This window comes from Ananas comosus, linkage group 19 (assembly GCF_001540865.1).
Source record: "Ananas comosus cultivar F153 linkage group 19, ASM154086v1, whole genome shotgun sequence".
Taxonomy (NCBI): Eukaryota; Viridiplantae; Streptophyta; class Magnoliopsida; order Poales; family Bromeliaceae; genus Ananas; species Ananas comosus.
Genome location: NC_033639.1, coordinates 792096 through 863856, shown reverse-complemented (window position 1 = coordinate 863856; position 71761 = coordinate 792096). Strand labels below are relative to the sequence as shown.

The window sequence follows — 71761 nt, the reverse complement described above, 5'->3', positions numbered from 1 at the left end:
GAGATGATAAAATTAGGGTTCTTTTAAGAACCCAGGCGATGAGGTAACATTTATAACACCTATTCTCATTTATAACAATATACCCACGGCCGGTGACCCCATGGACTGGGGTGCAGTCATTGTGGTAAGACTTTATTACAGTAAATGCAGTTTATTCTTTCCTCTTATTATTTATGTATTATAATTTTACTAATTTTTTTTTATAGGAGAATCCCGCTTATGCCAAGTGTAGAGATAAACCTTTTCCAACTTATAACTCTATTGCGTTCCTTTGTGCATCAACTGTTGCTACCGGCTGCTTTGGAATGTCGTTAGAAACGGTTGTACCTTCCACTATTAATAGTTCATCAGCATCTTCGCTTGGTGAGATGACACTATCGTATGAGTTAATCAGCTAGCAATCAATCAGTTACCCGGTCTGTTTGCACCAGGTTCCTCCAGCACCCCCCTGAATGAAACCGCAGCGGATAATTTATCTTCGCGTTCTCCTAGCGCTCCCCTCGTGCAACCCACTGTTGGAGCTACTGTTAGTGGATCAGGCCATAGCTCTACAAGTAAATGACCTCGATCCCCACAGCTTCGGTTTCACCACGGAAACAAGCATCTTCATCCGGCCGCCGAAAGAATAAGGGTGACCTGCAAGCGGAGGCTATTGCTAAGATGGTGGAAATAGGAAGGCAAAAGCTCGATCTCGTACGGCAAATGTATCAACACGTGGTCTCAACTCGCCCAAATATTCCATCAATTGAGGTTTGTATGACGAGAGGTTATAATCTAGTGGGCACGGCGGATAAACGGGCTTTGGCTGCAGGGGATTCCTTGCTGGATGACAAAAATAGACAACTTTTTATGACATTGACCGGCTTGCGGTTATGTGGATAGACCGCCAACTTCAAATGCAAAACGTCCTGTATAAGCAACACTTTCTCAGGTTTTAGAGGTGTATTTGGCTGCTCTCATGTGTATTATGGACGTCGCTGCTTACTTATGCTTTTTTTGCATTTTAGACTTGTTTTTATGTGCTGCGTATCTACAGTTGTGTTATGTGCTTGCTTTATTTATATGTTTATATTGGAGATTTGCTTGTGGTTTTTACTAGACAATTGCATTACTAGTGACAAAATCTGCATGTTTAAACCTATGTGGATATCATGCATGTTATTACTCTTTTTTGCACTGTCATCGAGAATGTTTACTTATGCTTTGATATTACTTTGAAATCTATCTAAAATTGATAATCTTGTATTCATTTCAGTTGACATGGGTACGTGATGCATTGTTTCGTTCAATTTTTTCGTCGTCAACATTAGCAAATGTTATGTCAGTACTTGACGAGGATGACGATTATTGGGACCAAGTATTCGTGATGCTTTTTGATCAGGACTACCTTACATTTTCTAATACATCACACAAACGGCAGTGTCGAAAGCGGCCTTTTTCTGACCGTGAAATGATTAGTGATATTCTCAATGGTCATCCTAACAGAGGGTATCAACACTTTCGCATGTCAACGACAACTTTCATCGCACTTCGTGATGTGCTACTCGGCCAGGGGTTGATAAGAGGAACTCGAAATCTGATAGTTAATAAGCAGCTAGCTATTTTCCTATTTTGAGTAGGTCATGGCGTGGCAAATAAAGTGCTCGCAGAAACATTCCAACATTCAGGGGAGACAATTAGTAGACATTTCAACAATGTTTTACGAGCGATTGTAATGTTGAAAGATGATATCTAACAATGCCGCCAAATAATGCAGTAGTATATTCAAGGATTCGGGACAATCCAAATTTTCATCCATTCAAGATTACTTTTCATAAGAACATAATGTATTATTTTTGTACGCAATTTTTCTGTGCAATTTTTTCCTAATGCTTCATGTCTTGTAGAATGCAATTGGTGCTTTAGACGAAACACATATCCCTGTAATTGTCGAAAGGAGTGAACAAGCGCGATTTCGATGTCGAAAAGGCTTTACATCACAGAATATGATGGCTGCAGTATCTTTCAACCATATATTTTTCTTTGTGTGCACAGGTTGGGAAGGATCAACATCAGATATGCTTGTACTTCGATGGGCTTGTGATAGTGGGGGTTTTACAATTCCTGAAGGTAAATGCTTAGTAATTGCTTAATACTCAGAATATTACTGATGAAGATATATTCTTGACTCAACTATGTACTCATTTTTCTAGGTAAATACTATTTGGTTGATTCAGGGTATGCAAACACTGATAGGTTTTTTGCACCTTACCGAGACGAGCGGTATCATCTCAGTCAATTTGACAGTTCTACACAGGCACGCACGCATCGAAATCCGTGAGATCTCTATAATCATCAACATACGCAGTTGCGAAATATCGTAGAGAAAACTTTCGGTATATTAAAGAAGCGGTTTAAGATTTTAAATCATGCAACGCCGTTTTCTTATAACGTATAGTGCTTCATTGCTATGGCATGTTGTGTGGTACATAATTTTATTCGCCGACAACAAGGAAATGACATATATTTTTTAGAAGAGATGGACCGAGATACTTCTGACGGGAACGTTGACGATCCGCCGACTGTTGCAACCGAAGGCGATGATTTGAGACGTGGCGAGTCTTTGCGTAGTTCTATTACTGAGCAATTATAGAATAGTAGAAATTGAAATTTGATGCTTTCATTTATTTGAACTTAAATGCACCGCAATGTTCGGCTGTTGAACTAACGCACTGCAATGTTGCATGATGTTTTAGTTTTCTTGGTCTAGGAATTTAGCATGTTGCTTGCTACTATGGGTTAGTTGTGGTTGTGCTTGCTTTTATGGTTATGTATGTATATATTGGAGTAGTTGAAAACTTTGATTCATTGCGTTTGAGTTATTATGATTTATATTATATTTATTGTCATTTATGGCATGTTTGTTTTTCCAAACTGAACTTTGTATTGAAGAGGATTTTGGGTTGGAGTGGAGTTCGCTAAAAACTATTGTTGTTGTGGCAAATGATATTACTTGAAATTATGTAGTGGAGGAAAAAAGAATTGTTGTTGTAATTTTTAAAAATTTTAAACCCATGTCATTGGTATTTACTTTTATCTGTTATATTACGTAAATATTGTGTGCAATTAAAAAAATAATATACTCGATATACATTTGCATATGTATTTTTTTAATTATTTAATCGATAAAATTTACAATTTAATTTACGAAAAAATTAAAATGTCAAAATTGGTCCTCTCTATAAATTCGACAGAGGGGCAATTTTGGTATTTACAACTTTCAACAACCCACTATTCTCTTATCTCCCAAAACCATCCGAATACTATTTTTTTTATTCCTGCTTATACTCTACTTTTCATTCAAATACAAAATTACTTTTATACCTACACTTGTACATATTCCTGGAATAAATAGTTCTTACTTATATCTGTACTAAACAAAGCCTTTATTAGTTTTTAACTTTGTCACTGATTTAACGAAAAAAATTAGTGAAGGGATAAGAAAAAGAGAAAAAATAAAATCACAGGTACGAAAGTGATACACTTTAAATCACAGAATATTAAGGTGAGAAAGCGTGAAACCGCAGGGGTAGTATTTTGAAGTTTTTATTAAAGCTAGAGAACTAAAGTGTCACCCGTATTATAGTTTGAGGACCAAAAGTGTAATTTACCCCCATAAAAATTTAGCTAATAGAGCGGGAAACGAGAAGCGAAAAAATTTGACCCAATTCCCCGCCCCTATAAATATCTCCTCTTTCTCTTTATATTATTATTTATTATAATTACAATATATTTATTATTGGCGAAAATGGGGCGAAAAAAGAAAACTACGGTTTCCGACGCCGAGGCCGAGGCCGAAGGTGCCGTAGCAATCCCCTCCGCCATCGCAGGTGCCGTTGAGGGGAAGAGCTTGTACGAGGTGAGTTTGCTTCGAATCCCAATTTTTTGCCCGCTTTTTGCCTTTTTGGGATCGTTGGGATCTCGAATCAGGGTTCGGCGATTTTCTTTTAACCTCTGGTTTAGTGGTAGTTAGAAAAAATCGAGTGCTATATCAAATTTTTTTTCTTATTTGGTTGAATAGAGATCTCGAATTAAGGTTCGTCAATTTACTTTGAAGCTCTGGTTTAGTGGGAGTTGGAAATTATTGAGTGTTATATGATGCTAGGGTTTTGCTTTTTTTTTTTTTTCGTTTTATTTGGTTGAATAAGGTTTGGGCTTCAAATTTGTGGAGAATATGTGTTCGTTATATTAAGTATTTTAGTAAAAATCCAAATTTGATTTCTTTTTAAGCCCTAATTAGGTCGTAGCAGTTGTTGTTTAGTAGAAAGATCGGTAGGAGGAAAATATTTGATTTTTTGATAAAATACTACGGTTTTTTTTGGGGGGTTTTGTGTTTTGAGGTTAGGGTTTCAATTTGTTGGAGGATGGGTGTCCGTTCCATCAATTAATGGTTTGAAACGTTTGTTTTGTTGTTTCATTTAAGCAAAAAAAAAAAATCCAAATTTGATGTGGGATTTTAGGGAAACGCTGATTTTGTTTGGTGGAAGTGCAATGCAATGGGGGTTAAATCATGTTTTCTAAAAAATAAAATAAAATAAATGTTAGTGAAAATGTCATGAGATCTCCTCACCTATAGGACATTTTGAAATAGTCACACCACCTCAACTTCAATTTAATTTTTATTTTTTAAATATTTTTATTTGAGTTGCTCCATCTAACTAAGTAGGGGACTTTGTCAAATTTGATAGTCTAATTAGCTATTAGTTGTTGATTGTATCAATAAACTGTAGCTACATTTGTTAAAAAGTGATTGCAATCATACGGTTTAACTGAGTTGCTTTGAAAAAAAAAAAAGGCGCACACACACACACACACACACACACACTAGAGGTGATATAGTGAGAGGATATGTATTATTAAAACTAAAATTGGAGATTTTGATCTTCTAATTCTTATACTCAACCCAAATGGTATTTTTTTTTCCAATTATTCTTGAATTGTAGTTTTAGAAAGTGAGGTAGCATGTATTTTACATCTTTTCTCGGTAAATACTGCAGTAATTATGGCTTTAAACTTAAGTGTAAGTATCATTGAAGATATTACATTTTATTTTTACGGGGGTATAGATCCTTGGCGTAGAGAGATCAGTATCTCAACAAGAAAGAAAGAAAGCATACCACAAGTTGGCTTTGCGTCCGCACCCCGATAAGCACCCAGGCGATGAGGTAACATTTATAACACCTACTCTCATTTATAACAATATACCCACGGCCGGTGACCCCACGGACTAGGATGCAGTCATTGCGGTAAGACTTTATTACAGTAAATGCAGTTTATTCTTTCCCCTTATTATTTATGTATTATAATTTTACTAATTTTTCTTTATAGGAGAATCCCGCTTATGCCAAGTGTAGAGATACATCTCTTTCAGCTTATAACTCTATTGCGTTCCTTTGTGCATCAACTGTTGCTACCGGCCGTTTTGGAATGTTGTTAGAAACGGTTGCACCTTCCACTGTTAATAGTTCATCAGCATCTTTGCCTGGTGAGGATGACACTATCGTAGGAGTTAGCCAGCTAGCAATCAATCACTTACTCGGTCCGTTTGCACCAGGTTCCTCGAGCACCCCCCTGAATGAAACCGTGACAGAAAATTTATCTTCGCGTTCTCCTAGCCTTCCCCTCATGCAACCCACTGTTGGAGCTACTGTTAGTGGATCAGGCCATAACTCTGCGGGTAAACGACCTCGATCCCCACAACCTTCGGTTCCGCCACGGAAACAAGCATCTTCATCCGGTCGCCGAAAGAAGAAGGGTGACATGCAAGCGGAGGCTGTTGCTGAGATGGTAGAAATAGGAAGGCAAAAGCTCGACCTCGTACAGCAAATGTATCAGCATGAGGTCTCAACTCGCCCAAATATTCCATCAATTGAGGTTTGTATGACGAGAGTTTATAATTTAGTGGGCATGGCGAATGAACGGGCTTTGGCTGCGGGGGATTCATTGCGGGATGACAAAAGTAGATAATTTTTTATGACTATGATTGATGAGCTTGCGGTTATGTGGATAGACCGTCAACTTCAAACGCAAAATGTCCTGTATAAGCAACACTTTTTCAGGTTTTAGAGGTGTATTTGGCTACTCTCATGTGTATTATAGACGTTGCTGCTTACTTATGCTTCTTTTGCATTTTAGACTTGTCTTTTATGTGCTGTGTATCAGCAGTTGTATTATGTGCTTGCTTTATTTATATGTTTATATCGGAGATTTGCCCGTGGTTTTTACTAGACAATTGCACTACTAGTGACAAAATATGCATGTTTAAACCTATGTGATGTGGATATCATGCATGTTATTACTCTTTTTTGCACTGTCGTCGAGAATGTTTACTTATGCTTTGATATTACTTTGAAATCTATCTAAAATTGATAATCTTGTATTCATTTTAGTTGACATGGGTGATTCATTGGTTCGTTCAATTTTTTTGTCGTCAACATTAGCAAATGTTATGTCAATACTTGACGAGGATGACGATTATTGGGACCAAGTATTCGTGTATCTTTTTATCGGTACACTTAATTTTCTAATGACATTGCACAATGCGAAGTGTCGAATCGGCTTTGATTACTGCCGAAATGGTTATATATTTCAATGGTCATTTGACAGACAGGGATTAACACTTTCGAATGTTCAACAATGCTTTCATCGCATTTTATGTCCTAACTCGGCGGAGGCATTGTATAATGAACTCGAAATCTGACAGCTTAATAATATAGCCTATTTTCTATTTTCGTATGTTCAGGCGCGGAAATAATTGTGTAGAAATATTCACATTTCAAGGGGTAACATAAGTATGACATTTCAACATGTTTACAGCGTGGAAGCTGAAAATGAATTATTAACAAACGTGCCGCCAATAACCAATATTACAACCAGGATTCGAGTGACAATCAATTTTATCCATTCAAGCGTTATTCTTAAGAACATGATGCATGTTTTGTACGAATTTTTTTGTGCAATTTTTCTAATGTTAATTATTGTAGAATTCAATTGGTGCGTAGACGTAACACATATCCCTGTTATATAAAAGGACGGAAAAGCCTGGAATTCAATTGTCGAAAGGCGTACATTACGAATATGAATGACGTGCAATATTATTGTGACCATATTCTTCTCTGTGTACACAGGTTGACAATGAACAAACATCAGACTGGTGGACTTCGATGCGTTGGCTGTCGAATGGGGTTTTAATTCCTTGAAGGTAAATGCTTAGTAATGCTTTATACTTCAAAATATTACTGATAAGATATATATTCTTGTCAACTGTTTACTCATTTTCCAGTAAGTACTATTTGTTATTCGGCGGTCGCAACACTGATAAGTTTATTGCACGTCTAGCGATGCGAGTGTATATATTTAGTCAATTTGACAGTTCTACACGCGGCCCACGCATCGAATGCCGAATCTCTATATCATCACATGGTGAATGTGAGATTGAAAACTTTCGTGTATCATTAAAGAATACGTTTAAGATTTAAATATGCAACAGCCTTTTCGATTATAACGATTACTATGCCTGATTGCTATGGCATGTCATGTTTATATTTATTCGCCGAAATAAGAAATGATATATATTTTAGAAGTAGACCGGATATTCTATTGTGGACATGTTGCGATCCCGTATCTATTGCAATTGTAAAGCATGATTCAAGAGTGATGCGATCTTTCGCATTCTAAATTACGAGAATTATGAAAATATTAGAAGTTGAAATTAATGTTTATTTTATTTAACTTAACGCGTCCAATTTTTGTCTGTAGTATTTACGTTGTGTTTGCGATATTTATTGTTTTCTTAGGCTAGGAATGTAGCATTAGTTGTTTATACTATGCGGCTAGTTGTGTGTATGCTTGCTTTTATGTTATTTGTTTCATGTTGTAACTATATTGGAGTATTGTAAACTTTAATTCATCGTGGTGATTATTTATGATTTATTTATATTCAATTCATTATAGGAGTTGTTTGTCACCGAAACTGATTTTTGCGTTGAAGTTAGATTTATTTGGAAGTGGCGAGTTTGCTGTAAACATATTGTGTTATATGGCAAATAATATTAACTTCAATTATTATGCGCGAGGAAAAAAATTGTGTTGTAATTTTTTTAAATTTTAAACCCATGTCTTGTATTCTCTCAATTTGTTATATTAACGTAAATATCGTGTGACCAATTAAAAAAAGATTATACTCAATTAATTTCAAAGTATTTTTTTTTATTTTTAATCGATATAAATTTACAATTAATTTCAAAAATTATAAGTCTAAAACTGTCTTCTCCTATAAAATATTATTCGCAGGGGCATTTCATATATTACTAACTTAAAGCCCTTTGCCTACTTGCCTGTAGAACTTGGCACCTTGGTATCAACCATCAAATCACCTTGCCACTTTACTGTAGGAATTTGGGATTAGAGTACACCTCCGGCCATTACTGCGAGATCGATTCGTAAATAAAAAAATAAACTAAAAAGCATAACAAAGAAGTAAGAGTCAAAAATAAAAAAAAACAAAAGAAACGAGAAGAAAGAGCAATGCTTGCATAAAATATAATCAAAATATAGGAGGCTTTAAAAAAATATAAGAAAAAATATAGGAAATAAATTATATATTAGTGCACAAAAGTGAGGTTAAAACTTAGCGTTATAGTACAATAAAATTACAACTAATTAATTTGAGATTAAAAACAAATCCATTACTTAGTTAAGCAAGAAAATATATAATTAAATTAGAAGTTAAAGTCACTCTCTTATATTGGTATAAGTGATGTAATCTATCTTTTTTATATTTTAATTTATATTCAGACGACAAAGTTTAAAGACGTTTATATTTTGTTTATTTATAAATTTTATTTGAGAAAATATACTTAAATATTAATATTTTAAATTGCGTATGGTAAATTAAAAATGCTTCGACCAAAAATATTTGGATATTATTTAAAAAATTTTTAAATTGAAATTGATTATTCATCAGATATAATATGCATTTGAAGTTTAAAATAAAATTAAATAAAAAAGTTACAGTTTTTTAGTTATAAACTATTTAACAGTATCTAACCGTTAAAATTCGTCGTTCTTATTATCCACCTTTCTACATCTAGATTTCAGATCAGGTCAATAATATTTTGACATTAATAAATCTGAATGTATCATTTGCTTTACAGTTTTAGTCTTAATAATTTCATGTAACTTTTTGCCAACTATTTATTAAATAAATATATTTAAACGCCATATAATCTCTTTTATTTTATGTAAGTTTATATCTATGCATATATATAAGATCAAAATTTATGTTTATATCATATAATTTATAATTAATTTAAAATTTTGATTAACATTAAATCTAGTACTAAATTAGTGTGAAAAGAAAATCATTAAAATAAATAAAAAAAAATTGGCAGCCCAGCTCCATCCGCTGGCCTTCCTTCCGCGCACATACTCTGGCAAAATAGAACTTAATTCAATTAAATAAAAGAAGCAGAAAATTAAATTACAATTAGCATAAAAATAAAAAAGTAAAATAATGAACTGTATGGTATAATCGCGTAAAATAAAATAATAAAATATTAAACCAAAGTAAAAATAAAAAATCAAAGAATAAAAGATACAAATCAAAAAAAAAACAGCCTAAAATAGTATAAAAATAAAATATAACAATAATAAAAATATTAAATAATAAATTATATTCAAGCAGCAGTAAAATTGAAATTAAAATCAAGTATTACTTTTTAATTCGAAGCAAATTAGATCTAATAAAGTGAACTAAAACATACGGAACTTCAACTTTAAGTAATACGATAATAAGTTAAATTCGAGAATAGTCTCACTTTTATATATTTGAAACTCGTAACTTGGGCGTTTATGAATTATAATTTTGAGAAAAAACTTATTAAGATATATCGTAAAATTTTAGCATATCTAATTTTTAAATTAAACTCGACCAATCTATTATTTGGTATTTCTAAAAATTTTAAGTATAACATTAATATCTCATCAGACGATTATATGACATTAAGTTGATATTAAAAAATAAAATAAATAAGATAATAGACTGTATATAAGGACTTATAAACTATTGAAGGATAATCTCTCCAATCTTTCAAAATTATTTTATTATTTAATACTCATATGTTTAGATTTAAGGGCTCATATATATTTGACTTAAAATTTAATACGTCGTGGCGTGCGAGGGAGGGTATGTGGGTGGAGGTGCTGAATTTCTCAATTAATTTTTAAAAGATAAAAATTTAACTTAAACTCCAATCTATCTTTTATTTTTTATTATACAATCTATATCTGAGTGATCAATATTATAATATTAAAATTTATATCTGCTATATACAATCTAAACTATTTGAAATTTACGTATAAAAAATTATATATTTTAAATTTTCGTAAAGAGTAAGAAGAATTGGATTGGATTTATAAAAAGCCCCAATCTCTGTGACTATATTGATGAGAAAAAAGAAAAAAAAATTAAAAAAAAAAAAAATGGCCCATCCCTTGGGGTTGGGCCCCACCCCACTCCCCTCTCGGCCACGTCACTGTGGACTGGGAATCATTATATACAATACAATAGATAGATAGATTTATTATAATATATTCTATTTATTATTGGCGAAAATGGGGCGAAAAAAGAAAACTAGGGTTAGGGTTTCCGACGCCGACGCCGATGCCGAGGACGAAGGCGGCGCCGGAGAGATCCCCTACGCAGCCGCCCTCGGCGGCGACGCCGAGGGGAAGAGCTTGTACGAGGTGAGTTTGCTTCGAATCCAATATTTTGCCCGCTTTTTGCCATTTTGGGATCGTTGGATCTCGAATTAGGGTTCGGAATAATCGAGTGCGATATGATGCTAGGGTTTTTTTGCTTTTTTTTTTTTTTATTTGGTTGAAGGGAAGAGCTTGGACGAGGTGGGTTGGGTTTGCTTTGAATCCCTTTTTTTTTTTTGGCCCCTTTTTTGCCTTTTTGTGATCGTTGGGATGTCGAATTAGGGTTCGTCAATTTCCTTTTAAGCCCCGATTTAGTGGTAGTTGGGAATAATCGAGTGCGATATCATTTGTTTTTTTTTAAAATTTGGTTGAATAGGGATCTCAAATTAGGGTTCGACAATTTCCTTTTAAGCTCTGGTTTAGTGGGAGCTGGGAGTTATCGAGTGCGATATGATGATAGGGTTTTGCTTTTTTTTTTTTTAAATTTTATTTGGTTGAATAGGGGGGGTTTGGGCTTCAAATTTGTGGAGAATGGGTGTTCCTTATATTAAGGATTTTAGTAAAAATCCAATTTTGATTTTTTTTTTTAAGCCCTAATTAGGTCGTAGTTGTTGTTGTTTAGTAGAAAGATCAGTAGGAGGAAAATATTTGATTGTTCAATAAAATACTAGTTTTTTTTTATTTGGTTTTTCTGTTTTGAGGTTAGGGTTTCAATTTGTTGGACGATGGGTGTTTGTTCCATCAATTAATTGGTTGAAGTATTTGTATTGTTGTTTCATTTAAGAAAAAAAAATCCAAATTTGATCTGCGATTTTAGGGAAACGCTAATTTTGTTTGGTGGAAGTATGCAATAGGGGTTAAATCATGTTTTCAGAAACAAAAAAAAATGTTAGTGATAATGTCACGAGATCCCCTCAACTGTAGGACATTTTGAAATAGGCACACCCCCTCGACTTCAATTTAATTTTTATATTTAAATATTTTTATTTGAGTTGCTCCATCTAACTAAGTAGGGTATTTTGTTAAATTTGATTGTCTAATTAGCTATTAGTTGTTGATTGTATCAATAAACTATAGTTTCATTTGTTAAAAAGTGATTGCAATCATAAGATTTAACAGAGTTGTTTTGAAAAAAAAAAAAAGCGCGCGCGCGCACACACACACACACTAAGGTGATATAATGAGACGGTGTGTATTATTAAAACTAAAATTGGAGATTTTGATCTTCTAATTCTTATGCTCGACCCAAATGGTACTCTTCTTTTTTCCAGTTATCCTTGAATTGTAGTTTTAGAAAGTGAGGTATCAGGTATTTCACATCTTTGCTTGGCAAATACTGCAGTAATTATGGCTTTAAAGTTGAGTGTAAGTATCATTGAAGATATTGCTTTTTATTTTTACGGGGGTATAGATCCTTGGCGTAGAGAGATCAGCATCTCAACAAGAAATAAAGAAAGCATACCACAAGTTGGCTTTGCGTCTGCACCCCGATAAGAACCCAGGCGATGAGGTAACATTTATAACACCTACTCTCATTTGTTTTACAAAGAGGACCCTCTAAACATCACCTAAACCTGAGCTTTTGCGTTGCATCAGGAAGCTAAAGAGAAATTTCAGCTGTTGCAAAAGGTGATATCTATTCTTGGAGATGAGGAAAAAAGGGCATTATATGATCAAACTGGTATTGCTGATGACGACGTAAGTAGTTTAAAATAACTTACAAAAGTTTATTTGCAAAATAGTTGTTCTAATTTCCCTCTCTATTTATTCTGCTATGTAAATTTTCCAAACTTATCAGGCATTGGTCGGCAAAGCTGCAGAAAATCTCCAAGAATTTTTTAGGTCAATGTATAAGCGAGTACGTCAATAATCAAATTCATCATTTTCTGAATTTTAGCCTACGACTTTTCCTATACATATCTATCAGAAGCGTTTTTCTATTATATGTAGGTCACAGAGGCTGATATTGAAGAGTTCGAAGCTAACTACAGAGGGTCAGATTCAGAAAAGAAGGATCTTAAAGACCTCTATATAAAATTGAAGGGCGATATGAACAGGTAGGCGAAGATTAGGGGCAAAATCATAGTTGGAGTGAAATACTTTCGCTGTACCCCTTAAAAAGGAATAAAAAAAGAGGAAGTCTTTAACCTCTAACTGTTTGCTTGTCAGGCTTTTTTGTTCTATGATTTGTTCTGACCCGAAATTGGATTCACACCGCTTTAAGGATATAATTGACGAGGCAATAGAAGATGGTATGTCATTTTTCATGCGACAACCTTTTATATCTTATCCATTCTTTAGTAAAAATATTTTAAGTTTTATTTTGTTTAGCATCTTCTAACTCCAAAGTGCCTATAATATTTATGTGATTTTCTATTGCAACCATTCGAAATGACATTAATTCCCTTTTCCTTCATAATTTTACAGTGTATATAGTAGTATTATTAGAACGAAGGTGCCGATAATTTTCCCTGTATTTTTCGTGCTAGGTGAATTGAAGTCAACTAAAGCTTACGCGAAATGGGCGAAGCGAGTTTCTCAAATGGAGCCTCCCACTGATCCTCTAAAGAGGCGAGTGAAGTGAGTGCTTCTCTTTTTCTAGACTATGTTCACCAAATCATCAATCAGCTTTTCTTATGAGCTTACTATTCATTTATTTGTTTTTTATTCTTGGAATCTTCATAGGTCAAAGAAGAAGCAAAAAGAAACCGAAGATTTGGCATTAGCAATCATGCAGCGGAGAACCCAGAGGAAAGAGCAATTTGATTCCATCATTTCTTCTATCATGGGAAAGCACGATGCGGACGCTTCTTCAGAACCCACAGAAGAAGAGTTTCAGAAGGTGCAGCAAAGGATTGAAAGCAACAGGCAGTCGAAAAGGCGTAAAAGATAAACCTTCAGTATAAATCTTAGCAGTAGCGATAGTAAGCATCATCTAAAAGCAGGAAAAAAGAGATGTAATCATTTGCAGTAAACCGAACCCTACTGTGTGGAAGTCTTTTGTCTGCTCTAGAGAGAAAAAAAAAGAAAAAAAAAGAAGAGAAAAAGATGTTGCTTTTGGTAAATCAAATGTCTGTTCCTCTTTATAGCGTTTCTATTGACAAACCTGCAAATGCATCGCATTAGCGCGAGAGCTCTTTGATTGTACAAATTGTATCTCATTAGCATTTTTCTATCCTAAATTTTGGAATCTAGATTACATTGAATGAATGCTAACCGACCTTGTGGACTTGAATCTGAATGTTGTATATTTCTTTAGTTGGGTTCTTATACAGTAAGATTTCTTTGTGAAAAACAAGTTTTTGATTTTTCTCATCTCTGGTTTGCGATTATATGGGGAGGGCTTGCAGGTTCTTAACTTCACTGGATTGTTTTGGGGCAAAATAGCTTTTATCATGTGAATCTCAAAACTGAGTTTATTACTTCGTCTTTCTCCGAAGTGAGCAATATTTAAATTCTGAACTTTTTTTTTTTTTTTCGGTTTGAATTTGAAAAGAATTTGCTGCTTTGCGTCTTTCTGTTTTTACAGTTATTGCAGTCCAAGGTTCAAGAGCTCCCGCTCCCGAGTTGCTGTAAAGTAAAAAGCTTTTGTGCAAATATATTAGGCCTTGAAACTTTGGTCATTATTGGTGAAGGAATGTTCAAAGAAATAATAAACAACATGATTTAACTCTTAAATTGTGTTTCCACCGTTTGTTATAACTTTATTTATTTATTTATTTTTTGTATCTTTATTTCAAACTCCTCGATTGAATGCTCCCATCATCGAAAATAATGCGAATGTACAATGATTCTGTATAACTTTTAGTGTGTATATATATAGTAGATGGTAAAAGCATAATGTTTAACTGAATTTGAATTTGACCTCGAATTGAAACATGGTCGCGAAGTCATTTGTACGCTCTCAGGAGGAATCAAATATTTGATTTTTTTTTTTCTTTTGTCTATCCTAAAAGGAGCTCTACTGATTTTGGCAGATAATCACATTAAGCACACACAAGCAAAAAGATAACCCATCAAAGCAATACTTTTTACAACACTTTCTCGAAAGAAATCGCATGTTTATTTCATTCAATACATGAGCTTATCATGCTTCGAATCGAAGTTCTTATTCTGCACAAAATGAGGAGAAATAAGCCACCTAAAAACGGACTTAAATACAGCTAACGAAAGCACTAAACTAAAGCGAAATCGTGAGATTTCGATTATGTACACCAAGCAAATTCAAAAGAAAAAAAAAAAAAAAAATCGCCGTCAGCGACTTATTCTTAGATCCTAACATCTCTCTCCACACTTTCCTCAAGCACCCAGATTGAAGTAGACTGTATAACTCTCATCCCTCAGGCTCATCAGTGGCTGCAGCAAGAAATTCCGCTTCGCACCCTTCGCCGCAAAGCTAATCGGATGGTATGATCTCAGCCCATCGACAATAACAAAACTCGCCGCTCTACTGAATTCCGCACCGTCTTTCAAACTTCCTCGGCATTGAACTTGAACCTTCGTCCCGTTGGAAGAACCCGCTCCGCCGTGCACGAAGCACCCCGGCTTGCTCCCTAGCTCCAGCGAAACCGAATTGGGGTTCCCATCCAATCCTTGAACCAAATGAAACACCGTGTCCGGGCCTTTCGTCCTCGAGATTGCGAGGCTGTTGGTGACCACCATTCCCGGAAGATCAAACGGTTCGATCATCACGTAGCTTCCCAATTTAGGGCTATTTACTATGGACCGCCGGCCCTTCGAATCTAGAGTGTAGATTCGGAACGTTGCATGGACCTCAGAGTCGGTGCCGGGTTCGGGTTGGCGTTCCAATGTGAGGGAAGTGTTTGAGTAGGTGACGAACAAGGTGTTGCTGTTGTCGGACGGTTGGGTGAGAGTGGAAAGCTGAGAATTGTATGAAGATGGGACGGGGGTTATCCAATCGGAAATACCGCTGTAATTCCCCGCGTTTACATCCCAATCGCCGGTTGAGAGGCCGGCAAGAAGGTACGGGCCATATAAGATTGCTTGAATCAACGCATATTCGGGTCGATCATCTGTCGAAAACCAAAGAAAAACAATTACCTAAACGAAATTTAGAAAATAATCAGTCTTTATTTATATATAGAACAACTACTTTTCGTTCATGGAATGAAAAACTTATATGTAGAGTTTACGAACCTTTTATGGCTTCTGTCCTCAAACTGAGGGGAAATTGAAGGTCCAAAGTATCACCTGAAGCCCAGTTTTTGGTGACCGAGAGGAAATCACCTGCAAGTGGCAAAGAGAAAAATCTATGACTTCCGCTGCAGAGGAAAAAAAGGAGAAATGAGATTTTGAGCGTCGAAAGCAGAAGAAGCTCCAATTTGATGCTTCGCGTTTTGTTGCAGAAAGAAGGAAGCTGTCGAGGGTATCTCAATATAGTGCTTCTAATAGCACTAATCAAACAACACTTCAATCAGACGACACTAAACTCTACAAAAGGGGCAAAAAGGCCCTTTAATGAGTTTCCAAAACATTATTCAATATTATTCTTGCATATATACCCCTTGAGATACTTATATTTGCAGCTATACCCTTGGGCCTATATATATTTGGACCTATAAAACCTTGGCAATAACTTTTATTTGTGGTATAACTCTTTGCTCATACCACATTTCAGTGCCAAAAGCTCTTAAGCAGAGGGGCATGCACAGAAATATTGGCTATTTCTCACAGAATAGGGGTAGCTATTAATTTTAGTGGCGCATATGCAAATAGAGGCTAATCCTAAGAATATATGCAGATAATGTAACTTCCTATGGGGATATATGGTACATATACGTGAAAAAATGCAGCCTTCATTTTATTTTGTGTGAATGTTACAGAATGAAAACCTGCACACTACATAGATTTAAGGCAAGAAATGAGACCTGCACAGCAGAAAAAGATACATGTCAAAGAAAGGACCAAACTTACCTGGATTAGTAAGATCTAAACTTTGAGCATTCAAAGCAGCCTTCGCGCCACTTCGAGATGTCCAAGATGGTATTCTCACATTCAATGTCGAAGACGGATTGTTCCCCTGCAATTGCGAGACACGGTACGACAAATTAACTCTTTTGGAGCATACACTCAGATAAAAGATCTTCAACACCCATTGCACACAAAATGAAAAAAAAAGGAAAAGAGCTATATTCACGAAGATTTCATCAATTTGCCGCCCTCTCCAGTGTTCCATTGTGCAAAATATCCACCGCTTCGCTCACAGGTTTAATAGAGGTAGCATAGTCTCACAATCCACACAGTAGGATAAATAGGCTTTACCTCATTTGCAGAAACAGTGAGTGTAACTTGAAGAAATGGCTCCGACGAGCTAACTGGCTTTACTTCTTGAGTGAGAGAAATCCCTCGGGCTTTCCAATTAAAAGTACTTGGGATAAATTGTATGATATAAAGCCCGGGCGTACTTCCCTTCTCCTCAAAGTAAATAGAATCTCCTAGCTTTGAGAATGACTCGATTCCTGCGGAGTAAAGATAATGTCAAAAGAGCGTGCTTAAGTTGGATGTCGGTTTGCATATATGAAACGAATAGGGACGCCAACAATGTAAAACTAATAGCGCACAATCATTCTAGTCATCAATCTACGGCCAAATTAACTCTATATATTAGAATGCCCCTCAAAAAGTTTTGATTCTCACAAAAAATACCATCATCTTAAATTCGGGAATCGCCACTTTCATGGGGGGTACTTGATTTTACAGTTAAAAAAAGGCTTTGGAAAGAAGGGTGGTTTTGCAAGATTTAAGGGTATATACAAAAGCAACTACGATTTTAAGGGCACATATGAATATTTAGATATACTATTTTACCTAAATTAAAGCCAAAAATTGTGCCTAAAAGGAATAAAAGCTCTAAGGAAATGTTTCGTTACCTGTCCCGTAACAGCACCAGAATGACTCATTCGTTGTTCCCCAACCATGATAGCTGCGTGCCTTCGACTGCCCTGATCCCAGAGGAAGCATATAGATCATAATTCCAGGTTCCCTTCCTCGTTGGATGCTAAGGACGCCATTTATGAGGGCTCTCTCGTAGTAATCGGCATATGCAATTTCCTTCGTCCATCTAAATAAGTGGCGAGAGACCTGCGTAGATACGAGCAATGTAAAAAAAAGAGTAATAAAGTTCTTAATAATTTACTGTTAAGAAAGATAGAGATTTTTATTCTCACCCAATATCTACACCATGTTGGAATTTTCTTACATTGCGTTCAAAAACAATTCTAAAAATTTTTTCACCAACCTTAAGCATATTGTAAGTAGTGCAAGATTCTTCATTCTCTGTGTGCAAGGTGTCGGCTAAACGTTTTGGATCGGACCTGTACGAAAAATAGATGCCACATCCAGTTGATAAAAAGGATGAAATGTAATTTAATTTCCTAAAAGGAAGCTTCATTAATAATACAATTACCAAAATTCACTGATGGAGGTTCCACCGGTTGCATACGCATGGGACGAATTCACAATGTCCATAAAGAATGTTCCGATTTCCTGAGCGAATTAATGGCACAATCAGATTCATCCAATTTCGCTACTAAAGAGTCTAAATAATCAAACATTTGTTTTAAATACAAAAATAATAATAACAAAAGAGACATGCTCATTAGTGCTCATTAGGGTATTTTTGTACGAAAATGCATTTTCAAGGGACATACATGAAAATTCATGCTTCACAGAGCTATATATTTAAATATCTGATTGTGCACGGCTATAAAAGCAAAGGTGCAGTAAGGTTTTCTTATTCTATAATAGAACAAAGCATTATGTGACCAAACAAAATAAGACGACGAAAATGTATGTACTAATATTTTACCTTGTAAAGCGGATCACCAGTAATCTCATATCGCATTTGTGCACCGACCACGACTGGGATGTGCGTGTTGGTATGGAACCCAGAAAGACTATCAGCCTGAAATTTTAAAAAAAAGGTGAAAAATCTACCTTTGAACGGTTTAAAAAACAGAAACATATATTTGGATAGCCAACTAAAAGATAAAAAACAGGAAAAATCTATTGCAACGTTTTGAATACCAAAAAATTAGAATTTTGAAAAGTATAACCCATTTATATTCATAGAGTTACCATTTGTTTATTGAATAGAGTTCATACCAACATACATACACAAATAAGTAGAAATTTCATTCGATTGAATGAATTTATTTTTCACCTGAACAGCAAGCAATCCAAGAAAGCACGGCTTGTCAAAAAGATGTGCCAGGATCAAATGCTTCTCGTCTTTCTGCATAAACCCATCAAAAAGCATTTAGAAATCCCATATGAAACAAGACTACAAAGAGGAAACGAAAGATAAAAACTAAAACCTCCCATCTTGGCACGCCAAACCTAAATAATAATTCCAAAATGCGTCCATGAATGAAGATAATTCTAAAATCTAATTATTTATCACAAGGATTTAAGTGCCGTGGTACGGGATCATGCCAAGAACTTGCTAGCACAATGTGTGCCGTGCCGTGTGTGTTGGTCCCAAAAATACCTATGTGCCGACACACTATGATATGAAATATTTGTTATCTTTAGCATTAATATATTCTAATTGCTTATCATATGTACTTATCAAATCTTTTGCACTTTATTGAGGTAACTATTTATTCAATGAAAAGAGGCCTTTGAGCCTTGCCATCGGCACAGGAGCCATATCATGCTGATATTCTGTTAGCACAATATAGCACGATCGGCACGGCCCACGCCGATGGGCACAATATAGCACAGTCGGCACGGCCCACGCGAATGGGCACTTAAATCCGTGACTTGTCAGCTAAATTGTCGCAAAAGAGAAAGTTAATCGCTTAAAAGATCAAAGAAAGAAGCTTACTGTTAGAGTATAGAGCCTATAAAGAACATCATTCATTCCACCAGTTTCTTCGTTGAGGGACGTCCAATGCCTCTCTATAGTGTACTTCTGTAGGACATTCTTCACGCGATTCCCAAAGTACTCGGCCATCCAAACCACCATTTCCAAACCTTTCGAGTTCCCAGCAAACGTATACTGATCGAGCAGGCCTGCCATAATCTGTTGAAACATCAATATTAACTTATTATTCAAATAAAAAGTAATAGCCAAAAGGTAAAAGTAGGTTTGTTTGTGAAGTCGGGGAAAAAAAGGATTTAATGAGTTTTGCAAAAGAAACTCATTTTATTACTAATGATGATCTAGCATGTAAAGCACCTACCTTGTGTATGGTGTAATATGGTGCCCAAACATACTTCACGGCTTCAAAGCGGTCGAATAATTCGGTCGGGAAAGCAGAAAGATATCCCGTGCCCATTTGTTTCTGGCAATCATAGAGCGCATCGACCACTGACGTCATTTTGCCGTAGAGAGTATCGTTATGCGTACTAGCCCACATGAGTGCGCTCGCGCTCATGTAGTGCCCTGCAAACGCAACAAGAGAACATCGACTTGATTTTACATCACAGTAAGACGGGAAATTCAGAGAGTAATAAAGATTTTGCCCAGTAAACAAAGCAAGAATGAATGTTAACATCACAAAAGGACCCACCCGCAAAAATTAAAAGGGTTGGGGCTGAAGTGGAAAACGGTACAACTAAAGTACTAAACCATAAAATAAAATTAGTATAAGTAGGCCAAAATATTTTGAACATCTCTATTCTGAAGAGAAAATGATCGTTTCAAAATATTCCTGTGCTAAATAGTCTAAATTTCACTATACATAGATAACAACATGGAGAGAAATTAATACAACTAGAGATAATATTTTGTCGCTCAAAACAAAAGTCATGAAAGGAGAGTCGAAGAAGACAAAGGCGGCTCAGTTTGTCGTGCGATAGAATTATACAAAATCTTTCATAATTCCCTTTTACGTGTTCGGAAAATATTAAAATACTCTTAACTCAAGCAATATCTCAAATTTGATAGATAAAAACCATTGACTTGAATCTGCATAAATAAACATAAATAACACTCATCCTAAACTATGAATATGCCAAAACAACAATAGTGAAGTGATTTATGCACAATTATAAAGTTGTTAGTAGTTCAAGATTCCAACTTGTATGCGCCCTGCAGAGAAAATAAATCAGAAAAAGGATTCTGAAACTGAATCAACAACTATTCAATACTAATTGAGCGACTACTGACCTACAAAATGCCCTCTAAGCTCAACATCGGCTGCCTCCCACCCTCCGTAGGGTTTGCCGGGCGCCGGCAAACCGGACTGGTTACGGAAATTATGCACCAACCGATCCACATCCAGCGACAACAAATACTCCAAGTTCGTTTGCTGCGCTCTCCCATAAATCGAATCCGGATCGATCCTCACATCATTGAGCGAAACTTCCGACAAGAAGTTCCCTCCTTGCCACGAATCGATGGCGCCTGAACTCTTGATGCTTCTGTAAAGCATCAACCAGTCGAGTTCTCCGACCGGGGCCTCCTTGTTCAGGAGTTTCCTCGGCATCAAATCCATCCACGTGGATTCGTCGGTCGGGGTTAGATGGTAGTGCGAGAGCATTTCCGATTTCCAGTGTTCATCGGTGGTGGTCGTAAGCTGGTACCGGACGGAGTGCGACGAAAGCTGCGTCGGAGTATTTGTGCATTCCTTTGCACAAACATTAACAAATGTCGCAAATAAAAAGAGAACAAGGAAACAAAACCATTTGGGTGCCATTTGAAGAAACTAAAAGAACACTAAGAAGAACACCAAAAGATGCGATTTTTGTTCCTTTTTTGGATCTGAAGTGGCATAAAAAGAGAAAAATTGGAACTTTATGGGATCAAAGTACGCAACTAATGATAAGAGGTTAAAAGGACACTAAGAACAACCAAAATATGTGATTTTTTTTTTTCTTTTTACGGATCTAAAGTGGCATAGAAGAGAAACCCACAGGATAAATAACAAAACCAAATTGGACAAAAAAAATGAAAAATTTGTGGAATCTGAGAGAAGAACCCACCCAATAGAACAGAGAAATATGAATCAAATAAGAATCTACCAATCTATATAAGCATTAACCAAAGGAAACACCCAAAGAAGCTTCTTTTACAGCGCAAAGCGACACTTCACGGAAACCTATCCTTCAAAGGAACCTCAAAAAATTTGAAATAAACCCCAAATGGTGGGGTGGTGAAAGAGATGTGCAAAGGGTGATCTGGGGCTTTGTCTTATACCAAAATCCACCCCCCACAAAACCCCAAAGGGGGAGGGTGTTGGGGGTGGGGCCTCAGAGGTTCCCGTGAACGCAAAGAGGGGGATCTTCGAGGGGAAGAGAACAAATTGAGCTCACGGGGGATGGGGGGGTCGCTTATATTTATAGCGGACTCCAAAAGCGCTTCCTCTCGCAGCAGCTGATGATGATGACGCCCTGCTCCGGCCATGGAGAGGGTGGTGGGGTTTTGAAGGGGATTTGGGGGAGGAGAAAGCGATGGATCGCACAACGATCGCCATTGGAGACGCGATAGCGATCGCGAATCGGGCGAATCGGTTGAGGTAAAATTGGGGAGTTAGGGTTTCAAAAAAGTTTAAAATAGCAAAAAAAAAAAAAAAAAAAAAAAAAAAAGGGAAAAAAATATACTTTTGAATGGAGTTAATTATTAATTAATTAAAATCTTAAAAGGGGTTTAAGGGGGTTTTGGGAGAAATGAAGAAGACACCCTCAGCTATGAGAAATTTTGAAAGCCGTCCCTCAACTTTTTCTTATAATTAATTAAGTTGTTTGACAAAAATGTGTCGGAACTCCTTGTAGTTTAGGCGCTGTTTTGAATTGCGAAAAAAGTTGCGTTACATGAGATGAGACAATTTATTTTCTATATTAATATTGTATTTCGTATTTTTTAATGAGTCGATTATAATATATTTTTTACTGTACTATGAAAAAACATAGAAAATATCTCTATATATTTTTAGGCTAAATTATATAAAATTCTTTTGTCAAAATTCGGTTTTTTATTTTTCCTCCTGTCATTTCAAAACATATACTTTGTCTTCTTGTAAAATAAAAAATAGTTACAGGAGTACGGTGTAAACTGTGATGACAAAATGACCATTTTGTCCCTCATCATTTTTGGCAACAAGAGAAAAAACTGAGAACATTTTTTGACATAAAAAATATATAATAATATTTATAATGAAACCCTAACGGACCACAACGGCAAAGATGAAGTGAACATTTTTTATTTTATAAGAGAGTAAAGTATAGGTTTTTAAATAACAGGGGAGAAAGTAAAAAATTGGATTTTGACAGAGAATATTTTATGTAATTTAGCTATATTTTTATCCTAACTTTATACCAAACGGGTCTTTATCTATTTATATCTATATCTATATCTATATCTATATCCATATCTATACTATATATAAAAGCATATAAAAATTTCGACAATAACAGATGGAATCGAAAAAAGAATAAAAAAATATTCTCTATATTTCTTACGAACGGATACGAACGAGTATAATCAGTTAATTAAAAAAATCTAAAATAAGAATAAATAGTTATAATTAATCTGTTAAAAAATAGTATTTTTATCCATCAATAAAGAAATCCAAACCTACGAATGGTTGTGTAAATTAAAAATGAACGGTCACTTAATTAAAAAAGTCTCAATTTTGAAATAAATATGAATTAAATTTTGATGCTTTTTGTTTAAAACACATATTTAAATTTTAGATCATCAGAAATAAAAAATATATATAAATATTTAATATATGTAAAAAAATATATAGAATATTACAAATATTTTCTAATAAAATATAACATATGAATTTATAATTATAAATTTTTAAATATTACAGTTAACTATATTTTAATTTTATATTTTTATTACAGTTAACTATATTTTAATATTATAGTTCAAAATATTACAGTTAACTATATTTTAATTTTATATTTTTATTTTACCAAAAAAGGCAAATAATTAAATAGAATAACAAAGTGATATTTTTTACAAATCACAGAATAATAAAGTATAAATTATAAAATTATAAAATGTCATATTGAACTGTGGTAGGCTTTTACCATAAAATAAAGATAAAATAAAATTACATGATAAAGAAACAAATTTAATTATTTTGAATTATTGGATGGATGAGTGACATATATGCTAAAATATATGGGAGCAAATTGAAATTTACCCCAAAAAGGAATATCCAGTAGTGAGGGACAAAGACATTCTTCCCGAGTCATGTGCTTGTGTGGGAGTGGGCGTCCGTCTGTTCGTCATTTTTGGACTTTTACTAAACTGACAGATGAGAAGTGCCAGACTGGCCGCAGAATTCGCCCTTTTTGCAGCCACAACTAGGGATGTTAAAAGATACAGATACGCAAAATTTTTAGGGAAAACTTCAAAATTTTCTGTGATTTCGTATTTTTTTACTTTATCATCCTGTGGTCTAAAGTGTATTAAGTTAGTATTCTGTACTTTCACACTTTTTCACTTTAGTATCCTGTGGTTTAAAGTGTATCAAGTTAGTACTCTGTTGTTTTCTTTTTGTATCAAGTTAGTACCCTGTGGTTTTTTACTTTAGTATCCTGTGGTTTAAAGTGTGTTAAGTTAGTACTCTGTAGTTTCATACTTTTTCACTTTAGTACCCTGTGGTTTAAAGTGTATCAAGTTAGTACTCTATGGTTTTATTTTTGTATCAAGTTAGTACCCTGTAGTTTTTTACTTTAGTATCCTGTGGTTTAAAGTGTATTAAATTAGTACTATGTGGTTTCGCACTTTTTCACTTTAGTACCCTGTGGTTTGAAGCGTATCAAGTTAGTACTCTGTGATTTTTTTTTTGTATCAAGTTAGTACCATGTGGTTTTATTTTTCTCTTAATGAAATATTAAATCACATGGTACTAAAGTGAGAAAGTGCGAAACCACAGGGCACTAACTTGATACACTTTAAACCACGGAGTACTAAAGTGAGAAAGTACGAAACCACAGGGTACTAACTTGATACACTTTAAACCATATGGTACTAAAGTAAAAAAGTGCGAAACCACAAGGGGGTATTTGAAGTTTTCCCAAATTTTTATCCGAATTCGAATTCAAATTTAAACGGAGAAAAATTTATCCGATACAGCTTTATTTGAAATTGCGGAGAGATTACGTTACGTGCGATAAAAAAATACGATTAAAAAATATCATATTTATTTTCGTACGTAATAATATTGCATTCGTCATATCACAATAAGTCGGTTATGATATATTTTTTACTGTCCCACCGAAGAACGTAGAAATATATTTCTATATTCTTTTACCCCAATCTCATTTTATCTAATAGCGTTAGATAGGTCTTAATATTAAACTAAGCCTAAGGCTTTGTTTGGGATTGCGAGAAGATTGCGTTATGTGCGGTGAGAAAGTACGATTGGATAATACCCTTTTTGTTTTTGTACGTAATATTGCGTTTTACATATTACGATGAGTCGGTTATAATATATTTTATTCGGTCCCATCGAAAAACTTAGAAGTATATCTCTATTTACTTTTACTCCAACTCTATTTTATCTAATAGTGTTAGATATACCTCAATATCAAACTAAGCCTAAGGCTTCGTTTGGGATTGCGGGGAGATTGCGTTACATGCGGTGAGTGTTTGGGATTGCGGGGAGATTGTGTTAGATAGGCCTCAATAACAAAGTGATATTGCGGGGAAAAAGTATAGTGGGAAAATACTCTGTTTGTTTTTTTACGTAATACGCGATGAGTCGGTTACGATATATTTTCTATGGTCTCATCGAAGAACGCAGAAGCATATCTCCATGTATTTTTGCACCAACTCTGTTTGTTTCTTTACGTAATACGCGATGAATTGGTTATAATATATTTTCTATGGTCCCATCGGAGAACGCAGAAGCATATCCCCATGTATTTTTGCACCAACTCCATTTTACTAATAGCATCAGATAGGCCTGAATACCAAATTAAGCTTAGGGCTTCGTTTGCGATTGCGGGAAAGTGCGGTGAAAAAGTATGATAGAAAAATATCCTGTTTGTTTCTGTATGTAATATTACGTTACATGATGAGTTGGTTGCGATATATTTTTTGTGGTCCCACAGAATAACGCAGAGTATATCCCTCTATACTATTATCCCAACTCCATTTTATTTAATAGCGTCGGATGGATCTCAATACCAAACTAAGCCTAAATGTAATTTCAGATACCAGTTAAAAAATATGAAAATCCAATGAATTTGGATTTGGATATGGATTTTGACTGCCCGAACTTGAATTCGAACCAGAATCTGATCCGAACCCGAATTGATTTTATATTATATAATATTTATAAATGTTCGATGTTATATTTGAATTTGTATTTTTAAAAATTAAGATTTAAAAATTAAGATTTAAAACGATATATTTTGAAATACGGTAAAGTGAGATAATTGTTTGGGATTCGGATTTCCAGCTTCCGGTTTGATAGTCGGGTTCGAGTTCGGATTTTTAAAAATTCCAAGTTCGATCTGTTGACATCCCTAGCAACTAGTCTTTAAAAACAGAAATCGGGTAGAACGTCGGGTCGGGTCTGGTCGAAGGGTCTGGTCGAATCGGTCAGACCGTAATCCAATTTCTAGGCCTATTTGGTTCGACTTATAAAATCGGAAAGCTGTAAAATCTGTGTTACTGATGGTTCAATCGGTAAACTGATAAACCCTACCGTTTGGTTCGGGGTTGAGGAAAAACTAGTTATTCTAGGGATAGGGTTAAGTTCGGGGTTAAGGTCGGGTTAGAGTATTTTTGTGTTTGGTTGGGGGTTGGAGTAAGTTTAGGATAGTGAAAAATAATGTTTAGTAGGAGTAGGTGGGATAATAAGGATAGTGGATTATTATGAATAGAAAATAGTGTTTGGTTGGGTTTTGGTGGGGTTAAGTGGGGTTAGCTAAACCGGGATAACCCATTTGAGGTGGAGTTAGCTAACCCTACCTATTTTTTAAAGTGTTTGGGGATAATATGGGGGTTAAGGGGTTAACCCCCAACCAAACGGTGGCGGCTTTTAACTGGACCAGTCCGGCCTATCACTTACCATAGATCATTGACCGGACGGTTCAATCTATTAATTAGTTTACATTTTTTTTTTCTTTTTTTGAAAACTTTGCAAACTTTATTTCTTTATCTTTTTTGTCTTTATTATTTTATATATAAAAAATTAATAATTTATTATTTATAATATTATGGTGACGTTAGTTGTTCCATCGGTCAAACCACTGATTGAATAAGTTAAACCATGAGCATTTTCTCAGGTTCATGATTGGTCGAACCACCCCTAGAGTAAGTGGCAAAGGGCTTGGTGGTTGGTACCCGAGACTCAAGTTCGAATCCTACTTAATTCACATTTTCAGCTAAGTTTATTTCTAAATGAAATAAACGAAGCGAGTAGCATGCTACCTATTTCTCAAAAAAAAAAAAGAAAGATTGGTCGAACCACTTATGATAAGTTGAACCGCGCGTGAGTATTTTTTTAGGTTCATGACTGGTTGAACCACTGATTAAATAAGTTTGAACCGTGAGCATCTTTTCTAAACCCTAAACCCTAAACCCTAAACTATCACTATTATCTTTCTAAACATATAAAACTATCATTAATATCCCTCTAAACGTCAAATCCTAAGCCTTAATTCTAAGCCCTAGGGCGTGTTTGTTAATGCGGGGCTCCACTCTATGGAAGACGGCCGAGTTCCGTCCGCACGGTGGAACTCGACTTCGCACGTGACGAGCGCAGAGTAACGAGTTCGCACCATACATCTACAACAAAAATGGTCTATAACGACACTTTTAAATGCCGGTACAGGTCAAAAAAAGTACTGCTGGCTAAATTACCGACACTTTTAAAAAGTGTTGCTTATGTGGGGTCGCTAGATATATAGCGACAGTTAAAGAGTGTCGCTATAACCTAAAAAAGTGCTGCTAATTTATCAATATGTATTTAAGTATTTAGCAGCCGCCGGAACTCTATCTCGTTGGCTGCGGTGGCGGAGGAGGACGAGAGGAAGGGATCTTCGTCTAGAATTTCAGTCGATTGAGTGAGGGAAGAAGGGGAAGTGGTAATCAATTTTTCTTTACTTTTTCTTTTCTGTTTGTAATCGGACCGAATGGGCTGGGTGGGGTGGGTTGAGTAGAGTAACCTTTTATTTTTGGTTGGATTGGACTTTATATTTAGACATTAGTAGATTTTTTTTTAAGTTTTGGCATAAATTGGATACTTATATAAACATATCCTAAACATGTGTCCCTATAACCTAATTTTGTTGTAGTGACTTGAACTCTGCGCTGCATGAGAATCGAAAGTCGACGTTACCTCCGGACACTGACGATCTCGAGTTATATGAACTCACGACTTCCGCATCAGACTTCAATCTAAACAAACACGCTCTTAGCCCATTATTCTACGAAATTAAGGTTCATGAACCTGTTACTATAAAAGTAATTATTATAGAACTGTAGTATTAACTTATATACTTTTAGGGTTAATTTCATACAGATTTCTACAAATATTGTGATTTGCAAATATATTCCTACTAAGTTCAACTTTTATTGATTATCGTTACAAAAGTCCTAATATTTTCAAATATGTTCCTCTAGTTTGTTATCGTTAAAATACTGTTTATTTTATAAGTGAAATAATCTTTTTGCCATCACAAATATGTCCCTCCAAAAATCCCGACCCTTAATTGAAAAGGGATAAAAAGGTAAATTTATCTCATTAACTAATCATGATTAAGTATTAACCTATGATTAACTAAAATTTTCTAACAGATTCTAATATAGGAACATATTTGAAAGTATCAGAACTTTTGTATAGGCAATATATGAAAAATAAAATTTGTAAGGATATATTTGTAATTCATTATATTTGTAGGAATCTGTATGTAATTAACTCTAACTTATATTATAATTAGAATTAATATGGCCCACTCCACATCATCATTTCAATCAAACAATCAATCACCATTCAATATAGATTTGACACACATATCAAAGATTGGAAGTACATTATTTCTCCAATGCCATCATTAATTCTTACTTGATTGATGAAAATAACATGCACAAGAGCATTGCAATCTCTATATTCCAAAAAAAATTTAAGGAAAAACTTCAAAAAATCCTTAGCGGTTTCACAGTTTCTCACTTTTGTACCCTATGGTTTAAAGTGGATCAATTTGCCTCCCTGTGGTTTCGTTTTTCTCTTTTTAGTATCAGTTTTATTATTATTTTTTCTTAAATTAGTGACAAAGTTAAAATTAAAGGGTACTAAAATAAATATTCGATAAATCTAGATCGGTATCTGAAGTTTTTTGCATATAATTTAATGAAATATTAAAAAAAAAGCAGCCGAAAAGATAAAAATAAAATCACAGGGGGGCAAATTGATACGCTTTAAACCACCGGGCACTAAAACAAGAAAGTGCGAAACCACATGGGGTTTTTTGAATTTTTTCCAAAATTTAAATTTGATGTTCTAATCATCAAAGCACCATTATTTTATTCATGTCTTATCAATTTTTTTTTGTTAAGTATAAAATATATAAATATTATTGTCTAATAATTTAAAATTTTAAAGAATAATAATTATTTAATTTAATTTAACACGATATCATAGCGGAACATCGTAAATTCGAGCCTGGCATCTTAAATACAAAATATATAAATATCGTTTTTTAATAATTAAAACTTTTAGAGAACAATGGCTGATTCATTTAATTTAATAATTTTTTAATTATGATACTAAAAATTTTTTAAAAAATTAAATTTTAGAATATGGGGTGTAATAGATACACCTTTTTTTGGAGTATACACTGACATTTTCTTTTCTTATTAGGTGCAATGGAGAACTAATTAAGAATAGAAAAATCCACAAAAAACAATATTATTGATAAATAATGTATTTAAAATTGATCATTGCTTTTTCAAAGTTCTATACCCACCCTATACCTAGGAAGGATTTAATATCTATCTTATACTTAGGATGAGGCCCCTTTCATTAATACATTTTTAACTATTAATTTTTTTTAAAAATAGTTTAATTGAATAAATTAGTAACATTATTAAATTTAACAGCGATTCCACCGAATTCAATGGTTCTAATTATTTTTATAGCAAATAAACTTATAACAATCGATGACTAATAGTAAACTATTAAATTTGACAAAATTATCAATTATTTTCGGTAAAAACTCCAGCTAAAATCACTTTGCAGAAATTTTTTAAAAAAATTATAGATCAGGAGGCTATTTCAAAATCCACTATAGTTGAGGGGCCCTCCAAACATATTTACCCATTTTTTTGAAAAAAAGAAAAAAAAGCTAGGGACTCTATTGCAAAATGCGTTAAAGTTAAGGGGTTCTCACTGAATATTTTTTTTAAACTAGTAACACTAAATGTTTTTTTTAACCGAATAATTAATAGGGTTAATTTCATACAGATCCCTACAAATATAGTGAATGACAAATATATCCTTATAAAATTTAACTTTCATATGTTGTCCCTACAAAAATTCTAAAATTTTCAAATATATCTCTCTAATTTGTTACAGTTAGAGAACGGTTAGAAATTCGTTTATATTTTTAATTTTGCCATCACAAATGTCTCTCCAAAAGTCATAACAGTATAATATAAGAGGAGTAAAAATGTCAAAAATTAACCAGAGTTAAGTATTTAACCTATAATTAATTAAATTTTTTTAACGGATACTAACGACAGAAACATTTGAAGACATTAGGGCTTTTGTAGAGACAACATATAAAAGTTGAACTTTTTAAGGATCTATTTATCATTCACTATGTTTGTAGGGACCTGCATAAAATTAACCCTAATTAATAACGTGGTCCAAAAATTTTACTAATTTAAGCTTGTTTAAGCTTGTGGGAGGAGACAACACTAAAATTGATGTTTGGAATCTTTGGGAAGCAATGAAATGGTCTCCTGAGCTGTCCTTTTCCGCAAAAAAGATATTTTTTAGGGGTGGTGGTTGGCATTTTCAAGCAATGAAAGTGATGTTGTAATTAATGTATGTTAAATTAGGAAAAAAGTGAGGGTGTAATCAATAAATGTTGAATTATTTAGGGGGGGTTGTATTTAGATTCCACCAACCCACTATTAATTCATTCCATTTTCAATCACAATTTGAAAAAAGAAAAAAAGAAAAAAAAGGTGAACTTTAATTTACTCTTACAAACTGTTTGGTTGCTCGAAAAAGTACAAATTTTTTTTAAAGTAATTATTGCGGAAATTAAACTTTTTCTATTTTTCTGTCCATTTGATTAAAAAAAAATAGTTTATTCGAAAAGTTTTCTCTTTCAGATTTTATGAAAAATTAATTACTACTTTCAATTTCCTAAAAATTTTTTGAAAAAAACATTAATTTTTTTATAAAATTTGAAAAAAAAAATTTTCCGAAAAATTAGTTTTTNAAACAATCCCCAAGCGTATTTCCACTTTATCAAAAAAGCTGGATGTGTGAGAACTGGGCTAGTGTTTTATTATTTTTTTCTCACTTTTCTTTTTGTACTACGACCGGCCGAAGTTAATTATGCTATTCGAGAGAGTTTGAATTTCAACTAAAGATGAAGTTATGATGTATCAAATATTAGAAGTGGATATTTACGATCGAAAGCGACTTCACGCCTCTCCACTTTCTGTGAAACAAACGCATCGTGACACAAGGCCACACTGCAAAGGTATATAATCACTACAATCTGTCATATTGTTTGCGCTAACCATTAATCTCAAAAACTTGAGCTGTTAAAAATACGCAATCAATTCACTTAAATCGTACAGATACAGCGCCCACGGGTCTTGATTGTAACTCTGCCTAATCAGATTCACGCTACTTCGAACATGACTAGACCCAACCCGACCTTTCGCCGTTTCGAATGTAACTCAGCCCGACTTGACCTCCCGCCACCGGGCAGGATGTTGGTCCCTTTAAGCCGGCACCATCATGTTTATTGTCGTTCTTCAAGTCAGTATCATTTGTAAAAATTTAAAGATATATTAAGAGAGAAATGCTTCAATACACCAGGTAGTAACCTGCTCAATAGGTTACTATTCGTAAGGGTAATATGAGAAAATAAATAAAAACTAATTACCAAATTTAATCAACCCTACACATATATATGTTTTCTTGTTTAATTTTGTTACTTACCAAATTAGATAGTACTAATATGATAAGTAATAAACCTTTATAAAATTGAATTTAAAAATAAATTTGAGCTTAAACTATATAATTGTGTATATTAAATTCAAATTTAATTTTAATTTTAATTTTTTGAATGAAAAAATTTATGTTTAAATGATTAGTATATTTCAAATCAAATTGTTAATTTGATATTAAAATGACATGAAATTTCAAATTAACAATTAACTTATTTGAAATTGTAAATTATGCTGTATTTATAAACATAACTTTTATTTTTTATTTAAATTAAAGGCTTCTATTTTTAAAATTAAATTCAAATTGTTCATTCGATAGTAAAAACAATATTAAAGTTCAAAAATATTGATTAAAATTAAATTATAAATTTAGATTTAGTTTTTATTATAGTTAAAAAAATAAAATTTGTTAACTATTTAAATTAAATTATTCTATGTTTGAAAATTAACTTTCAAACATTCACTTGGGGATAATATTTCATATTCAATTACTAAGAAATTGTATAATATAATTTTTCAATTGCAATATTTTATATTTACATATAATTTTCGATGCAAAAAATTTTAAATTAGAAACAAATTTAAGAGTTTATTTCATAATCAAATCATACAAATAAATTCAAAATTGACTAAACTTTTAACTTTGGTTTAAGTCAGGTTCGAGTCTAAGGGGTAGACTAAATGATTTCAATAATATATTATTTTTTATTTAAAATTTGAATGCAATATATTAGTAAAGAAAACTTAATTTAGGAAAGGTACACACCTTCCTTACTTGTAACGCCAAACCTTTCTAGCTAAAGAGGATATGTTATAAGATGTAAATTTATCAAAATGCCCTTGTTGCAAAAAAAAAAAAAAAATTTGCCCTGTTAAGAGTTGACCGGTACCGATGGTATTAAATACCGGTCATCCTCTTTTAAAGGGTGCATCTTGGCCGTCCATTTAAAAAATTTTAATGGTTAAGATGTTTTTGGTGTATAGGAGCATTGCTCATATTAAGAATGAAGCAAAACAAGCAAACATGATAATGTTCTTGTCATAAAATTATCATTCACAAGGCTAGTGAAGTAGAAAAAGTAACAACTAATACTAATGTTTCCACTAGGAGCACTACTCATTGTAGCTATATAACATATACTTTTCTCCTTAATTACTACCACTACAAAAATTTGATAGTAATTCCATAAAATCAAAATCATTTCATGATTAAATAGCTAAGTTGGACATGAGATAGAAGGGACAACATAGCCTTTCTTATTCACTTGCGCATTGTAACAAGTTGTGGTCTCATCTTCTCCTTGGTTTGTAGATTGGATGTTGATGTTCTCCATGGTTATACCTGCACACGGCGTCGTCTCGCTACACGCAAGGCTTATAGCAATGCCACTCGATGATGTTCCCTTTACTTCAGAATAATGCACGTCACATACTTGAACCGCCGACGTCTAAAACATGATAACAAAGTTAGCGTGTAGAAAAACAGGAGGAGGTACTAACGTACGTATGTACAGAATTGATCTAAACATCCTTCAATTTGTTTGATTTAAGTCAGCAAACGGTACTTCGACTTCAAAGTTTAAGTTAATTATTAATTATTTTAGTAAATTTATCGTTGCGCGCGAGAATTCCATGAAATTAACTAAACCTGTAAAGATAAACGACGCATTCAAATTTTAAAGTCAAAATGCCGTTGACTGACTCAAATCAAATAAATTGGAAGGTTAGACGATAAATCTAAAATTTGAAGGTTCGATCGCCAAATCAAAATAGTCCATAGTTTACCCAACATTTCAATTCAGTCAGCAAATAGTATTTTGACTTCAAAAGTTAAGCCAATTATCACTTAAGTGAATTTATAGTTGCGAGAATTGGATAAAGTATATTGAGTTGTGCTGGTATACTTATGGAAGCACAAAGGCCTCCGTGCTTTCAAGTCGTTTTTAATGTTCGGACTTTCGAATCGACGATCGGCTCCGTTAGAGTTGATCTAGAGTATTTGAAGTACCTAGGAAATAAATTTTGTGATTTTTCGATATCATTTGCCTAGTGATCGAAGGGGCTCAAAATCAATAATTTTAATGGCCGTGGTGAGCCGGTTGCAAGTTTAACGGTGTAGAAATATCCAAATCACATGAAATTTTGATAGAAAATTCTTTATACCATATAAAACAAGATCAATAACTTTGATCTAAAATTTTAATGTCATATCATCATATTTTGTAAGGCTTTTATTTTCAACCGTTGATTTTGAGCCACTTCGATCACTAGGCAAATGATATCGAAAAATTGCAAAATTTATTTTCTAGATACTCCAAATACTCTAGATCAAGTCTAACGGAGCCGATCGTCGATTCGAAAGTCCGAACATCGAAAACAGAGTGGAAGCACGGAGCCCTCCGTGCTTCCATAAGCATCCTAGCTGCACTCAAGTATATTAATTAACTAAACCTGTAAAGATAAAGGACGCATTCAATTTTGAAGTCAAAATGCCGTTGACTAACTCAAATCAAACAAATTGAAAGATTTGATAGTAAAATTAAAATTCTAAATGGTTGGGTAGCAAATTTAAAACGATCTATTATTCAGATAAGTTTTGTATATTGTTTTACTGAAGAAGAATTATGTACAAATGAACAAAAGAAAGCTAAATTACACTATTGCCTTAGACTTTTAATTAATCTCTATATAAGAAATTTTTTGTAAACAAAAATGTAGAGAGTGCCCTTGATTTAACAAGAGATTAATTTGTTTGATTGCAATGNCTATTATTCAGATAAGTTTTGTATATTGTTTTACTGAAGAAGAATTATGTACAAATGAACAAAAGAAAGCTAAATTACACTATTGCCTTAGACTTTTAATTAATCTCTATATAAGAAATTTTTTGTAAACAAAAATGTAGAGAGTGCCCTTGATTTAACAAGAGATTAATTTGTTTGATTGCAATGATATTATAATACAAAGATAAAAATTTTACTGGGAAATAAGAATTAAATTTTGAGACCATTGAATCGATCGTTCATCATCACCTGAGCGGCGATCGAGTTCAATAACGAACAAATAATAATAACTTGGCTAAAACATTTACTAGTAATTAAAACATACCTTATTTTTGCAATTGTTATGATCACCAACACAATAATACTGATCTATAACAATTGGTTTCTCCACAGAATAAAGGGTAATATGACTAAATGTTATCTCCTTTGCATAACCTGAACCACCCTGGTAAAAGGATAAATAAATTAAGAGGGAAAATAATACAAATTGAATGAGAGAAATCGAAGAGAAAAGTTTGTTAATTCTAACAACTTATTAATGTCCAATATATTCAACACAAATAATATAAACTTCATCGATACGAAGAACAAGTTTGATCATATATGTACCTGCCATGTTTTAATCCTTACGCCGTTCGTCGTACCAGCGAATTTGCAATAAGAAACATTTATTTGCTCTACTATTGCTTCAGAATCATCCTTACCCAAGCTTCCAATGCTAAACATAAGTAATTAAGTAACTTACTTAGTCAAAATCAAAATCAAAATGGTTCAATAAGCTTCATAGCTAATAATATCAAAATTTATTAGAGAGTAAAAATGTTCATACTTTTTGAAGCTTTAAATTGTGGTTTCTTTGGTTGCGTATAAGTATAAACTTGTTTTCCAAAACAAACTTTAAAATAAGACACAATTAATAGGAGGAAATAGCTACAAAGGGGTGTTTAAATTGTTTCATAGAAGGGGGAAAAAAACAGAAAATAATTTTATGGCTAGCTGGAAAAATATTTTTCGTCTGTTTGGTTTCTAGAAAAAATAGTTTTCTTGCAAAAGTTCCCTTGAGATTTCATGGAAAAGCCAAGAAAAGATGCATGTAATTTTAAAAAAATCGACCTGATGCCATGTCCAGGACCGCATGTTATCCGAGTCACATTGATGTCGTAGGTATCGGTACCGATCGACACGCAATCATCTCCTACAATCACACATTTGACTATATCATTAAAATCATCTCAAATAATTTCTATTTAAAAATTGACTTAATAGGATTATTACCTGTTCCGATAATCGAGTCTAAGATCTCCACATGTTGGCTCTTTTCGACGTGTAAACCGTCGGTGTTTGGACTAAACTCCGGAGATGTAATTGTTAGCCCTCTTATTTGAGCTCCAACAGTTTGATAAATGCTTACATGCATTCGAGGGCTATTTATGAACTTCAAATTACTAAGTTGAACGTTACTGCACTTCAAAATAAAAAAAAACTGCATCGAAAAATGTTATCAAAAGTTAGATCACTATGAAATATCACCAAACATTAAAACTATATATATGATGAGATCAATTTATATATGTATATATGTAACACTTTATACACATGCTATGTAATTGATTCTTTTGTTATCTCATATTGTTTTGGAGGAGCTTATTATACTCACATCATTTAGACTCGAGCATTCCTGAAAGAAAGAAAAAGAAAAAGAAAAAAAAGAATAGATGAACATGAAAATATACAAATGTGCATGTATATATATATTTATTTGCATGAGCAACATATATATATATATATAATAGGGTTAATTAAGATAATTAAGTAGATATACAAATTAACTATTTATTGAGAACTCACTTTATTTCCTTTACAAGACCACCACGGTTCACCTCGACCGTCGATCTGACCCGATCCATCAATATTTAGTCCATCAACGTTCGAAAAAGTGATCCAATGGTCCGCGTTCTTCGACCACACCATATTTGGTGCCACAATATTTCCATCAACCTATATACATATATTTATATTCGATCATCAATATATATAATAAAACAACATAAGGAATCACTAATACCTATATACATATATTCACATTTAATTAAATACATATATAGTTATATATTTATTTATGAGTCACGTGGAAGTAGGATACTCTGAATTCGGGGGTCAAAGAGTTTCATAAAATGTTCGCGATAGGGAGAGAAAAAAAAATGCGAGTAAAAGAACCAAATGTTGTTCTTGATCTTATGAGCCATTTGATCATCCCTTGCTATTAAATATAACATAATTATTAATGCTTCTCTAATTAAGATTAATTAATGCTAATTTTTTTAGTATTTATAATTAGATAAAAATGTTTAACAATTACTATATAGTTCACCATGCATTAATTGGCTTCTATATATATATGTATATAATTCTTAATATATTGCTCTCACTTAAGTGATTTGTATATACAATCTTTTAGTATATATATATATTATTATTACGTGCATGGCGTTTGCATTTATACCCCTGCAAAATTGATTTTTTTTTTTGCATGCTGCTAAACGACATATTTATTTGCATTCAGGCCCCTATTTACATGCATGTGCCCTGTGGACCAAAGTTTCCAAGGGTGCACATATAAATATCAATATTTCAAGGGTCATTATTTAGTGACCCCTGAAAATAAATTAAAAGAAAGATTTTTCACGCATTTAAATTAATAAATTTAAAAGTTGCAGGGGTATACAAGAAAATGTTCTTATCGCTTATTATTAATTAAAGTAATGATGCTTAAGCTTAATTAAGAGCTAATACGAGAGGTCGAGAGTTCGAACACCTGGAAATGGATGTTGGATTTGCAAGGTCCTTCGAAGTTCAGTTGCTTCAACATGAATGTCGAACCCGAGGGGACGAGCACGGTCGGAGAAGACGAGTCGGCACACGCAGCGTGCCAAGCGTGTAAAAACGCCTGATGTACAACAATTAATCAGAACGATATTTTTAATATTTATATTGAACAGTGACTCTCATGTTTGAACTTCGAGACATGTTGATAGGTCCGAGACGTGGGGCTGAATCATATGTCGGAGGAAATTAAAAGGCGGAAGGAGCCTAGTGAGGCTCAAACTCATGAGAATCTCTTACTCTGATGTCAAATTAAATTATGTGAAACAATCATTTTTCTTCAAAAACTTAAACTTTATAGAATAGTATTTTTAATATTTATATTCAACACAGACGCGCGCGCACACACACACATATATATATATATATATATATATATATATATATATATATATATATAGAGAGAGAGAGAGAGAGAGAGAGAGAGAGAGAGAGAGAGAGAGAGATTCATAAATCATACACATGTGTCATCTGAGGTGCCATCTCCTTTGGCTCCATAGTCCATAACATTTTGAGTTGCAGTAACCAATCTCCCTGCTAGAGTAAGAGAAGCACCCACCAAAAATACTAGAGAGTGCATCAAACCCTGCACATATATATACATATGCATGAACATAACATGATACTAAATAGAAATATAAAAAAAAGTGAAAAAAAAAGATTAAGAAAAGCAAAAAATACATGTACTTTGATTTTACTATATATATATTTAACATGCACATATATAACATGATACTTAGTACTGATACGAAAAATAAAAGTTTAAAAAAAGACAAGCAAAAGGGTACGTAATTTGATTTTACTATATATTTAACATTATATTCAATTCATTACATTAATGAGATGAAATTAGTACCATTGAATTCTAATAGGAATATAATATGGGTAAATTAATCAAACATGTATGCCTATTGTGGAGTTAAGTTAATGTAAAATAAAAAATTTTTCGTGTCCAAACATTTATTTTTACGTAGAAATATTATAAAGTAGTAACTAAAACTAAAAACACATAAATAATAATTTCAAAAAAAAAGTTTAATGGAGATCTCACCATGTTTACGTAATCCTCTCCTTAAGCTTGTTTTTGGGTGGTGTATTTAATTAATTATCCTCCAACCATGCATATAATATTTATAAGAAAATTTCGCAATGATTTTTTTTTTTGTTTTTTTGTGGTTATTTAGTGGAAATATGTCCATAGACATGGTAATTAATTATAGTTTACTTAAGTATACTTTAATTAATACATTGCGTTAAGGAAATTAATTAATTAAGTAGTCCAAAAATATAGAAAGTGAATATGTAGAAATAGTGTATCCATGAAAATAGCCTTTTCTTAAAAAAAATAGTAATAATTAATGTATGGAGACCCCCTCAACTTTTATTTTTTGATTGAGGCCCCCTCAACTTCTACATTTTTTTGGGGAATTAAGTAAATTTTTTTGGGGAATTGTTAGAAAGAAATTTTTTTTTTTTTTTATTCCATCTGTCATTGTAAGATTTTCTATACGTTTTTATATATAGTATAGATATAGATATATATATTGCTGTAAAATTTATAAATGGGAAATTAGAAATTCGAATTTTTATTCGTCACTAAAGCCATTTTAAATTTTAAATTTTAAATTTTCACATTCTCCATGATTTGAGCGTGTATTTAAACAAAGAAGAATTTATTGATTGAAAAAACAAGTAGATTATTCGGCAATTGATAATACCATATTTATAAAGATAAACTTCAATTAGCCTCTTTACGATTTACCGCATTTTTATTTTGTCACCCTGTAGTTTGAACAATAGAGATAGAGACTAATCATTAAATACGGTAGTAAAATATTATATTTTACAAATAACAATAACAAGATATATAGTAAAGTGAAAACTATAAGCTAGTAATATACATTTTTTATTACCCGTGATTTATAAAAGGAAAAACTTCAAATAACACCTCTAGTAATATACATATTTATTTAACCGTAAAGAAGAATACATGTTTCTTATTAGTTCTTACAGAGCAATTTCAGATGTACCAGAATAGCAGTTACTCTTGACCAGGTTTTGGCAGAGAAAAGTCCGATCCATTCGGCTTTTATCGTAGTTCACGAACCCTTTCGGCCACGCTTTTGTGAAAAGTGCTTCTCTCTCTGCAATTGCTGCGGCTTCTGCTGCGCGGAAAGTAGCCAATGGTTTGTAGGAATGCTGCTGATCTTCGTTTCTTCAACCAGATCTCGACTTAATTTCCTGACGAGACAAGCACATAAACAAACTGTATAGCAGAATTTTTCATTTGAAAGCTCTTGATGAGAAATGATTAAAAAGAAGAGATCTATGATTTTCAACATAAAGAGTTGTTACAAAGCTAAGATGAAACTCTTTTTGATAAATTACCATTGTTGGCCCATTTAGCTTGATTAGAGCTTCTGCAGAAGTGCGGGTAGAGTAGAGATGTTCAAAGAAATATGAAAAAGCTTTCCTTGAGTAAAATGTCTTCAAGTTTCTTATTCCAGAAAGAAAAAGAAGTTGGAACTGGAACTTCTGCTTTTGTCACCGAGAAGTCATCTCGTTTTGCTGCCGCAGGCCAGCAGCAAGAAGCTCTCGGCCTTCTTTGGGTCAAAACATCCGGATTCTTCTGCTTTATTGAGTAGAGAAGCTGTTTCAGAAGCCAGACTGAGCGGGTACTAAGTATTGCTTCTTGGAACATTCTTTACCTGTGAAAACATTTCTTGAATCAGTGTACTCCGCAGATTTCTGAAAATGGATCCTAACCTGCACTCTGCAGAACTTGCCAAGAAGTATATTTTCGGGATCATTAACTCCTGAAGAAAATGAAATGGCTGGATTGTGAAATCTCTTTCCATGTAAAATTGGCCACAAACGATTCCGAAATGTCCACAACCTAAAGGGCAGAGAAACAAAAATTAACTTCGTCAACAACGATGACACCGACCGTAGGCATATCAACCCTACAGTCCCTCGCACAGCGACACACATTAAAAAGAAACGGAAAGACATTAATGTCTCGCGGATAAAGCAGGATCAAAATTGAAGAGATTGCATAAAATGTACTTGAGATAACAGCCATAGTAGAGACCTGATGATATTTTCTTCTCTGCGTTTGTATTAGATATTTAGGCACTGTAAGTTAAATAAAATAAAGAAAGGCTTACTTGCCTCATGGATGAAATTGTACCATTTTCAGTAACAGTGTGAACGAAATAATGATGGCCACTGTTAGCTCAAATCTATCGATATGGATGCAGCTTTCGCCGTCTTCTTTTTCCGATTAGTTCCAGCAAAAATTGTGGAGACCGCTTGCTTTATAATCACTGGGTTTTCATCCTAACATAGCAGCAATTTTCATTCATTGAAGAAATTATTCTGTTCTTCCTATTGTATACGCTCATAACTAAAATAATTCTCCCCATAATTATGTGTTTTAGCTTTTCATTAGCCTTTACGCCAAGAAATGCAAACTCTCGCAACTCATTATGATGCTCTTCATTTCATCGTTGCATCTAGGAGACTTGCTATTGATTCCGCCTAATGATATGCAAAACCTATTTGGCTTGACTTTTTGAGCAACTTCACAACTACAAGAAGCAGTAATTAGGCGTTTACCAAACAAAAAATCTGAAAGATTTTGACGTGATAGGACGCTGAATAAACCTCTTGGCTCTGAAACCAGCAGCTCTGGTTTGAAAGCTTTTTGCAGAAAGCTGTTGGGGCAACTTTGAATGACAGTAGTTTTGTAGAAGCTCCAGCTGGAGAAAGCAGGCCCTTAGTTCATTCACTAGTAATCTCCACAAGAACAAGCCCCTTTTACGTAAAGATGGAAGCGGTTGCTATCCCTTAAAGAAATTTCCCTTTCATACACCATGGAGACAAACTTTGCAAAGTTATGGCATCGATTTCTCCCTTCTTGGGATGGAATCGATCACCGGAATAAAAGGTGTGAGTAACTTTATCTAGGTTTATCCAGCTTCTTCCCGGTTCTTGTATTATTGCCTTCTCCATCATAAGCTTCCTGACATCTACTACATCTTGCCACCTTGAAGCAGAAGTATAGATATTAGAAAGGATCACATAATTGCCGGCATTTTCTGGCTCGATGTCCAGAAGCCTTTTAGCGACAAACTCTCCTGCAGGAATGTTTACGTGAACTCTACATGCGCCCAGTAACGAACCCCACATAGCTGTGGTTGGTTCAAACGACATATTTTTGATAAAATCTAAGGCTTTTTCTATTCTTCCAGCCCGCCCAAGAAGATCAACAACACACCCATAATGCTCGATTTCCGGTTTCAATCCTTTTTCTTTAATCATATAATCAAATATGCTCAAACCCTCATCAACTAAGCCACCGTGACTGCATCCTGATAAAACAGCCATAAATGTAACCCTATCAGGCTTCACTTCCCTAAGCATCAAATTGAAAAGTTGAATAACCTCGTCACCTAAACCATGCTTGCCATATCCTACAATCATGGTATTCCAACTAACCGAAGATCTCTCCGGCATCTTATTGAATACTCTCCTCGCGTAAGTGAGGCTCCCGCATTTGGAGTACATATCAATCAAAGAATTCTCTAGAACAACGTAAAATGGCAATTCGTGTCGGTATGTAAAGCTGTGGACTTGCTTCCTATAGTCCAAAGCAAAAAGCCCTGAAAGTGCGGTAAGAAGACTGGTGAAAGTAACATAGTTACAGTGCATCCCCTCTTTATATAACTCTCTAAATAACTATAAGGCTTCTTCATCAAGGCCCAATTGGGCATATTCGGATAAAATAGCGGTACAAGAAACAACATCCCGTTTTGGCAAAAAGTCGAAGACTTTTCTGGCCTCGAGGATATTGTTGGATTTAGCGTACATGTCAAGGAGGGAGCTCCCAACGAATATGTGGGATTCGAAATTAGTCTTGATGGCGATAGAGTGGACTTGCCTGCCGAGGTCGAGCTTGCATGCCCTAGAACAGGATGTGAGAATGGTGGCCAAAGTAAATTCATTGGGCAGAATACCTGTCAAAAAAGTTATGTGAAATGGCAAACTACTCTAAGGCCTAGTTTGGTAATATTGTAGCTAAAAGCACTATTTTTATACTATAAAACGACCCAAAAAATCCAAATGCACTTACAATCTTCCCCCCTCCAATGCTTTAAAATTGCAGTTGCAACTGCTACCGAAAAATCATGCAGCCACATGGTTCTCTGGTAATGGTTCTAACCATAATTTTTGCGTGGCAGTTGCAACCGCAATCTTAAAGCATTGAAGGGGGAAAGATTGTAAGTGTTTTTGAATTTTTTGGGCCTTGTATAGTATAAAAATAGTGGTTTTAGCCACCACATAACCTAGAAGCTACTAAGGAATGTTTTCCGATATTTTATATTATATTCAACACTTTGTCGTGCGTCTAGACTTGAGACTTTTTGATAGGCTTTAGATGTGAACTTGAAACAAAACGGGAGAATATTAAATGAGCGTAAAAACCTAGTGAGATTCGAATTAATGACCTCCTATGAATTTCCTCGCCATTTACTAACAAAGAACTCACTTTGTGATTACTAACTCTCCAAATTGTGCTAATATAAACATTTATTTATCTACTAATATATATCAAATAACATGCATCTAAAGAAGACCCCAACTTAATCTTTTCTCATAAGAGTTATGAAACTGCAGGAGAATCGACACATTACCGGTGGCCAGCATCCGAACGAACAGCTCCAGAGCCTCACCGTGCGAACCCATCTGTGAATACCCCGAGATCACGGCCGTCCACACCACGATGCTCCTCTCGGGCATTTCGTCGAACACGTTGCGGGCGCCGCCCATGTCCCCGCACTTTGCGTACAAGATCGCGAGCCGCGTCGCGAGGTACGCTGAGGGGCGGTACCGCGCCTTATCATGTGTGCGTGGGCCCGCTGGCCGTGCCGGAGCGATCGGCGCTCGACTCACGCCGTGATTGCGGTGTCGTAGTTGTGGAATTTGGCCTCCGCCCCTCGGAGAGCCATGTGGAGCAGGGCTGAGTCTAGGTGACCGTTGAGGAGGCGCGGGGATTTTAAATTTGAATTTGGCGGGAGGAGGAGGAGGGAGTAATGAATGGGGCGGAGAAAAGTTTTGGTTATTTTTCTCATTTGTGGGTGCGCGCGCGCGCTTCAAAAAAATTATAATGTGAGAGGTAAATTTCAAAAAAAAAAAAAAATTGAATAGGAGAAAAGAGGTAACGGCTATAAATATAATGGAAGCAGAAGCAGTGAGATGTGAGATGCTAATAGCATGTTTGTTTGCATGAAAGTGGGGTGGAAGTGGAAGGAAAGAGTGATTTTTGATGACAACTGACTACTTCTGTTGTTTTGTTCACCGTAAAAAGGTTATGATCGGAACTCTAATTAATTTGAAACGGCGTAATTGACTTTATAGTGCTGAAAGGTGAAGAAAAATAATAAAATAATATTCTAGGTAAAGATAGTTATATTTAAATATATTTAATTATGGTACTAATTATTTTTTTATTCATTTGGCATATTTAAAATATGATAAAATTTGATTAGTTAATTTTTAATATTTTTTTTACTTTATAATTTTATTGTTGTCTTACTATAATTTTTGTATAAAAAAATAATTTTGTTGCTTTAAATTAAATTTTAATTATATAAAAATGTAATTATATTATTTTTAATTATTACATTAAATTATTTATTATTTATATATAAATTATAGTTTTATATTATACACTTTCTACTAAATAAACAGCAGAACTAATAAAACTTCACATTTATAATTAACTACAAAACAAATAGCGGAGAAGAAATAGTTTTTACCGAACTCCATTTCAACTCAAAGTCTATTTCAACCCAAAGCCCAGTTTCAGTGAAACAAACATGCCCTAAACCTAAACCTGTGAAGAAAGCCCTAAACCTAAACCTGTGAAGAAACAAGCAATTTTAATTATTTAACAAAGTGTCCCAATAAATTTATATTTATAAAATTACCTCTCTTAATTTCTACTACCGAGAGAAGAGTGGTGCAGGCATTTTTTAAGTTGAATATGGTGATCCAATAATTACGTTTAAATACGGGCTAGATTATTATTTTTTATGTTGAATGTGATAATTCAGTCACCGTGTTTAAATACGGTGATTGGATGTTTTTTTTTTAGAAATAAATTTAGCTGGAAATATAAATCAACTAAAATTCGAGCTTGGGATTTTAGGTACCAACCACCAAGTCCTCTATCACTTATACTAGAGATACACAGTCGGTGATTGGATTATTATTTTTAGCTTAACATGATTTTTTTTGCCTATCCAACTTGGCATTCACATGACAAGAGGGATATTTATATAAATATATGTTTGTTAGGGCCATTTGTAACAAAAAAAAAAAAAAAAAAAAATTGATGGGGACAAATGGAAAAAGATTCTATAATTCTCTTTTGGGTAAACTTCAAATTGTTCGCCGCATTATACAATATATTTTTACTTTGCTTCCATATGGTTCAATAAGTTCTTTCCTATGGTTCACCCCATTTTTATTTTGACATTTCGGTGTTCAAAAGTTACACTTAATTATTTTATTGTTTTACGTATTTTTTTACTTTGCCACCGTGTCATTTTCAAAAAAAATATTTCGGCATCCTATTTACTATAAAATATTTTGGTAAAATAGAAATTAAACTACAAAGATGCAAAATGTAATTTTTTTGAACCATAGGGTGGTAAAGTAAAAATAAGCTAAACCAATCAGAGGCAATTTGAAGTTTACCCCACTTTTTTTTAAGCTGAGGCCTTTTCAAACTTTCTAGTTTTTAAAATTAAACAATTCTTGATACCTAGATTAAAAATAAATAATAAAATGGGATAATATCTAATTTACCTTTCAATACTTTAAAAGTAGGAATAATTGCTTATATACATCTGAAAACTTTTGAAATATTTGATATACCCTTACATTTTTTTGTTACAAATATGCCCCTCGTATAGTACTCGTTAGGTCATCTTGGATTAAGTTTAAGTTGTCTCGGATTAAATTCGAGTTAAATTTCTACTAAAGTTTTTTTAAAAAAATCAAAATACCTTTTTGCTCCTGACTTAAGGACAAATAAAAAAAGTTGGTGACTATATAAGAATATATTTGAAAGGAAAGAAGTCAAAATACTTCTTTGTGCCCCAATTTAAGAGCAAAGTGAAGAGTTAGTGACGGTAGAAGGGTATATTTAAAAGGACAAAATAGTAATTTTACAGAGATAACAGTTGTTCCTAACCGTTCATTCACAGTATCTAATTCTAGAGTATATTTGAAAGAACTTGATACGTTAAAAAAATATTGTTAATATTAGCCTTCTAAAAGAGATAAATAAAAAAGTCGAAAATCTTGCAGGAGTATCTAAGCAATTGCCCTTTAAAAATATTTAAAATACTTCTTGATTGACCAAAATGCCCTTACTGATTATTTAAAAAATTTTCAAATATCCCAAAAAATTTAGGATTTACTAATAGGATTTGGGATTCAGAAGGATATATATATTGGGAATAGACGGATAAATTTAAAAATTNAGAATATTTTTAATATTAGCCTTCTAAAAGAGATAAATAAAAAAATCGAAAATCTTGCAGGGGTATCTAAGCAATTGCCCTTTAAAAATATTTAAAATACTTCTTGGTTGACCAAAATGCCCTTACTAATTATTTAAAAAATTTTCAAATATTCTAAAAATTTTAGGATTTACTAATAGGATTTGGGATTCAGAAGGATAAATATATTGGGAATGGACGGATAAATTTAAAAATTTTGAATAGTAGTAAGGGATATATATATAATTAGTAAAGGTCCCAAAAGTTAATGGCCTATTAGCTAGCTACTAGCTGTTAATAGTTCCAATTCCACTTTCTGAAAGTAATTAAAACCCATAAACATGATAAAATTAACTATCAATAATTTCGCTGAGATTTGCATATCTTAATAAATTTCATTAAGATTTTCTTGTCCTGGAAAAACTTATTGAGATGTTTATGTATATATGTCATGACGATGTGATATGATTTTGTGGAAGTCGGATATTTGTATTGGCAAAAAGATTTATTAAAAAATATATATATATACACACCTGAGTGTCAAAAGCACAAATTCATCGATATATATGGTATATTTTTGGAGTGAAAGTGTTGTGAGAGCTCAAACTATATATGGAATACAAAGGCATCTTTGTTGTGGCATTCGTATGGCTCTCTCTTGTTTCCAGTCTCGCGGAAAGAGAGCGATTTGTGTTCAAACATGATGATGCAGAAACGAAGGCGAAGGTAATCAAAGACCTTCTTAGCCAAACTTGTTCGAAAAAATAGTTAGTATAGTATAGTATACTATATATGTCACGTTCTGAGATCCACCTATTTGGTCGGATTCGGATACGCCGATAGACCGCCGAACGGATAGAGTCTCCCCCATACGTCATAGGCGTCACAAACAGTACAATACAAGTGGTTCCAAACAGAAACAATAATCATACAATGATTGCATAAGAAAGATATCAACAGTATAGTATAGTATGTAGTTCATTTCTGCAATTACTTGTTAATGATAGATAAGAAAATACGTACAATCCCAATGTATTGAGATGCATATACATTACCAATTTACACATTCTTAAATCTCTCAAAATAATAAAAATTACAAGAAAATCATGGTAGAAGGTGCACAAGATCCATGTCACTACAAAAAAAAAAAAAAAAAAAAAAAAAAAAAAAAAAAAAAAAAAAAAAAAAAAAAAAAAAATCTTTTGTGGTGATTTATTTGTGGCCATTTAGAAATTGTATCTAAATGTTTTACTTTTGTGAGTAAATTAATAGTTTGCTACTATTTTAATTTAATATGAATATATGGATATTAATTATGTGGAATTTTTTAAAATGGCCACAAATTATGGTTCTAAAAGGTTCCTTTGCTCAGCAAACTGAATTGATGTGTTTATTTAAGAAGTTTTAGGCTTCGTTTGGGATTACGGGGAGATTGCATTACGTGCAGTGAGAAACGACGATGAAAAAATATTATGTTCGTTTCCGTACGTAATATTGCGTTCCGCATATTGCGGTTAGTCGGTTACGATATATTTTCTGTGGTCCCATCGGAGAACGCAAAAATATATTCCTATATATTTTTTCTCAACTCCATTCTATCTAATAGCGCTAATTAGATCCATCTCAATGCCAAACTAAGCATTAGTTTATCATTAACCACTTCAAATTTGTACTAATAGAAGGCATAACAATATTGTCTTGCAGCTTTTAGGTCATAAAAGAGCAGGCGACGGTGAAGATCTTCATTCAAGTTCGTTTAGTCTCTCCGGCATCTTTCGAGTAATCCTTTTTATGTTTCTCATTCAAATGACTCCAACAATTTAGCAAGATCATATCGTCTTCTAGCTAGCATTTCATTAATTAATTACTCGTTTACATATTGTTATTAAACTAAACTTTTCTATACAATCTAGTTCTTAATTTGTTTGATCATTCATTTTAATTACTATATATGATATGTCACTGCTAAATTATCAAAGAGTCCTTTTATTTTAAGGATTCTGTGACTAGCTAGTCAAATTAAAGTGGATAGTTAATTAGTGAGATTGAGTTTTAAACTTTTTAAAAGTAGCTGTTCATTCTCTTTTTCCATACCTTTTTTTTTTTTGTTGCTATATCATGAATTTTAATACCCTTGGTGAAGGAAAATTAATAGCCAAATCAGAGCGAAAAAACCATATGGATTTTGACATACCTTTTTCGCTGCGAAATTGTATTACGATTACCAGGAACTGATATCGTCTTATTTTACGAACTCTTTGATCCGTCAACTAACAATCTGTCTCGATTTCTCGCATGATGTTCTTTCTCGTTGCGAACCAGCTACCAGAATCGATCGCAGCACACCACCCAAATCCCTAGGGTTTCTGATAGTCCCCTAGAGCGAATCCAAGAGAGAGAATTTTGTGAAAAAATTATTGTAATTTTTCTTGTATATTGTATGCGGCCAATATATCATTTATTTATAGACCATAAGGAAAATATTAATCTTAATTCTATTCGAACTAAATCTCATACAAATAGAGATTTTAAACAGATCGGGAGATTTATTTCATAGATTTATTTTTTATCCCATGTGTACTACGAATATTTTAGATAAGTCCTAATGCGGACGAATCCTAACACTTCGATTAGAATTCTCGGTAAGTGAATGATCTCTTTCTCCTTTTGCTTTCCCTCTCTTCATTGCAGTCGGCTGTGTATACTACAATCTCTGGCGAATACTACGGCAGTAGAGCCAAGATTAATCTGTGGGATCTGCCGGATGTAGATAATCATCAAATATCTGCGACTGTAATACGCCTCTCGAATTTCGATGGAGATAATGAAAATACCATACAAGCAGGATTTCATGTAAGTACCATATATATATACAATTCTCATTAAGTAAATTATTCTACGCCGACGATCGAGTACAGTTTTAAATCCTTGACCTTTTTTTTAAAATTTTCTCTTTTTATTAGTCTCTTACTTTTCCGCGTATAGCTCTAACCAAACTTGTTAAAAGAACTTTTTAGAACTAGAAACACTTCATTTGTTTATGTTTCTTTCTGAAAAATAGTACGTAGTTGTCGTTTTACTTTTGAAAAAACTTCAAAAAATCCTCTGTGATTTTGCACTATTTAATTTTAATACCTTTTGATTTAAAGTGTATCAAGTTAGTACCCTGTGGTTTCGCACGCTCTCACTATAGTACCCTGTGGTTTAAAGTGTATCAAGTTAGTATTCTGTGGTTTTATTTTTGTATCAAGTTTAAACCCTATAGTTTTATTTTTATCTTAATGAAATATTAAACCACATGGTACTAAAGTAAAAAAGTGCGAAATCATAGGGTACTAACTTGATACACTTGAAATCGCAGGGTACATACTAAATTGAGAAAGTACGAAACCATAGGGTACTAACTTGATACACTTTATAACTTTAAACCACGGGGCATTAAAGTGAAAAAGAGTGAAACCACAAGAGGGATTTTTGAAGTTTTTCCTTTATTTTTTAAACAGAAACAAAATATGCGATATTTTTTTATTTGACATTATATTTGAAAAAAAAATTAACTAAATAAACATTTTTTTGCAATTAATATACTAAATATAACGAAAATACTACTCTTTATTCACAAAATATAAATTGTCATAGATCAGCATCAACAAGTAGAAGCATATCTCTTGATTTCATTCTACTCTCAAGAATATATAATTATCTTCTAAAATTTGCTAATGTCTTGAAATATATGTCAGGTATTTCCTGGGTTATATAACGACAGCAAGCTTCATTTCTACACAATTTGGAGTGTAAGTGTTACACTAGCTAGTTTCATTTATGGCTAAATTACAGAAAATTTTTTTGTTAAAACTCAATTTTTTAACTTTCCTTTTCTGTTATTTAAAAACTTACACTTTGCCCTCTTGTAAAATAAAAAATATTTACAGGGAGTACGGTGTGAACTGTGATGATAAAATGAGTATTTTGCCCCTCACCATTTTGTCCCTCATTATGTTCACAGGAGAGAAGGTTGAGGACATTTTTGGCATAAAAAAATATATAATAATATTTTATAAACGAAACCCTAACGGATTACTAACGGCATGGGGGCGAAGTGAATATTTTTCATTTTATAAGAGGGTAAAGTGTATGTTTTTAAATGATAGGAGGAAAAAAGTGAAAAATCGAATTTTAACAGGAGGTTTTATGTAATTTAGCCTTTATTTATTGACCAATATCATGTCTTGTGATGCACAGTATTTTGTTTCTGTGAATGTAGTTTGATGGCTACAAATCAACCGGTTGCTATAACCTTAATTGTGAAGGCTTTGTACTGGTTAATTCGCATATACTTACACCAGGAGATGTTGTTGAACCTGTTTCTGTCTACAACGGCTCACAGTACTTCATTACAATCAGCATAAAGAAGGTTAAGTAGATTTACATTTCATGAGAATTTCATGTTGTTTTATACATACATACATACATACATACATACATATAATCTATATACTATTACACTATCGATAGTATCAAGTGCTTGGTGCTATAAAGTTTTCGGCCATCAGATCCACCCTTTAATCATTTCTACCCGTTAGATTATACTAGCTAAATCATGTAAAATTTTGATTGAAAATTTTTTATACTATATAAAATAAGATCAATATATCTTTGATTTAAAATTTTAATATCATATCATCACATTTTGTAAAATTTATATTTTCAGCTATTGATTTTGAGCCCCTTGATCACTAAGCAAATTATATAAAAAATCACAAAATTTATTTTTTAGATACTTCAAATATTCTATATCAGTCTAACGGAGCCGATTGTCGATTTGAAAGTCTCAATATCGAAAATGACTTGAAGAACAAAGAGCTCAGTCCTTCTAGAAGCATACTAGCCCCCCCCCCTCTCTCTCTCTCTCTATATATATAAATATATATAGGGTCTCCGTGCTACTAAATTATTTTTGGTGATGCGGCTTCCAAATCGAAGATTGGCTCTGTTAGATTTGATCTATACTATTAAAAGTGTTTGAAAACCAAATTTAATAATTTTTCGATATTATTTAGCTATCAAACAAGTAGTCTAAAAATGAACAGCTGAAATAAAAATCTCATTAAAAAATAGTGATAAATGACTTGAATATAATATCAAAGGTACTGATCTTACTCTAAATATTGAAAATATTTTCTTATAAATATTTCACCAGACTTGGAGTGTTGTACACTGCTAAATTCATAAATACATCATTCTTGCAGGATCACAAATCTGGAAATTGGTCAGTATACAGAGAAGATCTAGATGAACCACAGTTAATAGGTTATTGGCCTAAATCTCTCTTTACAGTTTTAGCTGAAAAAGCGACCATAGTTTCATGGGGTGGAGTTGTTAAGTATTTTCAAAATGGAACTGGCCCTCCGATGGGCAGTGGACACTATTCATCTGAATTGCAAGGAAAAGCAGCATTTGTGAAGAATATTGAGATCTTCGATTCGAACGGCGGATCCATTGACCTTGCAAATATTGCAATGCCTGAAGTTAACAGGAATGACTGCTACAATGTTACCGCACTAGTCGATTCGAGAAAGTACGGACTAAATGATGGATATTTATTTTATTTTGGCGGCCCAGGTGGTTGTCTTAATTAATTAAAAATAAATTTCCTCTCAATAAAGTTTAAAGATTTATAACTATGAAGAATTAGAAATTCCTGATGTAAGTGACACCAATATATTTAGGCCTCATTTGTTATTATATATTCTTCTTCAGCTCTTTTAAATTGAATTTTTATATAAAATAGTGTAGGAAGGAAAAAAGACAATTGTGTGCAATCCTTAATTAGCTTTAAGATTTTTATTTGATAGGAAAAAAAAAAAAAAAACTTGGAACTAATTATATTTTGATTTCAGAATTTGTTGTAATGTAAGTTATTATTCATCATTTGGCTGGTATATCAAATTATTATAGAGTGAGGCTACTATGCTTCTGGAAGTACGGAGCCTTCCGTGNTTAAACTTGATCTAGAGTATTTGCAGTACCTAGAAAATAAATTTTATGATTTTTCGATATTATTTGCCTAGTGGTCGAAGGAGCTCAAAATCAATAATTTTAATGGCCGTAGTGAGCCGTTTGCAAGTTTAACGGTGTAGAAATATCCAAATCACGTGAAATTTTGATAGAAAATTTTTTATACTATATAAAACAAGATCAATATCTTTGATCTAAAATTTTAATATCATATTATCACGTTTTGTAAGATTTTTATTTTCAGCCGTTGATTTTGAGCCCCTTCGTTCACTAGGCAAATAATATAGAAAAATCGCACAATTTATTTTCTAGGTACTTCAAATACTCTAGATCAAGTTTAACGGAGCCGATCGACGATTCGAAAGTCGCATCATGAAAAACAACCTGGAAGCACGGAACAGGAGCATAGTAGCCTCACTCCAAATTATATGAAACTACCATTACAAAATATTTTTTAGAAAAAAACTACAACAACATCATCAATTGAGCAAGGGGGTGGATTTGGCAAATTCTTTTGATTGTCTGCACAAGCTAATTTTTTGGCGGAATTTCATTTTGAAATTTGAATTCAAAATCTATATTAAAATTTAAATTTTAACATTTAAATTTAAATCTGAATCAAAGCTTAAAATTTTCTATTTGAATTTAAAATCTGAACTAGACTGGAATACTATCAATAGCTATTAAGTTTTCGGCCCTTGGATGAAGGAATGTACGTTTAGAATGATGTGGGCCCTCTAAGGTTGAGTAAGTTGTTGGTTGAATAGTATAATTTAACGGGTGAAAATAATCAAAGGGTTAAATCTAACGGTGAAAAACTCGGTAGCAGTAAGGGCTTGGTGCTATTGATAGTATCCTAGCCAGGCTCTTTAAAATCTAAGTTAAAATTTTATAATTTGAAATTTAAAATTAAAAATTAAAAATTTAAAACTTTAAATTTTATATTTTATATTTTATATTTTAATTTTAAAATTTTAAATTATGAATTTTAAATTCAAAGTTGTAAAGAAAAATACTTTGACTCTCCAACAATATTCAACTCTTCTTCCCAATGCCAAAGACTCACACGTACCAATAACTCGATACTATTAGAAGAATCCCGGTCCAATTCCATATAAAAAATAGGGATAATTATCTATGTACCCCTCAAAACTTTGAAAATATCTTATTTATTCCTATTTTATTTTTCTTTTTAATATACCCCTCATATCTTCCTCCGTTATTCAAAAATACCACTGCAGTTATCACCCATTAGGTTAATTTGGATTAAACATGAGTTAAATATCTACCATAGTTTTAAAAAAATTAAAATACCTCTTTTGTCCGTAACTTAAGGGCAAATAAAAAATTTTGATGCTGATAGAAAATTATATTTGAAAAGACCAAAAATTAAAGTTCTTCTTGTGCCCCTAACTTAAGGCAAATAAGAAAAGCTAGTGATGATAGAAAGGAATATTGGAAATGACAAAATAGTAATTTCACAGTGATAACCGCTATCCTAACCGTTCATTAACAGAATTTAATTTTAGGGGTATATTTGAAATAGATTGGAATATAAAATGAGTATTTTTAATATTAGCCTTTTAAAAAGGATAAATCAGAAAGTCGGAAACTTTTTTAGAGTATATAAGATTGGCCCTAAAATTAAATTCTGTTAATGAATTTAAATTTTAAAAACTGGAATTTAAAATCTAAGTTAAAATTTTTAAATTTTAAATTTAAATCTTCAAATTTGAATTTTAAATTCAAAGTTAAAAAGAAAAATATTTTGATTCCCCAACAATGTTATCTTTTATACATTACTGATGTATTACCACTTATAATACAAAATTATTTGATTAGCTAATACATGTAATCTAAAAAATATCATATAAGCTGCTAATATATAATGATAGTATGACTGAAGTTTTTCTAAGAGCACCAAGCGCTATCATATTTTCCACTATTAGATCTATCCCTTTGATCTTTTTCACTTTTTCAGTTTTTACATCATGTTATTCAACCAATCACCCACTGAACTCTAGGGCTTCGTTTTGTTCGAATATAAGTAAAAACTCTCTATTCCAGTGATAGGTATAAGTTCAGGTATAAGTAAGAACGAGGCAGAATAGAGATGTTCAAAGAAATATGAGAAGCTTTTCTTGAGTAAAATGTCTTCAAGTTTCTTATTCCAGCAAGAAAAAGAAGTTGGAAGTGGAACTTCTGCTTTTGTCACCCAAAAGTCATCTTGTTTTGCTGCCGCAGGCCAATAGCAAGAAGCTCTCGGCCTTCTTTGTGTCAAAACATCCGGATTCTTCTGCTTTATTGAGTAGAGAAGCTGTTTCAGAAGCCAGACTAAGGGGGTACTAAGTATTTCTTCTTGGAACATTCTTTACCTCTGAAAACATTTCTTGAATCAGTGTACTCCGCAGATTTCTGAAAATGGATCCTAACCTGCACTCTGCAGAACTTGCCAAGAAGTATATTTTCGGGATCATTAACTCCTGAAGAAAATGAAATGGCTGGATTGTGAAATCTCTTTCCATGTAAAATTGGCCGCAAACGATTCTGAAATGCCCACAACCTAAAGGGCAGAGAAACAATAAAAAAATTAACTTCACCAACAATGATGACACCGACCGTAGGTATAACAACCCTACAGTCCCTCGCACAGCGACACACATTAACAAGAAAAGGAAAGGCATTAATGTCTCGCGGATTAAGCAGGATAAAAATTGAAGAGATTGCATAACTAGTACTTGAGATAACAGCCATAGTAGAGACCTGATGATATTTTCTTCTACTGTTAAAAGTGTTTGTGTTTGATATTTAGGCACTGTAAGTTAAACAAAATAAAGAAAGGCTTACTTGCTTCATGGATGAAATTGTACCATTTTCAGTAACAGTGTGAACGAAATAATGATGGCCACTGATAGCTCAAATCTATCGATATGGATGCAGCTTTCGCAGTCTTCTTTGTCCGATTAGTTCCAGCAAAAATTGTGGAGACCGCTTGCTTTATGATCACTTGGTTTTCATCCTAACATAACAGCAATTTTCGTTCATTGAAGAAATTATTCTGTCCTTCCTATTGTATACGCTCATAACTAAAAATATTCTCCCCACAATTATATGTTTTACCTTTTCATTAGCCTTTACGCCAAGAAATGCAAACTCTCGCAACTCATTATGATGCTCTTCATTTCAACGTTGCATCTAGGAGACTTGCTACTGATTCCACCTGATGATATGCAAAGCAACTTCTCAACTACAAAAAATATGAAAGATTTTGACATGATAGGATGCTGAATAAACCTCTTGGCTCCGAAACCAGCAGCTCTGATGTGAAAGGCTTTTGCAGGAAGCTGTTGGGGCAACTTTGAATGACAGTACTTTGTAGAAGCTCCAGCTGGAGAAAGCAGGCCCTTAGCTCATTCACCAGTAATCTCCACAAGAACAAGCCCCTTTTACGAAAAGATGGAAGCGGTTGCTATCCCTTAAAGAAATTTCCCTTTCGTACACCATGGAGACAAATTTTGCAAAGTTATGGCAATCGACACAAACACGAAGGTTCTTTGTGATCCGAAGCATAAAACTTCGAGGAGTACCCATTAACCCGAATGTTATCGCCAACTTCTCACTATGACCGAGAAGCATTCTCTCTTTCTGCTCGTCATCCACATCATGCAATACACAGCTCAGGTCAGGAACAAAACCTGCTTCTTTGATCTTCGCATATATTTCCTTAATCTTAGCTTCAATTTCTCCCTTCTTGGGATGGAATCGATCGCTGGAATAAAAGGTGTGAATAACTTTATCTAGGTTTATCCAGCTTCTTCCTGGTTCTTTTATTACTGCCTTCTCCATCATAAGCTTCCGGACATCTACTACATCTTGCCACCTTGAAGCAGAAGCATAGATATTAGAAAGGATCACATAATTGCCGGCATTTTCTGGCTCGATGTCCAGAAGCCTTTTAGCGACAAACTCTCCTGCAGGAATGTTTATGTGAACTCTACATGCGCCCAGTAACGAGCCCCACATAGCTGCGGTCGGTTCAAACGGCATACTTTTGATAAAATCTAAGGCTTTTTCTATTCTTCCAGCCCGCCCAAGAAGATCAACAACACACCCATAATGCCCAATTTCCGGTTTCAATCCTTTTTCTTTAATCATATAATCAAATATGCTCAAACCCTCATCGACTAATCCACCGTGACTGCATCCTGACAAAACAGCCATAAATGTAACCCTATCAGGCTTCACTTCCCTAAGCATCAAATTGAAAAGTTGAATAACCTCGTCACCTAAACCATGCTTACCATATCCTACAATCATGGTATTCCAACTAACCGAAGATCTCTCCGGCATCTTATTGAATACTCTCCTCGCGTAAGTGAGGCTCCCGCATTTGGAGTACATATCAATCAAAGAATTCTCTAGAACAACGTAAAATGGCAATTCGTGTCGGTATGTAAAGCTGTGGACTTGCTTCCCGTAGTCCAAAGCAGAAAGCCCAGAAAGTGCAGTCAGAAGACTGGTGAAAGTAACATAGTTACAGTGCATCCCCTCTTTATATAACTCAATAAATAACTGTAAGGCTTCTTCATCAAGGCCCAATTGGGCATATCCGGATAAAATAGCGGTACAAGAAACAACATCCCTTTCTGGCAAAAAGTCGAAGACTTTTCTAGCCTCAAGGATATTGTTGGATTTGGCGTACATGTCAAGGAGAGAGCTCCCAACGAATATGTGGGATTCGAAATTAGTTTTGATGGCGATAGAGTGGACTTGCCTGCCGAGGTCGAGCTTGCATGCCCCAGAACAGGATGTGAGAATGGTGGCCAAAGTAAATTCATTGGGCAGAATACCTGTCAAAAAAGTTATGTGAAATGGCAAACTACTCTAAGGCCTAGTTTGATAATATTGTAGCTAAAAGCACTATCTTTATACTATAAAAAGACCCAAAAAATCCAAATGCACTTACAATCTTCCCCGTTCCAATGCTCTAAAATTGCAGTTGCAATTACCACCGAAAAATCATGCAGCCACATGCTTCTCTGGCAGTGGTTCCATAATTTTTGAGGGGCAGTTGCAACCGCAATCCTGAAGCATTGGAGGGGGGAAGATTGTACGTGTTTTTGGATTTTTTGGGCCTTCTATAGTATAAAAATAGTGGTTTTAGCCACCACAGTACCTAAAAGCTACTAGAGAATGTTTTCCGATATTATATTATATTCAACACTTCGTCATGCATTTAGACTTGAGATTTTTTTATAGGCTTAAGATGCGAACTTGAAACAAAACGGGAGAATATTAAATGAGCGTAAAACCTAGTGAGATTCGAATTAATGACCGCCTGTGAATTTCTTCGCCATTTACTAACAAAGAACTCACTTTGTGATTACTAACTCTCCAAACTGTGCTAATATAAACATTTGTTTATCTACTAATATGTATCAAATAACATGCATCTAAAAGAGACCCCAACTTTAATCTTTTCTGATAAGAGTTATGAAACTGCAGGAGAATCGACACGTTACCGGTGGCCAGCATCCGAACAAACAGCTCCAGAGCCTCACCGTGCGAACCCATCTGTGCATACCCCGAGATCACGGCCGTCCACGCCACGATGCTCCTCTCGGGCATTTCGTCGAACACGTTGCGGGCGCCGCCCATGTCCCTGCACTTTGCGTACAAGATCGCGAGCCGCGTCGCGAGGTACGCCGAAGGGCGGTACCGCGCCTTGATCATGTGCGCATGGGCCCGCTGGCCGTACCGGAGCGATCGGCGCTCGACGCACGCCGTGATTGCGGCGTCGTAGTCGTGGAATTTCGCCTCCGCCCCTCGGAGAGCCATGTGGAGCAGGGCCGAGTCTAGGTGACCGTTGAGGAGGCGCGGGGATTTTGGATTTGAATTTGGCGGGAGAGGGCCGAGGGAGTAACGAATGGGGCGGAGAAAAGTTTTGGTTATTTTTTTCATTTGTGTGTGTGTGTGTGTGTGTGTGTGTGTTCTCAAAATTTATAATGTGAGAGGTAAATTAAAAAAAAAATAAAAATTGAATGGGAGAAAAGAGTTAACGGCTACAAATATAACAGAAGCAGTGAGATGCTCAAACAACCATAATTTTCCCTCTCCTTTTTTTTTTCTTTTTTTTTTCGCATTTGGCCTCCTTAATTTTTTTTTCTTCAACAAATTATCCCCATTAATTTATATTTGCAAAAATAATTTTCTTTCTACTATAGAGCACTGTATTGAACAGAGGAGAGCCATGTAGGCATTTTTAAGTTCAATATAGTAGTCCAGTTGATTATATTATTATTTTTAATTTGAATATGATAATTCAGTCATCGTGTTTAAAGTTTAAACGCTGCGATTGGATTATCATATTTAACTTAACATTCGCATGGCGGGAGAATTATTTCTGTAAATATAAATTTACCAGAACCTATAAATGTGATAAAACTATGGATAATTTCGATAAAAGATTAATTCATTATTTATTGGTTAAAACGAGTAACTTTTTGACTGATTTGGAAACAACAACGGATTCAATGGATCATCTGAGAGATATTTCGTTGATATTTGCATATCTTAAAAAAAAATTACTGAAATGTGCAATATCATGATGCTGTGACATGGTTTCAGGAGCACAAAATTCATCTATTTATATGATATGTATCGATCAAGAAATATATTTCGGAGTGAAAAATACTGTTGTGAGAGCTCTAGCTATGGAATACAAAGGCATCTTTGTTGTGGCTTTCGCGTGGCTCTCTCTTGTTTCTAGCCTCGTGGAAAGAGAGCGATTTGTGTTCAAACATGATAATTCAAAAACGAAGGCGGAGGTAATCAAAGATCTTCTTAGCGAAGCTTGTTCGCAGAACTAGTTAGTTAGTAATAGTATGGAGTTCACAGGTAATCAAAGATCTTCTTAGCGAAGCTTGTTCGCAGAACTAGTTAGTTAGTAATAGTATGTAGTTCATTTCTGCAGTTACGTACTTAATAATGATAGAAGAGTAAAATATCACTAGTGGGTGATTATAAACACTCTTCTATTGTTAAATTTGCATGTTTTTTTTTTTTGGCTTGTTGCTTTTCCAATTGTGTTGCCACATTCCTTCAAGACTACGATATCAAATATAGATGGAAAACCAAATTTACACATTCTTAAATCTCAAATTATGCGAAAATCATGGTAGAAGGCGCAAAATATGTGTTAGAAGTAAGAATTTAAGTGTCGTGGCATGGTGTTGTGCCGGAAATTTGCCGGCATGGTACAGCACGGTGCGTGCCGGGCCGTGCCGATACGTGCTGATCACAAAAAATACATGTGTGTCAACACATAATGATATGAAATATTTATTTTTTTTAGCAACAAAATATATATATTCTGACTGTTTATTATCTATCTGTCACGCCCCGCGATCGCCAATTTGGTGGGTTCAGGCATGTGCACAGACGCCGAACGAACAGAATCTCCCATATCCGTCTAAGGCTCAACAAACAACAACAGTCATCATGTATAAAGAATTAGCCCAGAAATAATTTCAATATATATGGCTTGCACGAGACCGTAGTGGCCCACGAAATCAAGAGCGAGGCCGATCATGGGGAGTAACTGAATAAACGGGCGAAGCTATAGATAAATGAAGAACACATAACAAAGGGGTCTTTTTCTCCTGAGAACTAGAGGTAGTTTCAGGATAGCTTTTCTCCACATCGAACGCCTTAGCGGCAATTCTCTCTTGTAAACAGTGTTCCTTTATTGCAATACATATATATCAACATCATTTGTCTTATCAGCCGAATCGAAGTTACTGTGTAAAATTGAATTCGACTGATTTAATCACTCATCAGCCGAATCACTTAATTCGACGGTGGGCGCAGACTTCGAGGGTCATCATCAGTAGCCACTTCACTACGTTGCAATTTTTTCGAAGAAGGACATTGACCCAGTCAATGGTTAAGAAATTCAGCTCACAACAGTAGCATACTAGAGTGATACACTTTAAAACACAAAATACTAAAGTGAAAAAGCGCTGAACCATAGGTTATTAGTCTCATCCTTATCTGTATGTGTATAGCTCTTATTATTAATCTTGTTTATAGAACTTTAGGACTAGAAACGCTTCATTAGTTTTTGTTTTTTTCTGATCAAGTAGTAGTTGCCATTTTACTTTTTAAAGAAAAACAAAAGGTGCGATATTTTTGGATTTACATGAGAAACTTAATTGTTTTAAATTATCAAACATTACTTCTTAATTTTTGAAATTATCAAATATGAATTCAAATTTGAATAAATATTCTAATTCTATGTTGAATATTTATTTTAGAATTTAATCTCAAGTTGTGAGTTATAACTTAAACTTTAAATTGAATTTATAAATTTATTTTATGTCATAAATTCTAATTATAAATTCAATTAAAGATTTAAGTTTATATTTTAAAATATAATCTTGAATTCTAAATATACATATTAATATAAATTATAAATTTAAATTGCAAGTATAAGTCGTATGTATATATATATATTCACCTCTTTACCTGTAACTAAATAAAATTGCAAAACTATTTGTTTAATGTTTTACGTTATAGCCAGCTAAACAATCGAACTACAAAGTCACTTTTGCAAAAGCGACTTTTTTCACTTCAGCCATTTTAGGACAACCAAAAAAATTCTGAAAGCAAAATGTCTTACATTATTTCATATAAAAATTGATAACACCAAAAAATTAAAGACTAAATATATATGTTGTCATTAACATCATCAATCATCAATTTCTCATTATTCATAGTCATAAATGTTTAAACTTTGCTGAGAGGAAATTTCTTTCTGATTAATTAGAACAGCCACCGGGACCACCAAAATAAAATAAATACCCATCTTGCAGTCCGTATTTTCTCGAATCGACTAATGCGGTAACATTATAGCAGTCTCCCCGATTAACATCAGGCTTTGCGATATTTGCAAGGTCAATGGATCCGCCGTTCGAATCGAAGATCTCAATATTTTTCACAAATGCTGCTTTCCCTTGCAATTCAGAAGAATAGTGTCCGCTGCCCATCGGAGGGCCAATTCCATCTTGAGGATAGCTGACAACTCCACCCCACGAAACTATGGTCGCCTTTTCAGCTAAAGCCGTAAAGAGAGATTTAGGCCAATAACCTATTAGTTGCGGATTATCTACATCTTCCCTATATACTGACCAATTTCCTGATTTAGGTTCCTGCAAAAATGATCAAATATGAAATTAAGTTGGAATAATGAGGGGAAAAAAAAGGATAAAGTAAATGCTCATTTGGTCCTCAAACTATGAGGGTGGTGGCATTTTGGTAATTTTTTGCTTCAAACTTTTAAAATTATTGTGACAAGTCCCTTAGCTCCATCTAGCTGATTATATATTAATATATCACTAACATTTCTTGATCATGAATTTAGAAGTTATATCCTCAATTTTAAAATTATTCAATTTTTATTGTTCGTTTTAACATGATTAGTTTACTAAATAAGCAACGTTGAAAAGGCATGAAATTTTATTTTCAGCAGCTTCAAATATCCTAGATTGATTTTAACATTTTGGATCATTGGCTTTTAGCATCCTATTGTCAAAAACAATTTCATAAATTTTGATAATGGTTTACATAGTGATCAAAGTGTCGTAAAATCGACAATTTTTGACGGCCCATATGAGCCATTTGCTTGTTTAATGATGTAGAGCAATCCAAATTGCTTGAATTTTTGATAGAAAATTCTTTATACTATTTAGATAATGTTTGATAACTCTGATTACAAACTGAGAAAGTCTAACCTCTATTTTAANCGGAGGGCCAATTCCATCTTGAGGATAGCTGACAACTCCACCCCACGAAACTATGGTCGCCTTTTCAGCTAAAGCCGTAAAGAGAGATTTAGGCCAATAACCTATTAGTTGCGGATTATCTACATCTTCCCTATATACTGACCAATTTCCTGATTTAGGTTCCTGCAAAAATGATCAAATATGAAATTAAGTTGGAATAATGAGGGAAAAAAAAAGATAAAGTAAATGCTCATTTGGTCCTCAAACTATGAGGGTGGTGGCATTTTGGTAATTTTTTGGTTCAAACTTTTAAAATTATTGCCACGAAGTCCCTTAGCATCATCTAGCTGATTATATATTAATATATCGGCATATCGCTAACATTCTTGATTATGAATTTAGAAGTTATATCCTCAATTTTAAAATTATTGAATTTTCATTGTTCGTTTTAACATGATTAGTTTACTAAATAAGCAACGTTGAATTTTTGATAGAAAATTCTTTATACTATTTAGATAATGTTTGATAACTCTGATTACAAACTGAGAAAGTCTAACCTCTATTTTAAGAAGGTTGTTCATTTATGACCGTTTATTTTTCAACTCCTAAGATGAACTTGATAATGATTTTTAAATAATACAAAATTTGGTTTCTAAACATTTCTAATTGTGTAGATCAACTTCAACGGTGCCGATTATCAATTTGAAGTTCCGATCATTCAAATCGANGATCCGGCTATTATTATATATATATATATTTACCTTTTTTATACTGATTGTAATGAAGTACTGTGAGCCGTTGTAGACAGAAACAGGTTCAACAACATCTCCTGGTGTAAGTATATGCGAATTAACCAGTACAAAGCCTTCACAATTAAGGTTATAGCAACCGGTTGATTTGTAGCCATCCAACTATATCCACAGAAAGAAAATATTTTGCATCACAAAATATGACATGCTTAATTAATAGATGAAACAAGTGTAACACTTACAGTCCAAGTTGTGTAAAAATGAAGCTTGCTGTCTTTATATTCTTCCGGGTACATCTGACATGCATATCATAACATTTATTAAGACATTTGCAAATTTAGAAGGTAAAATTATTCTTGAGAGTAGAATATATTTATATATCATATAACATTTATACAGAAAAAAAAAAAAATAAGGGGATCAAGAGAAGATTCAGGAGATATTATTGCATTTGTTGATGCTGATCTATGAGTAATTAACTAAGACAAACTTATATTTTGTGAAAAAAAATATTTTTGTTATATTTAATATATTAATTATAAAAAAAATTTTCTTTTTTTGTCACTTTGATCTATGGTTTAGGGCTTTTTCACTTTAGGATTTTGTGGTTTAAATCGTTAAATCAGTAAAAAAGTTAAAACCATAAAGTGAAAATTTTGTAACCCACGGTGTACCAGAGTGAATATTCAAAAAGCCATAATGGGAGTATCTTAAATTCTTTTATATGTTTTAATGGAGGTGGAAACGAAAAGAAAAAAAAATGAGATCGTAGAATACTAAAATAAGAAAGCACTAAACCACGGCGTGACATTAGAAGTTTAAAGGGTTCAAAACTACTTGGGAATAATTTACTTAATGAGAATTGAATAGTACTTACATGAAATCCTGCTTGTATGGAATTTTCATTATCTCCATCGAAACTGGAGAGCCGTATTACACTCGCAGATATTTGATTATTCGCTACATCTGGCAGATCCCACAGATTAATCTTGGCTTTGCTACCATAATAATCGCCAGAATTTGCAGTATACACACTAAAGGTGTCCATGGATTCCGGGTCTGGATAGTTAACATACTGTATCCATATCATAAAAAAAATTGGTTAGAAAAAAAATTATATGCCTTACCCATTTAACTTCGGGTCGGGTCCGGATCTGAGTACTTAAGTTACTAATATACCCTTCGGACCTATTTAAGCAAGTCTGGATGGTGACTACCCGAATACTATCCTTTTAAGATTGGATACTAGTCGGGTCTAAATCGAGTACTGGTAACCGTATACATATATTTTTTTTATAAACTTTATTAAATAGTATGTGGACAAACTATAAATCTCTCCCTATAAAGAGAATATAAGTTATAACAATTATTAATATTACATACTAATGTTAAAAACAAAAAAAAAAGAGAAATTTGAAAATTTACTAAATAGAATATTTATTAAAAAAAACTAGGTTGACGACTTTGATTGGAAAAGGGATTTGATAAAAACTTACTTGTGCCATACCTATGAGTAGTATCGCTGATGATTATAACGATGAAAATATTATTTCATAAAAAATTCTTAGGCGAAAATGAAACAAAAAAAATAATAAGTAAAAAAACAATGAGTAAAAAAAGAAAATCAAAAAAACAAAGGAGTAAAAGAGCGGCTAATGTTTCATTATTTCACTAGGATGAAAATTTTTAGAGAATCTTCATATATAAATTCTATTAAAATTGATCCCTCAATTTTAAAAGTTAATTTTTTTTTTATTTACTATCGGATATTTCATTGGATCCGGATCCGGGTCCGGATTTAAAAACTATTCCGGACCCTACCCATTTAAAAGTTGGATTCGGATCGGATCCAAATCGGGTATGGGTATAAAATATCCAGACCCATACCTGAAACTTTAATGGGTAATTTTTTTTATCCGTATACTATTCATTTTTTATCGGGTCCGGTTCGGGTCCGGATAGGGTCCGAGCAGGATCCGGGTCGGGTATGGTATATCGGATATTTTGAACAACTTTAATACACAGCCGTCTTCAAGAAAGAGGAGAAATTTTTTTTTAAAAAAAAGAAAAGAAAAAGAAAAGGATATTAAAATTCAAGATATAGCAAAAAGCATGGAAAAGGAGAATAATCAATTACTTTTTTAATAACAATATATGAACGAGTAATAATGTATTGATCCGACTCGCTAGCAAGTAAGCATTTTGGGACAATTGGAGAGTTATAAACTCTCCCTGTTTAGATCCCGAAGTCCTCTCGGATCCGGATATAATCGTAGATCACAAACACAGATCAGAATTACCAGGCGATGTGAGATTACAGAGATGGTTCCCACCAACCCCGTGGTATAGCACTTATAGTTCTCACACTTCTAGCTAGTATTCATCTTTGAGCCCAAATGTAACGGGTCGATCGACCAGCCCAAAATGTTTACGATTAGTTATTATTATTATTATTGTTAGCGTGCGAAGTCTCATATATTTCAATCAAAATTATTTTTTTAATCTGATATGGGACTATTGGGATGTCACGAATAAAATCCTAAGAAGAAAATAACATAAGGTCGCTAAATTATTAGCGTTATTAGAAAGGGAAACTCGAGAGGATTACGCGAAAGATGTCGGATCCGTCCGCTGTGAGACTAGACTCTCTCAAATTTGCCCACTCTGGTGCAGAAGGACTTGAATGAAGATCTTCACTTCCTCCTGCTCTTTTATGATCTCTAATCTGTAAGATAATTTTATTACGCCTTCTATTTATACAAATTGAAAAGTGTTTATAAATGATTAACTAATCTTTGTAAATAATCAAACAGATGATCAATTCGCGAAAATTAACGCGCGGCTTGTGCAGAGCAAAGCGCAAATATTCAGCTCAACTCGGGTTAGGATGATAGTAGCTCACTCCGGTTGAGGGGTGGTAGGTGTAGCATTTGATCTAAAAGTTATTAATAATCAAGCGGTGGGTCTAAGAGGGAGGAACCTAAAAGCACCAATAGGAGGTGGATCTAAGATTGGTGCTTTTAGGAGTATTCAGCTCAACTCATAAAAAAGAACAGCTTTTGTTGTTTTCGAGAACAAGAATATTCCGGTATAAGATAGAACAATTGTAAATTTGTGTTTGGATGCATTCTGGGATATTTTAGAGAATATCCTTAGTAGCGTTTGGATAAAAAGTCCAAAACAATGTCTAAATATATCTTTAAAAATAAAATAATTCATTTAATTAGTATATTTTTTATAAAATTATTTTTATTGTAATTTATAATATAATATTACATATAATAATTTAATTTAAAATAGTATATTTATTTTATTAAATATAATAATTTATTTTATATAATTTATTCATAATATATGCAATGAATAAAGTATAACTAACAATATCCTTATAATTTTAATTAATAATAGTATAAATTTCAATACAAATTAAAATATATATATAATACATGAAAAAATAATTTTTTATATATAATNAAACTTAATATAACATAAAATAATTAAATATTAAATTATAAATGATATAACTTAATAAAATAAATGATATATCAATTTTAATTAATTTATATTATATAATAAAATTAAAGTATAAATATATTATCAAAAAAATAATATTTATTTTAATATATTATTTATATATCTATTTATCTAATAAAATAAAGAGAAGAACAGAATTATTCTCAGTTTTCCTAGGAATAATTTTTAACGGCTTGTTTCAGAACAACACAGAACAGCCCGTCTAGATCGGCGCAACCCGTTCCATCTTGTTCCGCGTTTGGCTACAATTTGGGAGATATCCCCTCGCTCCGGGATATCTCTCATGCCAACGCAGCTAGAGTTCAGCTACTACTCTTTACAGAACAATATTTTTATATTTTTATATTTAACACGATTGAGAAGGTCTTTAATTAGTTACCTCGGCCTTCGTTTCTGCGTCATCGTGGTTGAACACGAATCTCTCTCCTTCCGCGAGGCGCGAAACAAGAGAGAGCCACACGAATGCCACAACAAAGATGCCAATCATGGTATGCACATTCCGGCAAATATTCTTTTTAAAGGCATACCAATCTTAATGAGATTTATTACCTCGGCAATGGTCCATTGAATCCGTTGTTGTTTCCAAATCAGTCCAAAAGTTGCTCGTTTAAACCAATAAAGAGTGATTTAAGCGTTTGCTCGTAGATCAGATTGGGTTTGCGTACGGAGTTAATGTACTGTACCCGTACCCGCAAAAAAAATGGGTATAAAAAAATAGGGATAATTGCCTATATACCCTTCATGCGTTCGGAAATATCCGATCTACTCCTATCTTTTTTTTCTTTCTAAAATGACCCTCATACGTTCCACCGTTATTCCAAAATACCCCCGCAGTTATCCCCTGTTAGCTTAACTCGGGTTAAACATGGGTTAAATCTATACTAGAGTTAAAACCTGAACAAAATATCTATTTTGCCCCTACTTTATTATAGTAATTCCTAAGATTATCCTCTCTTTCTTCCTCAATTTTGTCGCCACCACCGGCCGACTCCTCCGCCACCACCGGCCGGCTCCTCCGCCTCTACCTCACCTCCTCGCCTCATCTCCTCTCAGACCACCACCACCTCCCACACCTCCACCTCCAACACCACCCATCTCGTCGGTCTCGTTGTCCTCCTCCGCCGCCGCTCTCGTCGTCGCCGTCCTTCTCCTCATCCGCTGCCTTGGCCGGCGCCAGGAGCAAGAGGGCCGCAGCTCCATCGGACCCCTGCACGCCTTCTGCTCCAGATCCGGCTGAAGGGTAAATAAGAAAAGTATTTGCTATATGAAGGGTATATAAGAAAAGTTTGTTACGGTACAAGGGTATATTGGAATGGGCAAAATGGTAATTTTTCAGAGCTAACGGCAGCTCACTAACGGAACTTAACTCTAGGGGTATTTTAGAAAAACTTGGAACATAAGAAGGGTATTTTCAATATTAGCCTTCTAAGAGGGGTAAATAAGAAAACGGGAAACTTTTCAGGGGTATATAGGCAATTGCCCCAAAAAAATATATATCCTATCCCTTTAACTTCGGGTTGGGATCGGGTCTAGATATTTAAGTTATATATATATATATATATATATATATAGAGAGAGAGAGAGAGAGAGAGAGAGAGAGAGAGAGAGAGAGAGAGAGAGAGAGTCTATTTTAGCGGATCTGGATAGCGACTATCTGTATACTATCCACTTAAAATCGGGTATGGGTCGAGTATAGATTGGGTCTGCATCCTAATTTTTTGCACTCAGTCTAATAAAATTCGTTTAAAAAAAAGATTCATGCAGTAAACAAAGCGACTAGAGTTAAAAAAAAAAAAAAGAGTAAAATAAAAAAAGAATAAATAGAGTGACTAGAATTTTTATTAAGATGAAAATAAAATAGACCTTTCAGTTATAAGTTCGATTGAAATTGATCCCTCAACTTCAAATTCTTTTCATTTATTATCAGGTACTTCACCGGGTCTGGGTCCGGGTTCAAGTCGGGTTCTAGTCGGTTATGGATATAAAGTAATTGGATCCATACCCGAAACTTTAATGGGTAATTTTTTTTTAACCCATGTGCTATTTATTTTTTATCGGATCTGATTCGGGCCCGAATAAGGTTCGAATAGGGTTCAGATAGGGCTCGAATGGGGTATGGAATATCGGGTATTTTGGATAACTGTGGTTTCCCTGGAGTTCAGCGGTTGAGACTTGTCGACAGTTCTGAAAAGCGACAACGAGTACCTGAAAAAAAAAATGGGTATAAAAAAATATATATCCTACCTCTTTAACTTCGGATTGGGTTCGAGTTTGATATTTAAAAATTAATAATATATATACCCATCAGGTCTATTTGAGCGGATTTGAATAGTGACAACGCGTATATTACCCGCTTAATATCGAGTATGGGTCGGGTATGGATCGGATCTACATCCTAATTTGTTGCACTCAGTCTAATAAAATTTCTTTTAAAAAAGATTCATGCAGTAAACAAAGCGACTAGAGTTAAAAAAAACGAGTAAAATAAAAAAACGAATTTTTATTTGGATGAAAATACCACAGACTTTTCGGTTATAAGTTCTATTGAAATTGATTCCTCAACTTCAAATCCTTTTCATTTACTATCGGGTACTTCAACGGGTCTGGGTCCGGATTCGGGTTGGGTCTAAGTCGATTATGGATATAAAGTAATTGGACCCATACCCGAAATTTTAATGGACAATTTTTTTTAACCCATGTGCTATTTATTTTTTATCGGGTCTGGTTCGAGCTCAAATAGGGTTCAGATAGGGTCCAAATATGGTATGAAATATCGGGTATTTTGGATAACTTTATTTAGAGGTTCTAATTACATTTTGAAAATGATGCTAACAAATTTATATTTATAGAGATGACCCTTCTACCATGCAAATGTAATGTTGGATGGGAAAGAACAATGCTGAGTTAAGTATGATAATCTAATCAGTGTTTAAATATGGTGACTAAAAAGTAATAATCTAGTCAGTGTGTTTAAACATATTGACTTGCGCGCCGTATTCAAATTAATAAATGCCTACATGGCTCTCCTGTGTCCAATACACTACTCCGCAGCAAAAAGAGAGTTGTTTCTGCAAATATAAATTTATTAAAAAATTTTGTTAAAAAAGAATTTAAAAGGACTAAAATTGAAAAGGAAAAAAAAATTTGAAATCCATTCATCTCTGCATCTCCCATTCAAATTTTTTTTTTTTTTACTTTACCTCTCACATTATAAAATGAACAAAAAACCAAAACTTTTCTCCGCCCCATTCAATAATCCCTGCACCCTCTCCCGCCAAATTCAAATTTAAAATCCCCGCGCCTCCTCAACGGTCACCTAGACTCGCCCTGCTCCAAATGGCTCTCCGAGGGGCGGAGGCCAAATTCCACGACTACGACGCCGCAATCACGGTGTGCGTTGCTCCGACACTGCCAGCGGGCCCACGCGCACATGATCAAGGCGCGGTACCGCCCTTCGGCGTATCTCGCAACGCTGCTCGCGATCTTTTACGCAAAGTGCAGGGACATAGGCGGCGCCCGCAACGTGTTCGACGAAATGCCGGAAAGGAGTATCGTCACGTGGACGGCCGTGATCTCGGGGTAATCGCAAATGAGTTCGCACGATGAGGCTCTGGAGCTGTTCGTTCGGATGCTGGGCACCGGCAATGTGTCGATTCTTCTGCAGTTTTGTAACTCTTATTGAGTTTAAAAATTATAAATATTTTAAAATTTATAATTTTAATTTTAATTTTAAAAATTAAATAGAGGTGCGATTATCTAATCCCACCCTAATTCCCAGAGGAGGGGGGATTGTTAACCCCACCTCTAAGGGGTGGGGTAAACAATCCCCACCCCCTTTTTAAACATGTTTGGGGATTGGAGATGGGGTAGTTATCCCCCATCCTATCCCCCAAACAAAACGTCCACTAGAAAAAAAAAAAAAAATTATTGTTTTAAAAAATAATATTATTTTTCGTTGCAATGAAAAAAAAAAAAATTTACTATTTAAATGAAAATTTTTTGCTATTAAAAAAAATTTCTATTGTTTAGACAAAAAAAATAACATTGTTTTTGTTGCAATAAAAAAAGCTATGATTTAAAAAATATTACTTTAAAAAAATAATACTGTTTTTAAAAATAAAAAAATCTACTATTTAAAAATATACTATTTTTTGTTGTAGTTAAAAATCTACTGTCTAACGGGAAAAAAAAAAAGAAAAGAAAAAAAAACCTATTTTGCTGCTTGGAATTTATATGTGCTCCCTTGGTATCTTTACTTTAAGAAATAATTTTCAATATATGTCTTGGTCCTCGATCTCTCCGCGCCCATAAAGAGTCATGCCATCCAGTTCCATCTAAACACTCATTCCCCTCGGCCGTCGCCAGTGTTTCGATCCCTTAATTCCACCACCGATGGCTGCCAGCTCATGATGGCGACGCATGGCGGCCGAGGGCGCGCAACCTAGCTTCACTGACAGCTCCTTCGACGATGTCAACTTCTACATGGGGGCGCGACAACGACCGCGGGATCCTCGTTGCCATCCTTATAGTCGAGCTACGTCACGCTCGCCGTCATCCATTCCTCTGCGGCCGTTTGCCTCTATCGGAGCCGTTTGGCGCTCGCCGACTGGATTTGGGGCCACCGCACTCGACTCCGTCCCCTCCTGCTCAGGCGGCGGCTTCTTCTTCACCGGCCAGCCCAGCGCTCCCCGGCCGCCCTACCGGCTGTAAACGTCGTGCGGGGATTATAACAGTGTCTGTGCATGCCGCGTGAGTGGAATGTTTGATTGTGTTTGCATGTGTCTAAATATTTTTAATAATCTTCTGTATTAACATGGAATACTTATTTTGGCTAACTAAATCATCATTTTATTGAGAATATATGAATTCCTATTCATCTAATTACAAAAATATAATAATGCATTACAACTTCAAATTTTTGCGGGCACCTTTTTGGTTTGGATATTTAATTAAGAATTATAATTTTTTATTTATTGTAGGCATTAATAAGTGCCCTTAAAACTTTGCCGGCTAAAAAAACCGTAATCTTAAATTTGAAATTTATAATTTAAAATTCTAAATTTTAAAATTTAAATTTTAATTTGGACCAGTCGAGCCCAATTAAGGCCCAAGCCCCTACTGAATTGCAGCCCACGTAGACCAGGTGTTTTTTCATTCCAGTTCAATTTACTAAGGAAGGTGCGAGCTCGGGTGGATCTCCGATGGCGTGAGGGCGCTCGGGTGGATCTCCGGTGGCGTGAGGGCGCTCGGGTGGAACTCCGGCGAAGTGGTGGAGCTAGGGCATCCTTGGCGCTCTGAAGGAGAAGAGAGAAGATCGAGGCAGAGAAGGGTGTCCAACCAAATCTAGCGATTTGGGAAGTAGTAATACTTCGGCAATACGGATTGGGCGGCCTTACTTCCGGAGCGGGCAAGAATGGCGAACCCAATATCCACCTATCAGAGGATCAGGCGGGTTGAGTGACCGTTTATCCGTTAACCCGATTACAAGGTTTCATGGGCCAGTCAAGCCCCCTGAGGCCTAGAGGAGCACCGAATAGCGGCCCATGGAGCCCAAGGCTCTATTTTT

At 34.0% G+C, this 71761-nt stretch overlaps 6 protein-coding genes and 1 long non-coding RNA gene across 13 annotated transcripts; 1 reads left to right on the top strand and 6 right to left on the bottom strand.

Moving 5' to 3' along the window:
* LOC109724717 (chaperone protein dnaJ 6-like) lies at window positions 10627–13977 on the top strand. The gene is made up of 8 exons (XM_020253635.1): window positions 10627–10785; window positions 12152–12250; window positions 12337–12438; window positions 12539–12598; window positions 12691–12797; window positions 12910–12992; window positions 13230–13320; window positions 13426–13977. The coding sequence occupies exons 1-8, from the start codon at window positions 10654–10656 to the stop codon at window positions 13631–13633; spliced, it is 882 nt and encodes a 293-aa protein (XP_020109224.1). The 5' UTR covers window positions 10627–10653; the 3' UTR covers window positions 13634–13977.
* Window positions 14757–22202, bottom strand: LOC109724716. The gene is made up of 12 exons (XM_020253634.1): window positions 20876–22202; window positions 19947–20149; window positions 19589–19786; window positions 18923–18994; window positions 18569–18664; window positions 18167–18246; window positions 17999–18074; window positions 17631–17841; window positions 17023–17219; window positions 16675–16780; window positions 15898–15987; window positions 14757–15773 (listed from the first exon to the last, which is right to left on the bottom strand). Exons 1-12 carry the CDS (start codon window positions 21402–21404, stop codon window positions 15040–15042), a joined length of 2592 nt encoding a protein of 863 aa, XP_020109223.1. The 5' UTR covers window positions 21405–22202; the 3' UTR covers window positions 14757–15039.
* On the bottom strand, window positions 33091–38119 carry LOC109725216 (polygalacturonase ADPG1-like). The gene is made up of 9 exons (XM_020254318.1): window positions 38000–38119; window positions 37472–37603; window positions 36314–36334; window positions 35932–36121; window positions 35748–35851; window positions 35535–35551; window positions 35266–35374; window positions 34982–35101; window positions 33091–33321 (listed from the first exon to the last, which is right to left on the bottom strand). Exons 1-9 carry the CDS (start codon window positions 38117–38119, stop codon window positions 33091–33093), a joined length of 1044 nt encoding a protein of 347 aa, XP_020109907.1.
* On the bottom strand, window positions 39489–41198 carry LOC109724586. 2 transcript variants are annotated; one of them, XR_002219970.1, is made up of 3 exons: window positions 40730–41198; window positions 39928–40435; window positions 39489–39780 (listed from the first exon to the last, which is right to left on the bottom strand). It is a non-coding gene; the product is annotated as an uncharacterized LOC109724586 (long non-coding RNA). The 2 variants fall into 2 exon arrangements; XR_002219969.1 differs by having other exon boundaries at window positions 39928–41198.
* Window positions 41389–43711, bottom strand: LOC109725215 (putative pentatricopeptide repeat-containing protein At3g13770, mitochondrial). Its single transcript, XM_020254317.1, has 2 exons — window positions 43236–43711; window positions 41389–42557 (listed from the first exon to the last, which is right to left on the bottom strand). The coding sequence occupies exon 2, from the start codon at window positions 42250–42252 to the stop codon at window positions 41389–41391; it is 864 nt and encodes a 287-aa protein (XP_020109906.1). The 5' UTR covers window positions 42253–42557; window positions 43236–43711.
* LOC109724585 (putative pentatricopeptide repeat-containing protein At3g13770, mitochondrial) lies at window positions 54162–58226 on the bottom strand. Of its 6 annotated transcripts, none has more exons than XM_020253459.1 (5): window positions 57653–58226; window positions 56432–56980; window positions 55251–56335; window positions 54978–55149; window positions 54162–54693 (listed from the first exon to the last, which is right to left on the bottom strand). In XM_020253459.1, the coding sequence occupies exons 1-3, from the start codon at window positions 58089–58091 to the stop codon at window positions 55545–55547; spliced, it is 1779 nt and encodes a 592-aa protein (XP_020109048.1). In that variant the 5' UTR covers window positions 58092–58226; the 3' UTR covers window positions 54162–54693; window positions 54978–55149; window positions 55251–55544. The 6 variants fall into 6 exon arrangements, with proteins under 6 accessions (XP_020109048.1, XP_020109047.1, XP_020109046.1 ...); XM_020253458.1 differs by having other exon boundaries at window positions 54162–54429; window positions 54506–54693; window positions 55251–56980; window positions 57653–58225; XM_020253457.1 differs by having other exon boundaries at window positions 54162–54426; window positions 54506–54693; window positions 55251–56980; window positions 57653–58225.
* Window positions 60950–63709, bottom strand: LOC109725214. The gene is made up of 5 exons (XM_020254316.1): window positions 63539–63709; window positions 62904–62957; window positions 62674–62823; window positions 61922–62095; window positions 60950–61339 (listed from the first exon to the last, which is right to left on the bottom strand). The coding sequence occupies exons 1-5, from the start codon at window positions 63707–63709 to the stop codon at window positions 60950–60952; spliced, it is 939 nt and encodes a 312-aa protein (XP_020109905.1).

What these genes read in the sequence shown, in the direction of transcription:
- LOC109724716 (XM_020253634.1), bottom strand. Translation starts at nt 21,404, where the DNA reads ATGGCACCCAAATGGTTTTGTTTCCTTGTTCTCTTTTTATTTGCGACA. An exon ending in ACCTCCATCAGTGAATTTTG is followed by an intron (nt 18,075 to 18,166) that starts GTAATTGTATTA and finishes TTTTTCGTACAG; the next exon opens with GTCCGATCCAAAACGTTTAG. An exon ending in CTGGTGCTGTTACGGGACAG is followed by an intron (nt 17,220 to 17,630) that starts GTAACGAAACAT and finishes TTTACTCCGCAG; the next exon opens with GAATCGAGTCATTCTCAAAG.
- LOC109725215 (XM_020254317.1), bottom strand. Translation starts at nt 42,252, where the DNA reads ATGCACTGTAACTATGTTACTTTCACCAGTCTTCTTACCGCACTTTCA.
- LOC109725216 (XM_020254318.1), bottom strand. Translation starts at nt 38,119, where the DNA reads ATGCACTCTCTAGTATTTTTGGTGGGTGCTTCTCTTACTCTAGCAGGG. An exon ending in AATCCAACATCCATTTCCAG is followed by an intron (nt 36,335 to 37,471) that starts GTGTTCGAACTC and finishes TCTTTCTTTCAG; the next exon opens with GAATGCTCGAGTCTAAATGA. An exon ending in ATAACAATTGCAAAAATAAG is followed by an intron (nt 33,322 to 34,981) that starts GTATGTTTTAAT and finishes ATCATGTTTTAG; the next exon opens with ACGTCGGCGGTTCAAGTATG.
- LOC109724717 (XM_020253635.1), top strand. Translation starts at nt 10,654, where the DNA reads ATGGGGCGAAAAAAGAAAACTAGGGTTAGGGTTTCCGACGCCGACGCC. An exon ending in AGGGGAAGAGCTTGTACGAG is followed by an intron (nt 10,786 to 12,151) that starts GTGAGTTTGCTT and finishes ACGGGGGTATAG; the next exon opens with ATCCTTGGCGTAGAGAGATC. An exon ending in CTGGTATTGCTGATGACGAC is followed by an intron (nt 12,439 to 12,538) that starts GTAAGTAGTTTA and finishes CAAACTTATCAG; the next exon opens with GCATTGGTCGGCAAAGCTGC.
- LOC109724585 (XM_020253453.1), bottom strand. Translation starts at nt 58,091, where the DNA reads ATGAAAAAAATAACCAAAACTTTTCTCCGCCCCATTCGTTACTCCCTC. An exon ending in TGTTCGGATGCTGGCCACCG is followed by an intron (nt 56,981 to 57,652) that starts GTAACGTGTCGA and finishes CTTTTTTGACAG; the next exon opens with GTATTCTGCCCAATGAATTT.